The sequence below is a fragment of the Patella vulgata genome, chromosome 6 (assembly GCF_932274485.2).
Source record: "Patella vulgata chromosome 6, xgPatVulg1.2, whole genome shotgun sequence".
Lineage (NCBI taxonomy): Eukaryota > Metazoa > Mollusca > Gastropoda > Patellidae > Patella > Patella vulgata.
In genome coordinates this window covers 73,701,464-73,773,552 of record NC_065884.2, presented here as the reverse complement: position 1 = coordinate 73,773,552, position 72,089 = coordinate 73,701,464, and the positions used below count along the sequence as shown (strand labels likewise).

Here is a 72,089-nt window from a genome sequence, read left to right as displayed (position 1 = left end):
ACACTTTAGTTTGCAAGGTCAGCAAGCAAGTGAAGTATTTAAATAACATCGAACCATATGTTAGTCCCGAAATGATATAGGTTGTGTCGAGTGGAATTTAATATCTCTCGCACCCCTTCTGTCTGTCTGTCTGTCTGTTTCTCCCCCTTTCCCTCTCTCTCTCTTTCTTTCTCTCTCACTTTATTAGCTCTTGCCGGGGCCGAGCAAGAAGGTATAACGTTGAACCCCATTTTATTCCACTTCTTACTTGGATTTAAAATATTTGATATTTTATTGCCATATATCATCGATTCATCAGAACTTGGGGGAGATCATACTCTTACTGAATTCAAAAATATCAGAACTTGGAAGAGATCATACTCTTATTGAATTCAAAAACAAGACACTGGGATTCTTTGGATATACAAAATTACTTTCATAAATCGAATAAGAATTTTACATTCATTACAACATTTATAGCTTCCAATCATTTTGAAGGAGGAGATTTACCAGGTTCCTGTTACAGAAATTTGACAGTTGACAATCCATGGTGCCATCATCGTCTCCACTTTTTAAAGAGAGAAAGTCAATTTTTATTTTGAATTGTTATGATCACATTGTGATTCAATTTCATTGATGCATAGCATTAATTGTGATATCACATATGTCTATATCATTATCTCGCGCTTTAAATGCCCATCCCATCCCACAATCTGACGATAAAGGATAAAGCAAGTGACCGTGACATGTTGTCATAAAAGTGTTGTTTTAATTTTACAATTGTTTTTTTATGTAGCTAATAAACCTGGGGGGGGGGGGGGCATCAGTAAGTTTTCGTAGCATTTGTCCCAATCCTTTTGTACTGTATTTATTTTCTGGTACAATGAAATATGTTTAAAACAAATACTCACCTCCGTTTTCATCTTGGTTCCAGAAAATCTGTTTTTATAAAAAAAATAATTTTAAAAGACCTGATATTTTCAAAAGATTGAATAAAATCTACTGGTATTTAAAGAAAAAATATTTCATTTAAAAGAAGGTGTGTTTTACCCTAGGACCTACTCTTACTATGATATATCAAAAAGATGTGTGATGGTAATTTATCAGCTCCATTATACCAGAATAAAGGTTTATATCTTCTTGTTTAAACAATATTTTATTTCAATTGGATAAAAATGGATCAGACAATCAGATATAAAGAAAATTAATTATATACACTATTTATATTTTATAACATAATTTAAAAATTTACCAACCTTGTGAGTCCTCGTCCAGAATAAACAGATTGATAATAAATAGACGATTCTTTTATACCTATACCATAATAATGATACCTGTAAAATATAACACCTTTTATACCTATACCATAATAATGATACCTGTAAATATTACACCTTTTATACCTATACCATAATAATGATACCTGTAAAATATAACACATTTTATACCTATACCATAATAATGATACCTGTAAAATATTACACCTTTTATACCTATACCATAATAATGATACCTGTAAATATTAATATAGGCTATACCTGTTACACCTGTACCCTAACAGTGATATCTGTGATTCAGTTTATGCTTGTCATTTGACTGTTTCGGAGGTATGCGTCAATATTGGTCAGTATTTATTCTAGAACATGTTCATTGAATGCTTATCGTTTGACGGTAGGCGTATTGTGGATGCGGCGCTAATTTTAGCAAATATAAGGAAGAAAATGTATTTGAAAATGTATATGAAGTCGATATGTATAGAATATGTCTATATTATGTATCGGTTTCTGGTAGAAACATGTTCATTATATACTGGTATTCCAGGTGAAGGGAAGATTTGGTGATTCCAGGGCTCACATTGCTTGGATTTACCGATTGACCAGAGCATGTACTACAGACAAATTTACAGACTTACTGATGTAACAGAACATACTCGTCTAATACCAGATAGCAAAGTTAATACTTTGATCCCTCTTGAAGCCTTTTGTTATTCACCTATGTGTAATATTAACTTTCCAACTACTGATATAAAAGTTAAAACAGCTATGTGTAATATTAACTTTCCAACTACTGATATAAAAGTTAATACTATGATACTTACTTAGACTGTCCTCTCGTACCCAGTCGTCGTGTTGTTAACTTGGGAAATTTCTGTCTTATTATCTAAATATAAAAACAAGTCATTTAAAATGTGTAGTCAGAATTATTAAAATATCAACGTGTATAATTTATTTCAAGACTTCAGGTAATCAAAGCTAAATTAAGACAGTTTTTAAATAGAAGCATAAATAGAATGAACAAGAAATGTCGCCAAACGGCCGAGGAAATCACATTTATAAAGAAAATACATTCAATTGATTCGTAACTAAGTTTCGATGTCCTTGAATCTAGAAACGAAGAAATGCTTTTGGTTTGTAACTGTCGATCAGAGACAGAACAAGCGAGAATTCAGCATGCACAATACAGTTATGCTTTGTGAATTCTAGCGTGTTACAAATGATCATTTTATTATACATTTTAGAAAATATAAACTGGCCCCGCCCCAATCTGTGATTTGGGTGATACCAACCTTTCCAAATGTAGCCGCACCAGCCGGGTGGAAAGAATTTTTTTTACAGAAATCTAAATAATGTGTATAGAGAACACATCTTGGTAGACACACCCCCTCTGATCTTTCATAATTATCATTTAACCTGAACATAGAAAACACCTGATCTTTCATAACTATCATTTAACCTGAATATAGAAAACACCTGATCTTTCATAATTATCATTTAACATGAACATAGAAACCACTTGATCTTTCATAATTGTCATTTAAAGGCTCAATACCACTCTTGTTGTAACTGAATAATATGTCCCAATCTTTATTCTGGTCAACAAATTGTACTATTTTACAATATTCCAATTAATTGATGATACAAATTTCATCTTAACACACCTAATTTACAAAATTGGAAAAATTCAACTAAATGATTTGAAAAGCCTGACATAAAGCTTTTTAAATGTGACTTGGATTTTAAAATATTTTTGAACCCTCTGGACAAGTAAAATAGGATTTAATGGATAATTTACACAACAGGTAAGACACTAACACATCTAGTACTTGGAATAGGGCTATTTTTTATTTTCTGGAGCTGTCAAGCCAGCAAGAGTGTTATTGTCCCTTTAACCTGAACATAGAAAAACAATACCAACATTGTAAATCGTCAAAATTGATATAATTTTCATTTAACCGAAATTGATAGTAAAAAAAATGATACCAATAATTGAAACTATGCATATCATCAAAAGTGTTGTGACTAATTTTATTTATTCTAATTTAACCTAAAGTAAGAAAAAACAATTGCAGTCCTCAGCTGTCTTTCATCCCGTGTATGTGAAATAAATCTGAAGACAATCACGTATTCACGAGTTAGAAAACCTGATATAAAATCATTTTATATTAGGCGACATCTTTTAATAATTATCAGATAGTTCAGGACACATATCGTAATTCTGGCAGGTCGAGAACCCCGTCCAAATGATTCTACGTCAACCTTAATATGATGACCGATTCCAAACCATTATTTTTTTTGCTTTATTCAAATGCAATTTTGCATCCGATCAAGACATTCGAAGAGTATGAATTTAGTTATTTTTATGTCAACATAGTTTTCTCAGTTTTGTAAATGGGACATTTTTTTAGTTGGGAGTGTGGATATTTTGTCTCGTTTCACGAGGACTTTTAAATCATCTCCACAAATCAAATAAGACGAGATTACCAGTTCAAGGTGGCTGCTATCTGTGAGTGTTTCTGGGTTGGTTCAATAGATTCTTTCTCCTCTATTTCTTTCTCTTCTGAAATATATTTTATAAAACAATTAATTCACGTTAAATATTGTTTTTATTACTGGTACACACAGATAAAATCATGTTAAAATAATTTGCTTCTTTGATGTACATCGCATGTTTATATTTTATACAGGGATGAATTTCATACAGGTCTACATCATTTCACAGATCTACGTCATTTCACACAGATTGTACTGTAAATCAATTAAACATTTTTGTCTGTCCATCTCTTCCATAGTATAAACAAGTTACCTCCCTTTGTTGAACTCTCGAGAAGGGGAGTAGTGCGCGCCATTGCTACAACAGACGGGCTGAACACAGTCCTTTACCGTGTGATCCACGTTTGTATACTATTGTAACATGTATGTATTGAAACATTATAAATACAGTATAACAATAATAATATGAACACAGGACTTGGTTAGCTATCTGTAATCCTAAACTCGAAAAGTCCGAGCGAGGTAAACAGAATAGTAAAAGGACTGTCGGCAAGCCGAACCGAAATTCCAGAATTTTCCATACTCCGACATCCATGTCATCAGTGAACGTTAATTCCAGAATTTTCCTTACTGACATCCGTGTCATCATTGAACGTTTTTAACTGGGGCTTCAACCACAGGCTCCATTCAACATTTTTATTAATGATACCACCCAACTACAAATTCTTACTACACAACCACGTAATTCAAAGAATATTGTATGGGCAACCGTCGCCGCCAAAACACAACATAGTGACTTTTCTAATTGAAAATGGAGAATCCTCAAATCAGTGAAGATATTTCTGCCTACAGAACTAGATCAGTCGCGTCTTCAAGGTCTATTACGTCTTTAATAGCACGCAAACGTGCTGAAGCCGAAGCTGCACGGGCCAAACTTAAGTTTGCAAGAAAAGAAAAGGATCTTAAAACACAAGCTGCATACCTAGATGCCGAGCTACACTTTTTACAACAGGAAAAAGAAGCCGCTGTAGCAGAAGCTGAATTAAATGCTCTACTTTCGGAAGGAAAAGGAAATGAAATGAAATGGAGTTTAACGTCCTACTGTTCTGCTCCTAACCTGGGCTAATGAAGACGGGCATACGCCATACAGTGTGCTATGAGGGAAATTTTGCCCGGGCAGCGGAGAAGGAAAAGGCTGTGTATCTCCCAGAGTAGATTTCCCTAACATGCCTTATGATAATCCAGCTGATCAAGTTACCCAATTTATAATTCATCAATCAGACCCAGTCGAACCTTCTGTTGGAGAACCTCCTCCTCCATTTACGCAATCAGAAAATGTTGGCGTCACCAATTTACGTAACTCAAATTCACCTTTTGCTGGTAATCAGACACGTAATCAGGAAGAAGCTCCATACACGGAACCATGTAACCCTGTTGTACACTCATCACAGCAAGTCAGGCCGGATGTTGAATCTTCTACACCAAGACAATATGAAAATGTTCCCTCAAGCTTTCGAGGAAAGGCCTACTCTCTCACACAACCATGTCAACCACAGCATGATCAAGATTCAGCCACAAACGATCTTACTAGGTTTCTCCTAAAGAAGGAACTTTTAATGTCTAGATTTACAACCTTCAATGATCGTCCTGAAACCTATGCAGTGTGGAAATCAGTCTTTCTTAGCATCAAGTCGGAACTTCATGTAACTCACGTTGAAGAACTGGATCTCTTAGTAAAGTGGCTTGGTCCAGAGTCATCTCGCCATGCAATTAGCATCCGTGCATCGAATGCAAACAACCCGGCAAGAGGTCTAAGTCGAATTTGGGAACGATTAGATGAAAAATTTGGTTGTCCAGAATTGGTCGAAGCTGCCTTAAAGAACAAACTTGCAACTTTCCCAAAGATCACTAACAAAGACAACAGAAAGTTGTATGACTTGTCTGACGAACTGTCCGAAATTGAATCCGCCATGGAAGATGAGAGATACGGACCTCTACTGGCGTACTTTAACACCTCATCTGGAGTCATCCCCATAGTCAACAAACTGCCCTATGGTTTGCAAGAGAAGTGGACTTCGCAGGCTGTAAATTATAAGCAACGTTATCATGTATCATTTCCCCCATTTTCCTACTTTGCTTCATTCATCAGGGAAGTTAGTAAAACAAGGAACGACCCAAGTTTTACATGTATCATTTCCCCCATTTTCCTACTTTGCTTCATTCATCAGGGAAGTTAGTAAAACAAGGAACGACCCAAGTTTTATGTATGATAACAGCTTTTCTACCTTACAAGATAAAGACAGGAGTTTCAACAGAAATGTTCCACCTAAAGGTTATGTTTCTACACGAAAAACAGAAATAAACCAACAACCTTCTGAACAGAGTTGCAGTCCAATGAAACTTTGTCCGATTCATTTCACAAGGCATACTTTGAATGAATGTAGAGGCTTTCAAGCTAAATCTTTGGATGATCGCAGAGAGTATTTGAAGAGGAACGGTGTCTACCTACGCTGCTGTGAAAGTAAAGGCCACATAGCATCTGCATGCAACAAACCGCTCAAGTGTATAACATGTGGAAGTGAGAGACATGCCACAGGTATGCACATTAACTTCACAACCTCAAACACACCAGACACCAATTCCACTCCTTCAGCTTTACCACATTATGGCAGGGAGAAGAAAGAAATAGCACCTGTCTCATCCAAATGTACAGAAATTTGTGGAAAGGGATTTTGTGGCAAATCCTGTGCTAAAGCACTCTTGGCAAAAATATTTCACCAAGATCAACCCGACAAGTCTATTACAGGTTATATCATCATCGATGACCAAAGTAACCAAACATTAGGCAAACCAATTGTCTTCGAGACACTAGATATACAAGGTGAAAGGATTCCTTACTCTTTGTCATCTTGTTCTGGACTAGTACAGACCTTTGGACGAATAGCGTGAGGTTTCCTAATAGAATCTGTGGATGGAACCACTCGGTTCGAACTTCCAAACATTTTAGAATGCGAAAACATACCAAATGTCAGAAACGAGATTCCGACACCAGAGATAGCCATGCATTACCCGCACCTTCGTGATATAGCTCCCATGATTCCTCCACTTAACGAGGCTAACATCGTCATGCTTATTGGACGGGATGCTTTAGAGGCCCATTATGTACACGATCAACGTATTGGACCCAAGAATACCCCATTCGCCCAAAAGTTGTCACTCGGCTGGGTAGTCATCGGTGAAGTATGTTTAGGAAAATTACACAAGCCAGATTTCATCAACGTAAATAAGGTTTACGCATCAGGGATCCAACGTCCAACCATCTTCAAACCATGTCTTAATTCTCTAGATGTACAGTTAATGACTGACCCATCGTTTCCAGATAAAGACCCAGATTGTCTGGGCGACACTGTCTTCAAGCTAACTAGAGATGACGAAAAGCCCGCCATGTCTATTGAAGACAAAGAAATTCTAAAGATAATGGACGCAGAGTTTCACAGGGATGCTAAAGGAAACTGGACAGCACCGCTTCCTTTTCGATCACCGCAACCTCGCCTCCCAAACAACAAACCACAGGCTGAACAGCGGGCCCAGGCCTTAGATTATAGCCTCAAGAGACACCCTCTCAAGAGTGAACATTTCCAGATCTTCATGCAGAAAATATTCCAAAATGGTCACGCAGAACCAGCCCCTCCATTACAGAATAATGAAGAGAGTTGGTATTTACCTATTTTTGGAATTTATCATCCTAAAAAGAAAGATCAGATCAGAGCAGTATTTGACTCATCAGCACAATCAGAAGGGATTTCCCTAAACAGCATACTTCTCAGAGGACCAGACCTGATAAACAGTCTTCTTGGAGTTTTTCTGCGGTTTAGGAAGGAACCTATTGCTATCACAGCAGATATTCAACAGATGTCCCATTGCTTCTATGTTAGAGAAGATCACCGTAACTACTTGCGGTTTCTGTGGTATCGTAACAACGACTTCAACAACGAACTTGTGGAGTACCGGATGCGCGTACACGTTTTTGGTAATAGCCCATCCCCAGCTGTGGCAACCTATGGCCTCAGACGCGCAGCACGAGAAGGTGAGGCTAAATTAGGATCAGATGTTCGAGAGTTTGTCGAACGCAACTTTTATGTTGACGACGGTTTCGCTTCGCTCCCTACAAGTGATGCCGCTGTTGACTTGATGAGACGCACTCAACAGTCATTACTCTTAAATGGCAATCTGCGTCTACACAAGATAGCCTCCAACTGTTCAGACGTTATGAAAGCCTTCCCCCCGGATGATCGCAGCAAAGATCTCAAAGACTTGGACCTCGGTACAGATTCAGTGCCTCTTCAGAGAAGTTTAGAACTTGCTTGGGACCTAAAGTCGGACACATTCACCTTCCGTGTGTCTTCACCGTGTAAGTCATTTACTAGACGAGGGATCTTGTCGACGATAAACAGCCTATTCGACCCTATTGGATTTTTAGCACCAGTCCTCATTCAGGGTAAAGTTCTCCTTAGAAACCTTATCACAGAGCCAGTGGATTGGGACGAACATTTGCCTGCTGGTAAACTTCAAGATTGGGAAACCTGGAGGAATTCACTGCATCTCCTTGAGAACCTGCAAATCCCTCGCACTTATACTTCTTCAGTATCTGCATCTGTAAGCAAAGAACTTCATATATTTTCTGACGCATCTGAAAAAGCGATTGCTACAGTTGCCTACCTCAGGACTACAGATCAAAATGGACATTGTCGACTTGGATTTGTTCTTGGTAAGGCAAAGGTTGCTCCAACTCACAGCCACACCATTCCCAGATTGGAGTTATGTGCTGCGGTGCTAGCTGTAGAGATGTTTGAAATGATAGAAGACAATCTGGATACAAATCTAGACCTAGTTAAGTTTTACACCGACAGTAGAGTTGTTCTCGGTTACATACATAATAAAACCAGACGGTTTTATGTTTACGTTGGGAACCGTGTTGAACGCATCAGAAAATCATCTGCTCCATCCAAGTGGAATTCCATACCTTCAGATTTAAACCAAGCGGACCAAGGTACCCGATCCATACCAGCTTCAGATATTGGGGATTCGACATGGCTCAGAGGCCCTCTTCATCTCTTACAAAACAACTCAGCAACCGCATTCGAGACTTATCCACTTGCAAATCCAGATGAAGATTCTGAGTTACGACCACAAGTAATATCGCTCGCTACTAGAACGGAAAGAAGATCCACACTTGGATCAGGTCGATTTGAGAGATTTTCTTCTTGGAAAGGACTCGTAAGAGCCATTGCTCTCCTTCAACATGTTGCAAGAACATTCCATAATAAAGGTGATAACATTAACTGCAAAGGTTGGCATCACTGTTCTCAATATCATAGTGTCAGTTCTTATACTAAGGCTGAGAACTTTATCATTCAACAAGTTCAGCTTGAGTTTTATGGAAAAGAATTAGATTCAATTAAGACGAATATTAACTTACAGAGAGACAGTTCCCTTCTTCGGTTAAACCCAATTTTGGATGACAGCGATATTCTCAGGATTGGTGGCAGACTTAACAGAGCAAACCTACCTCTACAAGAGAAGAATCCTATTATCATTCCAGGGAAAAGTCAGCTTTCAACCCTTCTTATTCGTCACTACCATGAAAACGTCCAACATCAAGGTCGTCATTTTACAGAAGGCGCCATAAGAGGAGCCGGATACTGGGTAACTGGATCTAAACGACTGATCTCCTCACTTATCTACAAATGCGTCAAATGTCGGAAGCTACGTGGTAAAATGGAACACCAAAGGATGTCAGATCTTCCAACAGATCGCCTGACACCTTCTCCACCGTTCAGTTTCGTTGGCGTTGATATGTTTGGCCATTGGCAAATCGTTACGCGCCGAACAAGAGGTCACCATAGTAATAGTAAGCGATGGGCTATTATGTTCACTTGCCTCACCACCCGTTCAATCCACATTGAAGTTGTGGAAGATATGAGTACCTCAAGTTTCATCAACGCTCTGCGACGCTTCATCTCAATCAGGGGACCTGTAATAGAGTTTAGGTCGGATCGGGGAACCAATTTCATAGGAACTGTCAATGAGCTCAACATGGAATCGCTACTCGATGAAGATGGTCCCATAAAACCCTTTCTCAACGACAAAAGGACGAAATGGGTCTTCAACCTTCCACACTCATCCCACATGGGAGGCTCCTGGGAGCGTATGATTGGGGTTACTCGTCGTATCCTTGACTCAATGCTGTTAGACATCAAACATAAGAACCTTTCTCATGATGTGCTCGTCACGCTTTTTGCTGAAGTTTGTGCAATTGTGAATGGAAGGCCACTTGTCCCAGTTTCATCTGACCAAGATCAACCATTCATTCTTTCTCCATCAAACCTCTTAACACAGAAAACTCATACTCATCACGAAAGTCTGGCTCCGGTAGACACCAGAGACCTTTATAAGTCCCAATGGAAATGTGTACAGTGCTTGGCTGATACTTTCTGGAATCGCTGGAGAAAAGAATACCTTCAGTCACTTCAACCAAGACGAAAATGGACTGAGTTACGCCCAAATCTTAAACTCGGCGACGTTGTTTCATTAAAGGACAGTTCAGTGCATCGTAACGAATGGCCGGTTGGTATTGTTGAACAGACCATACCCGGAGAAGACAACACTGTTCGTAAAGTGGTGCTTCGCATTGTGAGAGATGGTGTTCCGACACGTTATACGCGCCCAGTCACAGAAACTGTTTTACTAATATCAGATACTTAATTATAAACTATCTTAATTGTTAACCTTAATCAGTGACAACTATCGCTGTCAGACGGGGAGTGTACTGTAAATCAATTAAACATTTTTGTCTGTCCATCTCTTCCATAGTATAAACAAGTTACCTCCCTTTGTTGAACTCTCGAGAAGGGGAGTAGTGCGCGCCATTGCTACAACAGACGGGCTGAACACAGTCCTTTTACCGTGTGATCCACGTTTGTATACTATTGTGACATGTATGTATTGAAACATTATAAATACAGTATAACAATAATAATATGAACACAGAACTTGGTTAGCTATCTGTAATCCTAAACTCGAAAAGTCCGAGCGAGGTAAACAGAATACAGATCTACGTCATTTCCTAGATCAATGGTGGACTTAGTGACTTTCTTTATTTCAAGAGAAGGAAATGAAATGGAATAAAAAGAGGTTCAAGGTTTACGTGATTCCCTGAACACAAATGACATCCCTACAATGGTTAAAAAGTCTGATACATCGAATATAATAGAAATAAATATTGACTTGTAATTAAATGTTTATATTCCTTTATTCAACGGGTGGGTTTAAAACAAAGACATCAATTAGCCAATAGCAGGTTAATTAACTAATTAACACCTTGTTTCAATCGTTTCAGGTAAATCATATAAACATCACACAGGTAAATGTTGACTTTAAAGATAGACGTTAATCTACAGGTAAACAGGATTAAATAAATGATTTGATAAGATTGACGTCGAGTACTCGAGTAGCTTTCTAAGGGCACGACTTCTCTTTATCTCCTATCATTCAATGAAGTTAGGCATACTATATACTTTAGTTCAAGACCTGTTCACATTAGTCAACGATCATTCTATACTTTTAGTTCAGGGCCTGTTCACATTAGCCAACGGTCATTTTAGACTTTAGTTCAAGCCAGTTTCACACTTGTCAATGATATTGCCTATACGGGGCATTTCTAATTTCAGCTATTAGGGGTTTTTAATTGTACGTCAACGTGATCTATGGTGTTTTTAGTCCCATCCGAACGACTAGACGCTAATCATTCTAAGACCACCCGTCCTTGATTTGTACAGAACGCGGTTTATACAATGTTCTGTAACATGCACAGGTGTACTATGGACCCAAAACCGAGGATGACGTCATTACAACCATCTGAGAATTGTGATATTAAAAATCGAAGTCAGTCATTTTGGGACTAACATATATTTCAATTTTATTTCAATATTTCGACCGAACGCATGGGTCTTTAGCAGTGGGGGAAACCTGGGGACCCGGATAAACCAAGGTTGAAAAGACGACCTTATTGCTTGTCACGCATATGCTGGGAATTGAAACCACGCCAGTTAACTCAATGAAAGACCTCTTGATCTAAAGCGCACGCGTTAAATCATTCAACCACCAAACACAGATTTTATGGAAGAGCGTCGCCACAAGAACAAGAACAAGAAGATGGGTTGCGCTTGGGGACCTCCCCCCCCCCGAATACCCTTAAAATGCACACGAAACGAAATCTTATTCTAATTTTAACGTAATTATATTCTAAACTCAAACATACATTATGCAAGAGCTAAATCTACCAATTGCACGTCTTTCTTTAGGCATGAAATGTTATATAAACTATTAATCAGACATTAATTCAACTATCCAGACCCATCCTCGGTTACCCAGTGTACTAATTCCGTTCTACTCCACTATACCCTGGGTTAATCCATAGGGTTTCCACTATTTCAAATTATCTGCCCTGGCCTAGAATGTAGCTACAGTCTACGAACCAATCAGAAAATAGTTTACAAACCAATCGTTTCGCCTTCGTTTTTATAAGGGTAGATAACCATTTTCATGTCTATTAACTGAATGATGTATGTAAATAATGTATATATTTATAATATATTTTTATTTAATTGTATTATCAAAAGCTGTAGTATGTTTCGCTGATTTCAAGTATGTATAACATCTATATGTTTGACTTTTGTTATTATTATTACTATTCGTATTTTGTCTGAAATATGTCATTCTGTTATGTTTATTGTTATTGAACTTATACTTGGCAATTTGATTCACAATAACTTGTCTACGATATCACGTGGACATAAATTTCCGGGAACGAACGAAGGATTCTAAATAAAACTAATGACCCTGCATTATTATATGAATGTCTGGTCTTCATTTACATAATTATAATTGGTTGTTAATAATTACGTATTTAGAGTAGGCCAATTCCTAACATTGACCGATGAGAGTTACTTCCCTTTGCCAACTTCTTTTTCAAATAACAATTTATGGGATTGGTCGATAAAAATAGCACAATCATCAAGGGCGGATAACTTGAAAACGTGTCTCCCCCATAGATTAACCCAGGGTATAGTGGAGTAGAACGGAATTAGTACACTGGGTAACCGAGGATGATCCAGACCATAATCAACTCTCGATGTCATCGCTAGCCTGCGATATTTACGGAATTAGAATCATATCTACTGCTTAACGCTCATTGATAATTAAATCAAAAAGTGGGTAATCGAGACAATGTGTTTTATCGTACCGACTTTAGTAATGATGACCGTGGCTTGGTCCTAAATTCAATCGCTAAATTCTCGGTTCAAAGTTGAACTATTTGACTTCTATTTTCAGTAAATTCCCTTTACATTATATAGTTTTTAACTATTATTGTAAGAACTGTCAGCTCTTTATCTAATCTCCCATAATGTATCTTTTATTATAGTAGACGTAGAATGGTTCATATTCAAGCCAGAGAAAACTTACCATAATTGGTCCTGGCTGGACTGATTTGTTTCTGTTCCTCCGCGTTCTGATAGTTCTGACAGTGGCCATCAGGGGGAGGAGGATGCAAGTCATCCGGAGAAAGTTGTGGGCGTAGATGTTGATGCAGGCTATCTTGTAGAGGGTGTCGGTGATACTTTTGATTCAGATGATCAGAAGATTGTTGATGCAGATCACCCGGAGAAGGTTGTTGGTGATGTTGTTGATGCGGGTCATCTTGTAGAGCGTGTCGGTGATGTTTTTGATTCGGATGATCAGAAGACGGTTGTCGATGATGGTGTTGATGTCGATGATACTGTGGTTCTGTTGGCCATTGTAAAACTTCCGTCCATGATGTATACCCATGGTGATCTTGGTGATGTGTAGAATATCCGTCTCTTACAGAATGGGTAGAATGACAGCTTGATTGAACAGCCATCCTTGAAACTGTTTCTTTGTTAAGCTTTCTGGAGATCTTCTTTCTTAATTGTAATAATATACAGAAATAAAAAAAATATCTTTGCTTTGAGAATCCCATAAGGTTTGCTTAAAATATTAAGGTTGCATTGTATGCATATCCTACCACGTACACGAACACCAGTGACGCCTTGGACACGGATTTAAATCCGAATATACTGACTTATATTCAAGGAGAGACTTCTACATTCCATGGAAATAACTCATCACAGAGAGGGAGCCGAGGTGGCCCAGTAAGTAAGGCGTCAGTTCGCCAGTCAGAGGTCCCGTGTTTGACCCTGGAATTGGCCCAGAAACGTCCTTGTCAGTGGTTCAGGGCGGAAGGCCTGAAACGGAACAGTGTCTAGTCATGCGGATGGGACGACAAACCGAGATCTCATGTACACATTGACGTGTACGTATATGAACGCTTTAGGAGCTGTCCGTTAAAATATCATTCAAAGCACACAATATGGCGGATGTCCGTATTCATTAGTTCAGTCGAAGCATAGTACGTTAAACCCCTTTTCATTTCGTTTCTTATTTTCAAAGATTGGAAGCCGAAGTCAAATTTACCCCATCGCAAACGCTACCTATGGTTAACGTCAACTGAACACAATATACTGCTCATATTCAGATTGTGTTTTGTGTTTTTTTTTATTTTAATGATTACATTTTCAGTGTCATTCCATACGATTGTTTTTAAATATCATTATGATCTCAAATTAAAATATTCAACACCCCGCTAATATCTGTAATGCACTTATTTTCAATCAGCTTTATAACTTTACCAAGGTTATGGGGATGCATCAACCCAATATTTACATTATTTAATATTGATTGAAGACATATGCTTCACTTCACCCTGCTATTATAAATTACCTATAATATTCAATGTTATTATTGACAATCTCACAATTCAATATTTTAATAAAATGTGATTAAGCGAATTTCACGTGACAAACCTTAATACCTACGCGCTTTTTTACCTATTAATTTATTGTTGAAAATTCATAAATTACTAAAATTAATCAATTATTAATTAAAATCTCTATATTCTAAAGATGTTCTGACAGTTGAAAATTGAAACAAGCATATAACGTAGATCTGCTGCCCGGGCAAAATGCTTCTCATAGCACACTACAGTAAGTGGAATCCCATGTCATTTATAAGCTCTATCTTCTAAAAACAATATTTTTCAATAAAGCGAGACATTAATTAATTTTAGTAAAACCCTTTAATTGTAATGACAATCAATAACCCAATGTAGTCTGAATTCGGTCTAATTTGATGTGAAACTCCATCAAAAATCTTATTTATTAATAAAGCGAGACACTACTTAATGTAATTACTACCCTAACCTATTCAGTCATATCCCAACGCATTATAATCTGAATTCAGTCCTGTTCTTACATGCGTTTAATATACTGTAAACAATAAATCTTCGTTTCTTTATTAAAGCGAAACACTACTTAATGTAATTACTACCATAACCTATTATAATCTGAATTCAGTCCTAATGGTATATGCGTTTTAAATAAAGCGAAACACTACTCAAGGTAAAGTATTATCCTAACCAAGTATAATCTGAATTCAGTCCTAGTTTTCTATGCGTTTAATATCTTTATTTTCATTGTATAAATTACCATAATGAATTCCTACCTGGAGTACGGATGAATATTCTATCACCTAGGTAGTGTGTCGTCGTCCAGGACAATTCAACAATCACTCTAATATAACCCGGGTTACCACCAACGAGAGAATAATTTACCCCGAGAAGTGAGATGTTTCTCTGGCCTGGACACATCTTAATCAACAGCTTTTAGCTTGAATTGTGGAGGAGTTTAAAATCATCTGATAAGACAACGCACGCCATTTTGTTTTCAAGATTCAAGTGCAAGACAAACAAACGATTGACAAAGTCCTGCTTTTTGATAGTCCTGCCTTTCCGATTCTCATTGGCCAATGACAGGGGTGTTGATAAGCGAAAGATAGGGACCAACAATCGGGTCATTATTGGCAATAATTGATCGACCATACTTGAGACAATGTCAATAACATTAGACATATTGTTGGTGATATCAATATGTATGAATGTTAAACCACCATGGTCGGCTGTATAGTTTACTAACACTACGTCAATTAAAGCCACGGGAAAGAATACCCCATATAATAACCCCTTTTAGACGAATACTTTAGACTATGTCTATAACATTAAGCATATTGTCCGCGATATCAATATATTTGAACGCGGATGTTAAACCCCATTGTTTTATCAAACACTAATTAAAGTCACACGGATTGTAACATGGAATTGTCTTGTGTTAGATAGAGGCTTCAGATGCGTTATAAATTCTTAGTAAAATGTAATACTTTACTATCGAGCTGATAAAAACACGTTGTTTTCCTGTATCAGAAATTGTCTGCGATATCAACCGTGGTGAAATTAGACCTTAAAACTCACAAACTTTATCCGAAATGAACATGTATTTGGCGCGGACTCTACTGGATCATCAAATTTCAAATTTCCTGAGACGTGTGGACCTTGGTTTTCATATATAATTTCATCTTCCTGTGGTTCTTTCACGTGCACGCCAACAGGTGTGCCCAAGGTTTTCATATCATCTAATGGTTCTTGAACGTGCACGCGAACAGGTGTACCTCAGGGTTTCATATTATTTAAGGGTTATTTCATGTGCACGCGAAGATTTGGACCCTTTTGTTTCTATATCACCCGACGTCTTTCGTTGTCAGACAGTCGTCATGCTGCTAAGAGACATAAATGAAATGAAATCAAACGCCATTTAACGCCCAACTGTTCTGCATCGACTAGGTTAATGAAGACGGGCATACGTCATACAATGTGCTAAGAATGGAGTTTTGCCCGGACAGCGGCTCTACGACCTATCTTATTTCGAATCCCAACTGTATAGGTCTCTATATGTTGTCGTTTGCTGGACAATCCCTCTTGTGCCACTAATAAGTGGGGTGGGGGCATCCACAAGACCACCAGGTTAAGTAGCCAACGTCTTACCGTGAATTGGGTCTATCTAAGACAACCGTATTGGACTATTAGAGGACTGTTAACTGGGTCTGGGCGAACCAATTAAACACAAGATAGCTTGCGCATGAGAAGGTAGTGAAAGGTGTGTCTGGTTTCCAGATTCAAAACTGAAAGCTTGCGTATGAGAAAGCTGACTCCAGATGTTGCAAAGTACCATGCGGAAGATGTGGATGATATGTGAATTAAACCCAGAAAACAATTTGAAAAAGTTGAAAAGATACATACTATTTCTGTCATGTGATCGGCTACCAAGACTTTCACAGAAATGGGACAATTCAGGACTGTACTGTAATTTAATTCATGTGATTATTTACATTTAAATTCTATCAGTTAATTTCTTCCTAAAACTGTATGCTGAAACCTTTATATTCAAAATAAGACGTTATAACGTCATTGGGTTGATGTATGATAATTTCTGACAAGATCTTTTGACTCACAGAGGTGACTTTTCTGTCTGTGATATATTTATAAGGTCAACACTTAATATTAAAGAAGTTATGAGATTCCAACTGTACATTTGGTGGCCATTTTGAATTTATGTAAATTAGGCTCTTTCATGGGCTTATAATACAGAGAGAGAGAGAGAGAGAGAGAGAAATGGGGTTTAACGTCCACTCGACACAAACTAGGTCATTTCGGGACTAACATATGGTTTAATTTTATTTCAATAATTCGCTTGCGCATAGGGGTCTTTAGCAGTGGGAGGAAACCGGAGGACCCGGAGAAAACCCACGAGGTTGGACAGGCGACCCTACTCCTTGTCACGTACAACCGGGGATTCCTTATAATACAGAGAACTTTGGATATGTTATATAGAGTGATACCATGAACACAACGGTACCAAGAAGTCATCTGTGGCAATTAGTTCTAGGTGAACTCTTAGTTTGACTGCACAAAATGAACCTCCTTGAAACGCTGGCCCTTTAACGTAATCACGTTCCCCATTGTGTCGACTCATCGCTAACAATATATAGGCCAAATCCCGCTGGTAGTACGTGACTCCATAGGAAGGTGGAAGTAGTCCCAGTTGTTCAGACGGACACTTGTATTATACAGGACAAAATCAAAACAATATTTCTAAATATAGATAACACGTGACCTGTTGATAATATTCTAAATATAGATCTAACGTGATAGGAATATATTTCAAATATCTCTTGGATAGTGTCTGTTACGTATTAACAAATATATTTTGAAAGCACGTGGAGGTTGGATGGCGTGGCTATCGCTTCCCCGGTTGTGCGTGACAAGGGGTAGAGTCACCTCTCCAACCTCGTAGGTTTACTCCGGATCTTCCGGTTTCCTCCCAAGCGTATGTTGAACCATATGTTAGTCCCAAAATGGCCTAGATTGTGTCGTGTGGACATTAATATATCTCTCTCTCTCTTCTCTCTTTCTCTATCACGTGATGGATGGGCCCGGGGTCAAGGAAAGATCAGGTACTCTAGGTAACGCGTGTCGTGAATGTTAACAATAGAACTGCAGTATGTACGATCTATGTTAACCAATGAATTGTGATTTCAGACACATGGGCAAGTTTTAATAACGAGTATTAAGTAGTTTGTATTAATAACGAGTATTAAGTAGTTTGTTCACAATCGAAGAAACCCGTTAAAAGTTTACAAGGGTTCAGACAGTAGTTAAATATTTAATGAATGTTTTAGAAAGTTCATCCATTCTTTAAGTTAGACAGGAGAAAGATGAAAGTTGTTGCAGAAAATTGTGTTATCTACGTGACGACATTGATTTTCTACGCCAATTACCCAAATCCGTAGAACCAGGTAGTACACTTATTAGCTTTGATGTAGTCAACTTATATAATAATATTGATCGAACGTTAGGACTTAAAGCTATTGAATACTGGATACATAATTTTCCAGAAGAGATACCAGATCGTTTCACAAAATCTTTTATACTCAACGCACTTGATCTGGTCATATCCAATAATGTATTTTATTTTGATAGCCTATACTATACAAAACTTCACTTGAAAAGATTTCTAGATGATTGGGTTTTTTTTATATTAAAGCAAAACGAACAAACTATAACAATACTGCTTGATTTACTAAACTTGTTAGACCAAAGTATAAAGTTTACAATCGAACAAAGTAATATATCTTTAAACTTCCTGGATGTAACAGTCAAATTATCAGCAGGAGGTACAATAGAAACAGATTTATTCTTTAAAAGTACAGATACACACCAGTACCTAAATTTCAAATCTTGTCATCCACTCCATACAAAACGAAACATCCCGTTTAGTCTATCTAGAAGAGTGTGCACAATTGTATCGAACCATCAAACTAAACTCGTCGGACTAAACGAATTGAAAGGTTATCTACTTCGACAGAATTATCCTATTAAACTGATTTTGGAGGGAAATAAAGAGGCCCTCTCCCTTGATCAGACAAAACTAAGAGAACCGAAAATTTACCAAAATGTTTCAACTAATAAGGAAATAGCGTTAGTTACAACTTTCAATCCATCACAAGAGAGGGGTAAATTAATATATGACAAACACCGTCATATTCTTCAAATTAGTAAAAAAATGAGCCAAATTATTAATCAAACCACAATAATTAACAGTCTTGAACAACCACATAGTTTACAAACAATGTTGACATCTTCAAAATTTGATTCCATATCTTCTACACCCACAGTTTCTAAATGTAATGATACTCGGTGTTTAACATGTAATGATATTATCGAAGGGTCGTCTATCACTGTCACAAATCATCAAATATTTACAGTCAAACAAAATATGAATTGTAAATCAAATAAGGGTAGATACATAGGCAAAACAGAATTGCAATTAAGTAGACGAATGAACCTCCATCGTTCACAAATTAAAAACGCAGAAAATAGAACTATTCCTTTAAGCGAACATCTAGATCGTTGTGGCGGAGGTAGATACACTGTATAAATTAAATGTAGCAAATCAAGCGCTATTAGAAATAAAAGAAAGCATATTTATACGGAAATACAATTCCGAACTTAATGTTAAAGTTTAACTGATGTAGTTTATAATTATAAATATATTTCATTACAAATGTATATTTCATTGTATATTTAACTAAATTTAAACTTAAATTGTTATTAATAACAGTAGTATACTCAACGTATTGTAAACATCGGATGTGACGTCTTTCTATTGTTATTATTTGTGTTTATATAGTTACGCTATCATATTAAAGTCTGAAGAGGTTCCGATGGAACTGAAAGCGCTAGCTTCAAATATGTAGTTTGTTTTCTTTTCAAACATCTTATTTATTTATATATCACCCGAGAGCTGTTTCCACAACTTTTTGAATATATATATATATATATATATATATATATATATATATATATATATCTACAGACTTTTTAACACTTTTAACCAACTGACGAAATACATGTTGTTATAGATGAATGTAAATGTATCGTGATGTAAATATTTGATGCTATATTTAAATTCTGTGAATAAACATTTTACAAGAAAAATAAAACATTGATGTCAGTGAAGATATTAATTGTGGTCCGGAAATGATTATCTCCCTTTGTTCAAGAATGGTCTCAGACTAGTAGTTATTTCCCCTGATTTCATGATTGAGTGCGAGTTATAAATAAACAATTTTTCCCTTAATGTTTTTCTCCCCTCTTCCTGCATTTTGGGGTTGACTTTTTGGTCAAGAATTGGAGAAAAGGGATCAAATTTGCAATTTCATAGCAGTTATAGGTAATACTGATAATATGACAGCGGAGGGATAGGGGGTGTAAAATGTCTTTCTGCAGAGCAATCATTGAGCGGAAGTGAGATTTTCACCCCAGTCAAATCGAAACGGTCAACCCCCTACAAAGATTGCCATATATGGTCCCATTGTGCCTATAAGATTGGAACCTATGGAATGGACAATGGGCAAATAATTGCCAGTCTGAGACCTAATGTGATTGTGTTTGTCTCCCTTCTATTACAGCCGCCTATTCCCATAGCGAAAATCTTATGTTGCAGGTCCCTTTCCCATTTCCGACAAAACGTCGAATTTTCGAGTTTCCAACTTTTGCTTCCAACAATCAACTTCAGATGTCTCCAAAAACACTTCTTAAACAGATCCCCGACCCTTCCTCATTCCCTGTATTCATGGGCTGGAATAGCAAGAAAACGCATTTGAGGGCCGTCAAATTTCCCAAAGTCATGGTGTGGTGGTGGCAGTGAGGGGGGAAGGGGATTATAGGGTAAGCCACGCTCCCTCTCTTCTCGTAGGCAACTTCAGATGTCTCCAAAAACACTGCTTAAACAGATGTGGTGGTGGTGTGTGTGTGGTGGTGGTGGTGGGGTTGTACGGTAAGCCACGCTCCTTCTCTTCTTGTAGGCAACTTCACATGTCTCCAAAAACATTTGAGGGCTGTCAGATTTCCCAAAATTATGTGGTGGGTGGGTGGGGGGGGGGTATACGGTAAGCCACGCTCCTTCTCTTCTCGTAGGCGACCAGAGCCACCGTTCGTTACCCGAAATTTGTTCGGGCATCTCAAATTCTGCCCCTCCCCCCCCCCAATATTGCAACGTGAGGTAAACAAAATAAACAACAAATAGACAATAATCTTGGTTACATTTTAATATCTTGTACTTGTTGGTTTATCTGGTTTTTATGAAGAAGTACAGATGAATTTATTGTATTTCTTGGTTTAGATGAATACAATTAATAAAGAAAGAACAAAATAGCATTTAATTATTTTAAAGAAGTAGTTAAATATAACAATATACTTTATTATGTTAAATCTTATAATAGGTTTTAAATATTACAATTTAGTTTATTGAATTTTATATATTAGTCGCTTGCTCTCAAGAAACAATATGATTCTCCACAGTAAACGACTGAAATATAATAAATTATTTATATAATACAAGCAACCATAGCGAAACTCGTTCCATCGAAAGGTCGGGTCAGAAAATGAAATTTTATAAGAAAATGAGATTCGTGGAAAAAGCAGTAAGTTAGTTTTACAGGTGAACATGTAAATAAATTATTTTAATGGATTGATACAGGTGTTTGACGGGGCCATCTTGGTTCAAGGTCGAATAATCTCTGAGAGTTTATATACGAGTTTACTGACAAATAGCATCACATGACATGTTATTACGTCATTTTGACCAAACTTGATAATATCCAATATAAACTTGTGACGTGACATGACATGAAATGGGCTTTTATAGGAGATACTCATACAAATGTGTTTAGTAAATTTGCGTGACTTAATAGGAAATATTCTAGACATATTCTCCAGTATTAAAGGACATGACATGAGATTGGGATATGAACGACTATATGTTGTCCGTTGCTAGGGTCCCCGCCTTGCATCACTGACAAGGAGAAACCACGTGGGAAAAACCAGATGAAGTTATTCGGTCAACAGAGAGATCTTACAGGAGACCTCCAGGTCAGCATTCTATCGTCTTAATTACTGAGCCACTGTGTCTACCCTATATTAATGGAGCTGTAACTCAATATTTTTTAAACTATTCGAAATTAAAAACACAAATTCGTATCAAGTACTCGAGTCTTCTGTCTTATTTAAATAAAGATACATTAGTTAATTTCTATATTTACATGAACTGTATTTTTTTGTATAAACTCTATATTGTCCTTATCAGACATATAGAAGTAGATTTCACAAATTAAAGACACTTATATGGGTATACTACTTCTGAATTTATTAACATCCTACGTTTCGATACACATACAGATATCGTTATCAAGCAAATAATGATATATAACACTAATGAATTGCCGATAGTTTGATTGACAGACGATAACACCACCCAACTATTCTCAATTATCAAGTAACATTCTCAATGGCTACGGTACCCTCTTTTGTAGGAGTGACGTCAGTGTTTAACGATTAATGTTAGCTTGGTCAGCCATTTATTGATTTAATTATTAAATGTACGACTGTTTAAATCCAAGCTGTATCCAAGCCATCCGAGGGTCTACAGGGTTGATTTTGATCTTGCCATGTAAATATAGGTCTAATAACATCGGAAGCCTAAAGAAAGACTTGCAACAGACAGATTTAGCTCTTAACTAATGTATCATTAAAAATGTTTATATATACACATTGAGTCATAGTGATGGTTATACAAAACAGGTCATATTGATAGGTGTTTATAAATAAAATAGTAAATATTTACCTGCACAGAATCCACCAATACATGGCCCACCATTACACTCACTCTCGTCACTACATGGTTCTATAAATATAAGTAATATATTATTACACACGGGAGAATAAACTATCTCTACATAGATATAGTCCAGATAACAACCTGTCAACATCAATGATTAGGTCCTATCGGATCACGTGGCTAAGTGGATAAGACGCTGGCTCGCTAGCCTGGAGGTTTGGCCGAGAAAGTTCATCCAGATTTTCCGGCGTAGTGCAGGACAGAGGGTCTGACAAGGACAGCTGTCTAGTCGTTCGGATGGGACGAAAAACCGAGGTCCCATGTACACATTGGCGTACACGTAAAAGATCCCTTGGCAGTTGGAATTGGATATAGGAGTAGGCCGTAGCGCCGCTGCCCGGGCAAAATTTTCCTCATAGCACAATGTATGGCGTATGCGCGTCCTCATTAGCCCAGGTTAGGAGCAGAACAATATGACGTTAAACCCCATTTCATTTCATTTCATTTCTAACACAGAACGCTTTATTTCAACCAGGGGGTTATGCTCATTAACTACTTGTATGGATAACAGGCCTTATATTCTATAAACGTGCGTTAGATGACTCGACCGACCAATCCCCTGTAGATTGTACAATATTTAGATTAAAAAACAGTTCTATTCTATAATATTTATCATTGACTTTAGTGTGTTAGTTAGTTATTTATTCTATAGTTTCAACAGACAGATAATATCTGATATATCTGAATGTTGGCTCTGAATGTTCAACACTTCTATAGCTGGAGACTGTCCAGGCTATCAGGATGGTGATCATATCCCTGACAGTAGTATTCATAATAAGCCAATATAAATTAGTTAGATTTACAGATTTCTTGTCATAGTATTTATAAAATTAATAAATAAATAACTCGAGTTGGTATAAATATATATAAATACATCGGGTGGATGTAAATGATCTACTGTCTATAATATAGATCATATTTACCGAGACAAACTCCACCTGAACAAGAGCCAAAAGTGATGGAGGCGCAATTTGTATCATCATTCTGCGCATTACAGGCACCTACAGCTATAATAAAGATAATTTACAATATAGAATATGGTGTTTAAGATTCTCTTTCATTAGATAAAATTGTAACATAATCAGGCTGACAAATTACAAGATATGTCAAATCAGTCAACATAGGATAGTGTTACCAGGTGTTCCTCTTTCATCAGATTGACAAGATGCGTTATATCTATGTTATACTTACACCTGCACGTGTCATTTACACAAGTTGTACTCTTATCACAGAATGTACCTTCCCCACATGGTTCACCTGAAACAATTGATAAATTAGAGTGATGGGTGCTACTACAATGCATTTCTGATTCTGATTTATTTATGGTTTCTTTCACCCAGACTTAAACATGAATATAGAGAAATAAACAATCAATGTATATCATCATCATTCATTTGATTATATAATTCCTAACATGCCAAATAAATTGTAAAATTATATAATGATGCTACAACTGGTATGTAAACCGTTTCTTGAGTGGTTCGTAGAATCAAGCTACGATCAAGTGCAGATAATCCCGTATATGGATCCAGAGGTTTATGGAGTAGAACGGAACGATATCATTGGGGATACACAGAATGCTCTCGCCGATGATTAAAGATGAATATAGCTGTGTATAGTTTGAGTTGTTACATATAGATATTAAATAATCAGTGTATATTAACTCCTAACATACCAACATGAATATAGCTCAATTAAATATTGTCTAATTATGTAATATTGTAAGTTAGTAAAACAAACAACATACCAATAAAGGCACAGAAGTTAAGTATGCCATCTATAGTAGTAGCACAATTGTTACCTGAAATATAAAACATGTATATAATATAAATTGAACGCCATATTAACGTATTATGACATGTCGGTAAATCATTTGTTGGTTGCTGACCGTGTCATACAGGAAGTCACGGATTGTGTTGGTGCTATCTGTATCCTCTGTTTTCAGACTGTTTCGTGAAATTGTTATGCAATTTATTAAGTCGTAGTTAAAATATCAACAGTTTGTAAATCTTGTGGAATCAGTAAGTCGAACAGCTCCCAAGATTTTAAGATTTTATGAGGTTTTGACAATGTTTTCATTAATTTTATGGAAATTGATCATCTTATGAACTGTTTATAAAGTTACGGGTAATAGTCTAATGACATATAACTGTTTGTATATTCGTTAGAAATAAATTCTGAGGTACGATAATACAATTTTAATCAACGAACAGATAACATGTTATACTTACTTCTGTCTACACACGTATCATCAATACAAACTTCGTCGTTAGTTGTATTACAGGCTATACCTGCACAATTTGTGGCTGAAAAATATAACCATATTACAGATGAGACAAATGTCAAATTATTTAAGATTTACCTTTTTAGCCATTTTGAAATAATTGCATGAAATATGATAAACAATCTATGGAATATTTTGTAGATTACTACCCAGAGTGGATTTTAACTTTAATTTTATCAGTAAATAACAACATAATAGTTATTTGAGTCGTATGTGAATAATAAATAACTGGATTTGTTATAAATGTAGCTGATAAAAAACTCGATATCTTACCATTGGTCTCACATCTTAATATTATACATTGTCCATCATTTCTTTCTGTACACTCTGTCACGTTACATACTCTCACTGTAAAATAATTATAATATTGGTCAAGTTACATACTTTTACTGTAAAATAATTATAATATTGGTCAAGTTACATACTCTTACTGTAAAATAATTATAATATTGGTCAAGTTACATACTCTTACTGTAAAATGATTATAATATTGGTAATATATTAGAAATGTTATATATTCAGTATGATTTAAGGCGATAAGGCCATCTGATAAGAGATCATTGCACTATGGACAATAGGTGAGGTCTAGTCTCGTCTGATCATGTGATTCACTGGTAGGTGACGTGTTTATTATAAAGACCAAAATCATAACAGATACTTACTGTTACAAGTAGTTCCACCAAAACCAAAGGTACAATTACAAAAACCTTCACCTACACATTGTCCACCATTCAAACACTCCACGCTATCACATGGATCTACTGAAAAACACAGTAATATTATTTAGACATAAACCATATGATTTACTAGCAGATAAAGTAGTGTTGGCTCTAAGACAATAATCACAACAATACTTACTGTTGCACGTTGGTCCACTGTAACCAGATACGCATTCGCAAATACCACCTACACAGTTCCCCCCGTTCAAACATTCCACGCTATCGCATGGATCTACTGAAAAACACAGTAATATTTACACATTACAGTAACTATGTATAATTGACATTATGAGGAGAATATCACAGCGTAATCCACGGCAATGTGTACATAGACTGATTATTTAACATTTAACTAAGAAAACAAAATCAAAACAACAAAGCTAGATAATCTACGGGCCCGGATGTAAAACTGACCCATCAATTTGGTTCACCAAGTAGCATAGATGTTCAATGCGTCTGTTTAAATATTGAACGGAATTGAACCATTTGTGCAAAAGCGTTTTATAGCTGAGGTGCTGGAGGCGCCAGCCTCCTCGCGAAAAAACCCAAGAAGTTGAAAACATAAAACGGGACAAAAATGCTAAAATCGATGAGAAAAATGAAAATTTATCCTAGTTAGGGAGGGCCCTAAAGGCAGACAAAAGGGCCCAACGTCTGACAAAAGGGCCCCCCTGGCCAAGGGAAAGGGCCCCCGAGTCCGAGTCAATCGTTTTCTATACACTGTTACTGTCGAGTTCACTACTGAATGAGAATGCAGTCATTGCATTGGCATGAAAATCATCAATCAAGAAATCACCTTTTCTGAAAACCTACTAATAAGCTTTCTTCAAATATTATTTGAAATCCACCATATTCCATTAATTATTATTTGATTGAGCTCCCGGTGATTTGTGTCGCAATCAGGCTTCAGACGAGTATCGAATTAGGCCCGGCCCTCAGATTAAACCGGCCTCGAGGGGCCTGGAGGATATGTCAGAATGCACCAAAATATTTTCTATTTTGCAAAATTTCTCGACCTCCTCTTGCCGGGGACAGAGCCCCCCCCCCTCCTCAAAATAGTATATACTCTGCCATGATAAACCTTAAAACGCCCCTGCATTTGTGGGCTGGTATTCATATGCGAGATTCATTTTAAGGGAGGGACTCTATAGCACACAAAACATGTTTACACGGGGTGATATAGCAGCTAAACATGTTTACAAGGGGCGATATAGCAGCTAAAACATGATTCTATAGTTCTAAAACATGTTTACACGGGGTGATATAGCAGCTAAACATGTTTACAAGGGGTGATATAGCAGCTAAAACATGATTCTATAGTTCTAAAACATGTTTACACGGGGTGATATAGCAGATAAAACATGTTTACATGGGATTCTATATCGCACACAGATAGTCTTTAAATATAAAACGATTTTGATGAAAAAAAAATCCGCTTCAGTGGCGTTTACACGTCTTTAAATCCCATCTATTTAATGGAGAATTGTGTCAGACATGATAACAGTGCAAGACGCTTTAATTATAGGGCTTACTCGTTATCAGTATTACTGGTATTAACAGTTTCCCATTTCCAAACTGTGTCATTTTGGGACTAACATAAGGTTCAATTTTACTTAAGTAATTCGCTTGTGCATAGTGGGTCTTTAGTAGTGGGAGGAAACCCGAGGACGAGGTTGGATGGACAGGCGACCGAACTTCGTTAACCACGGGTTAACTTATGAACACAGGATTTTACAAATATATGACATAAACAGAACAGAGTAATGGGGTTTAACGTCCCCTTCATACAAACAACGGTCATCTAGGGACTAACACATGGTTCAATTTAACTTCTGTTATTCGCTTCCACGTAGATTGGCTTTACCAGTAGGAGAAAATAGGAATTATGATTCAGTACTGGGCCTTGACAATTTACTTTAAATTATTTTATCCCGACCTGCTCTCGTTCAACCATAAGAAGAATGATATGGTCGATCATAGGTCAACTACCGAGCATCCATTTCAGTAGCTAAAGTTGATTTAGAGTTTATTGGAAATTATAAAGTTGAATTGAATATCATGAAGTGGAAAATAAAAATAACTACCTGGACAGCAGCGACAAAGATCAAATTTTTCAACTTTATCACAATGTAAACTTCTTAGGCCAATTTCAGGTCGTCTCGGCGAGTTCCACCATCTTCCTCTGTGTGCCGTACAACTTGAAAAAGTAAGAGCCACCGCAAGATACACCAGAATTAAAGAAGTATACATATTGTAACTTGAAATTAAACGCTCCTGGTGAGTGTTCTCCTTACGCGTCCTTTTAAACACAAGAGAGTTGTACCAGTCATCGATTGGGAAGAGAAAGATAGCTGGCTACCACGTCCACTGGGAGGAGCCAAGTATTACTATTGGTGGAGAGGAATATCTTATATTGATGACTATTGATTACGACGCACCATCATCATTATTCGTCCATAATCAATACTTTCACAACGCATGGTAATCACGATTCATCCATACTCAATACTTACATAGGGAGGTGTTAAATATTATTATTGATTACGACGCATGGTAACCATGATTCGTCAATGACGTGTATTGTTTGTATTTGTGGCTATAACGTGGATTTATTTCTACTGAGCGTGAAAACTGAAAATAAAAAATAAAGGGTCCCCATTTTCCATGTGGTTTAGGTTTTTATTAGGTTTTTGTTGGTGAATTAGGACCCTTTTCATGTAATAAATATGAGCATGATGTTTTTTATATTTATTGATAAAGGAATTGTCAGATTTGGTATCAGTTGATACCGTCTGTGAGCGTCAAGTGGGTTTGGTGGCCGAATTGTTTAACGAGCGCACGCTGGATCACACGGTCTTTCATTGACTGGTTTCGAGTAGGGACGCCTGTCTAACCTCGTGGGCTTTCTCTGTGTCGAGTTTCCCCTCACAGCTAAAGATCTTACCCTCAATTGAATTATTGAAATAAAATTAAAGCATATGGCAATCCCGAGAAATCTCTCTCTCTCTCTCTCTCTCTCTCTCGTTTAGCACCATCCCACCATTATCAAGTAAAGGATAATACATATAATATACAACAGCAAGTGATTTTAAAATTATAATAAATAAATATGAATGAAATGAATTGGGGTTTATCGTCCTGCATTGAATGCGTTAATGAAGACAGGCATGCTGTGAGGGAAACTTCGCCCGTAGATTGGTATTACGGCCTATTCTTATATTGAATTTCAAGTGTCAAGGGGTCTTTTACGTGCGCACCAATCACGGATTTACTGAATGTCATTGAAGATACAATTATATAATATTTCATGAACTATCGTCTTTAGAAGACCCTGATAGTCTGTGTTGTCATTGAAGATACAATTATGTAATATTAGACGAAGAGCTAACAATTCTCGCTATAATAGTTAAGAATTACTTTACTCTGAGCCGAACTATCGTCGTTAGAAGACCAGGATAGTCTGTGTTGTCATTGGTTACCGTTCTTACGATAATAAACAAAATGTCAATTATCCATTTTTACGGTAAATCAACAACCGTGAAACGTATTTAAACCTAATGAAAATCTAGACGATGGCATAGAGAGTTGATTATGGTCTCTTAGTAAGTTCATGAATATTGCACTGGACTAAAAAGTGTCAGGTTGTGGCACAATGTTTGGAGAAAACTACGTGGGCTAAAATTTATCGAGATTAAGTAGGGTGCTGATCGGGCTTCGACAGGGATCCAATGTTAAAAGGGCTCCCAAATTATAGTTTAATGTGCCAAATAAATCAATCAATCATACTGGTATACAAATTGTATTTGTGTGTGTGACAGACAATGACAAGAGTATGTCCGTATTTCACTGTTGGTCAAAGCTCAATCCGACCTCAATTTCCACGGATGTCTTCTAGAATAGATTTCACAGCCGGATTAATATTTTCATAACCATCAGATTCAGTTTTATTTATTTAGCTATTTTTTCCAAGTCCAATATCCTGTGGAACTACTATGGTAAAAAAAACACCACAGACCCAAAACACTATGAAAATCTTGTGGAATGTATTTATTTTCAGAAGTACAATATCTTGTGGAACCCTTGTGTTGAAAAGTCCACCACAAATGCACCCAAACCTTGCCATAAATGAAATGAATTTAGTAAAATGTAAATACAATTCGGAAATTGCCATGGGAACGTTTTTAGCGGTTAGTATATTCAAGACCAATACGCTAACCGTATACCATGAACCCTATTGTCATTTATTCTGTCACCAGTAACTTTCTAGGTCAGGTTTACAGTAAACTTTGTACACTAGTGCCACTCCCCGGTGTCTAAATCTAGAGCGTCTCCTCGTCCATAAGTGAATAGGGGGGTTGGATGGCTGAATGGTTAGCACGTGCGTGCTGTACCATAAAGTCTGTCATTGAGTCAACTGGCGTGGTTTCGAATCCCCGGTTATACGTGACAAGGTGTAGGGTCGCCTGTCCAACTTCGTGGGTTTTCTTCAGGTCCTCCGGTTTCCTCCCACTGCTAAAGAACCCCATGCGCAAGCGAATTATGGAAATAAAATTGAACCATATGTTAGTCCCGAAATGACCTAGTTTGTGTCGAGTGGACGCTAAACCCCATTTCACTCTCTCCCCATTAGTGAACAGAATCAATATGAAAGTTGGTAGGTACCCTTTGTAAGGAATACCAATCCCTGTTGATGATTGTTTTTATTTACTCGTAGATCATTTGGTTCTGGGTTGTTTGATTGTTACTTTAAGGGGTGATACGTTCTAACAAGAGTTACCAGAGTAGTGGATTGGATTAGTAGAATTCAGAGGTTTAATGATGACTAAGGCCAATTCAATGATTGTATATACCAACAAGACTCATGTATAGGACATAATACCCAGCTCAGAAATGTAAGAAAAGGGGGTATTTTAAATAAACAGATGAAATAAATATTGCATCATAAACTTATTGATTATTAGAAAATATCAAACTGAATTTAACATGAAATTTTACATGTATTTTGTGAAATTAACACAACAATATGTTACCAACCCACCTACTTTGATTCTGTTTACGTCAACGGTGAATCATACTGGTGGAATTTTCCATACATTTGGCAGCAATATTACTACCCGTGTTCTGTTTTCGAATACAGCTACTCCACTCCGCGGTTTTTCGCATCATCCGAGAACTAGAGACTTTCTAAAAAAGACCAGCGCAAATTAGTTGTTTCTTCTATCCCTCTCTATCTTAGAAACTCACCCAAAGTCTCTCCCCACCTTACAACACAATCAACACTGAAAATAAATCTACTCTGGGATAATCTTTTACTATAGATTCATCATCTGACATAGGCCCTACTGACAAGCAATCGTATACACACTGGGGTTTGAAATCATGGATAACTTAAAATTTATTGTATACCGACTCCCCTGGTCATAAATATAGTTCCTTCTACTAGATAAAGCAAAGAAGTATACGTATTAAATCACATTACCTTTACTTGAAACATATATTAGGGTCACAATTTCTACATGTCACTTCCAAGCATCTGTTCAATCGAAATATACTCAAAGCCATTAAAAATGCAATGAATAATTCGTGAAATATTTCGGTAATCATCTTCTTGGGCTTCCCTATCTTATGGCACATAGGTGAAACTTGTGGTGAGTCTCTTTTAGTGGAGTTCTGGGGTTGAACCCAATATGAGTTCTCGGTAATGAACTTTGTTCCTGCAAACGCAACTCTTGGGGTTTTTTTTCACTTGTCCCATGTCACACGTTTTGCACGTGTATTCCCCACACTCTGGTCCTTTAAATACAGATCAAAAGATCAACATTCATGTTGACCAACAAGATTCATGTATAGGACATAATACTCAGCTGAGAAATGTGAGGAAAGGAAGATATTTTAAATGTTAAACAGATGAAATAAATATTGCATCATAAACTTATTGATTATTTGAAAATATCAAACTAAATTTAACATGCAATTTTACATGTATTTACTTGTATTTTGTTAAATTAAAACAACAATATGTTACCAACCCACGTACTTTGATTCTGTTTACGTCAACGTTGAATCATACTGGTGAAATTTTCCATACACAATTTCAATTATTATTTCAGAATTTGATTTTGTAAATCTCTGTTTTCTGTCCTTTCTGTGGTTAAACGAAGAGCCTACTTTCCTCCACAAATGGGATGTAACGGAGATTGACATACGCCATGTAGTGTGCCTTCTAATTCCAAAGGGCTCTTCTACATGCACGCCAACAGGGGCCTCGATAACCTGTCCCATCCGAATGACTGGACGTCATACATTGCCAGGTTCTCTGTCCTACGTTAATAACAAGAGGAAACCACAACGGAAAATCCTGTGGTACTATTTCGGCTAACCCTGAGCTCGAATCTATGATCCATCTTTATTGTAGGATAGGGCGTAAAATTCCGTTTCAAAACAATGAGGATTGATAGATGATGCATGTACAGTCATTGAGCGCGATTGGTTTTTAGTATCTCTGGATTCGGTTGAAACAAGGAATGTGCAGTAGGAACAGAGGGCACACTATTGTCATTAGGGCAATGGGAAAATGTTGACTCTTTCGAAAGTGTGCAGTTTTAGCCTGAGGTCGTGTTTGACAAAACACAAGCTGTTCGAATCGTGGAATGTACCGTTTATGTTGGCCGTCATCAACAAGTTGTATAACGTTATAGTTAATGTGAAATAATGGATGGGCATTATTACTATTCGTGTTCTGTTTTGCATACAACTACTGCACTCCGCGGTTTTTCGTATCATTTGAGGACCCGCGCAAATTATTTGTTTTTTATATCCTCCTCTATCTTAGAAACTCACCCACAGTCACAACACAATCAACACTGAAAATAAATCTACTCTGGGATAATCTTTTACTAGAAGTTCATGTGACAACATTTACAGTAATCCCTAATATGTAAGCCCTACTGACAAGCAATCATATTCATGTGGGTTTTAAAACATGGATAACTTCCAATTTATTCTATACCGACTCCCCGGTTCATAAATGTAGTTCCCTCTATACTGACGGCAACCCAACATAAACTAAAGAAATTGGGTCTTAAATCATATTACGTATTAGGATCTAAAGTTCTGCATGTCGCTTAGATAATTAATTCGTTCAAACGAGAGAATTAACGAGATTCGATCTCGTTCAAACGGACCTTCGCAAAAACAGGGGATAGCAATATATATAATATTTAACGTCAGCGATTATGATACAATTCAAATATAAAAGTCAATAATAAAACCATATATTTTGAATAACATATTCCCGACGTACGTGCCTGAAGATATCAACGAGTTAGCTGAATATGGATGATATTATTCTGTCTTTATAAAACGGTTATGTTTTTCCTGATGGTGTTATCAAGCTTGACAAGTCATATATTGGGCGTACCCACAGAGTTGGTGACAAACAGGGCTAGTTTCACAGAGATATCACAGTACGCGTTGTTAGTTATCGTGATAGGGTTTCAGTACATGCAAATAAAAAGAACCCGAAAGAGTAAAATATTAAGCACAATATAAATTATATATAAATGAAGCACTAACTAAAACCAACTCAGCATTGTACAAAAAACGCGATCTCTTTAAAGTTATAAACAAACGGTAAATCTCTTTGATTTTTGGGGTATATTCTATGCCCGGAATTACTTGTGGACTGAAAGTCATTGGCCGCTTTGGATATATTCCCGGGAAATTTGGGGTTATTCTTCTGAAAGTTTTTCTCTGCACCTGTAACGGGTTATTCTTCCAGGGTAGGTTTTTATTTTCTATAAGAAAACATGTTATAAGGTTTTTCATACTGGAATTCTGGGATTTTCTCATTTTACGTACATGTAAACATAGACGGTTTATAAGCAAGATAAAGTCCTCGTGCTTTATTCTACACATAAGTTTATCAAAAACTGTTGGACCTATGATGGGAAAGATATTTGTTGGTAGTTTTGACGGCCGAAAACATCTCATTACACGCGAAGATGTAATGCTACAATTCAGAAACAATGTTAACCTCAGGGGGCAGGAATGGACGTTAAACCCAAGAAGTTAAGATCTCTTATCATAAGGAAAGGAGAAGTGTCACGGCAGTACAGTCCTTTGATCCAGAATGAAAACATTCCATCCATCATTGAGAATTCAAACAGGTACCTAGGCAAATAGTTTGACGAAACGCTGGGAGATAAGACAAACATCCAAAGGATGGAACAGCAAGTTAATAAAGGGATGCGGAACATAGATCAGCATGATGATTTTTGTGCTGTTTGGGCCATTCGTCTACTTCTTCCTGTCACTCCTACTGCAGAGAACATTTTCCATACAGACTGTGTGGAAATGCCTCTAAAGGTCTGCCATGCTTTCCCTCTACACTCACTCCACAATGGGTCATTTTTCGCGTTCCTTCTCTTGTTGGCTTCTGTGCAGCTTTCTTCCCATGGAACCGTCAGATCAATGGCTACAAACTTCTTCTTCACTGGTGACCACAGAGCAATATCTGGACTGATATTGGTTGGAATGTCAGTTTCTGATCAAGATTCACAGCCAGTTTCCAGTCTCCTGGATGGTTATAAACCAACATTTAATTTTGAACGTGCGCTGTTTGCACCAATAGTGGTTAAAGGAGCTAAATCGCTAATACATGTAATTGGGACCTCGAAATTGACACAAACGGGTCGCAACGCATATACTAATGTAATCTGAATGTATATAAACTGATTTACATTCCGTTTCGAATTTAATTTCAAATCAGTTGTGTTTTTGTGAAATACGCCAGATGTCTCAATCTAATTGCAATCTCTAGCGTCTGGTTATTCAAGTCTATATGTTCTCCAGATAAGAATATGATGTCACCGTTTGGCAGACTTGTGGAATACGTCTAGCCTCCTTCTTTCTTGTCCCTTGTTACAAATGGCACTGAAACGCATTATGGTAAAATGTGTATTTTGTCTTAAGTATTGGATATCAGAAGCTCATCTTTTCCCAGTAAGATCACAACATCAACATTGATTGAAATTAACAAATAATTCGTGTTTTCAATGTGTAAGAATTTGGATGATATTGAGATAGAGACTTAGCTACTTTAAAACAATTTCCCAAAATAATTTGACATAATTTTGAATTATCGCGCATGCATGTATCCATTTTGGCAAGGGTGTGACAATTTTATGACTGTAATAATATTGTGACCTTTACCAATTATTGATTGCAATATGTGGGTTATTTTGATACAGGGTGTTGGATGGCCGAATGTCTAGCATTTTGCGCGCTGTGTCATAAAGCCTGTTATTGAGTCAACTGGCGTGGTTTCGAATCCCCGGTTGTACGTGATAAGGAGTAGGGTCGCCTTTTTAACCTCGTGGGTTTTCTCCGGGTCTTCCGGTTTCCTCCAACTGCTAAAGACCCCTACGCGCAAGCGAATTATTGAAATAAAATTAATCCATATGTTAGTCCCGAAATGGCCTAGTTTGTGTCGAGTGGACGTTAAACGCCATAAACATGTTGGTTATTTAAGAAAAGGTAATGAATTTCACGACTGCAAACATTAACGTCAAAAGAAACAAGTTACCTTACAAATTATGATCCACAGTCTGCATTTTTCTGCCCAAAGTTCATACATGTAAATTTATTCAGAAAGCTGTATCTACGGAAAACAAAGCTATCATAACCATTATAGATCCGGCAGATTTAATGTTTACACCTGTAGGTGGGGGGGGGGGCTAATAGTGGTACACAAAGATTGAGCAACATTGTAGATATTATCCTGAAACCTTTTCGTACATTCGTGAAAAGCTTTTTACGAGATGGTATAGATTTTGTGTGGAAACTACCAGAATCTGTAGGCGCTAACAACATTTTAGTCAGTTTGGATTTATACAGTAACATCGAAAAAGATCTTGGATTAAAGACTGTAGATTACTGGATAGATAAGCTGGATACAGAATGCCCATTAAGAGTTCCAAAGTCATTTGTTGTAGAAGCACTTAAGAATTATTCTGTCAAATAATATTTTTTATTTTGCTGGGCAATTTTATGATGAAATGAAAGCAGTAGCTATATATAGCCTCCAAAGTCAGCCTAATATATGCAACGCTTACTCTTGGCTATTTTGACGAATTGTGGTATTTTTAAATTGGTCGTGAAACACAATTGGTCATTGAAGCAGCATGACGGAGATTTCTGGATGATACCGGGGGCAAAACATTTCTACACATATTTCTTAGATACAAAAACACAAACGGTAGCCATGCGAGAGATGGATAGAGAGCAAGATTTTTCGTACAATCAGGGGGCCATTACGGTTCGACATGGTCAATATCAACAGGAACCAAGACGTTTGGGAATTGGGATATAAATATACATATTAAGTTTCATCAAACCTGGATGACAAATGTGACCTATAGAGGGTCCACAGCCTTGGTAATACATACTTTTACTCTTATTTGTGTACAGGGAGGGGTCATTTCGGTCCGACATTCACGAATTAGTCCTTAAGGTGGAACACTTAAATAATTAAACGGGGGGTTGGATGACTGAATGGTTAACGTGCGCGCGCTGTATCATAAAGTCTGCCATTGAGTCAACTGGCGTGATTTCGAATCCCCGGTTGTACGTGACAAGGAGTAGGGTGTCCTGTCCAACGTCGCGGGTTTTCTCCAGGTCCTCCGGTTTCCTTCCACTGCTAAAGACCCCTACGCGCAAGCGAATTATTAAAAATAAAATTAAACCAAATGTTAGTCCCGAAATGACCTAGTTTTTGTCGAGTGGACGTTAAATCCCATTTCTCTCTCTCTCTCTCGTTCTCTCTCAAATATTTAAACGTTTTTGTTTTTAAAAACGGATAAAACTTTTGCCTTCTAGATAGACCACTGAGTAATAATGTGATTTGGTCGAACAATCTGCGGCCATAAGCCAGGAAGTTTTTTAGTCGATTAATCATTTTAACTTCTAGATAGACCACGAGCCAATAAGGTGATTTTCCGAACAATCAGGGTCAATAATCCAGGGTGCTACTGTCCGATATGCGAATGGAATCAACATTCCTGGCATATAAACAACGATTTTAAATTTCATCAAATTCTGACCTCTAGAGAATCCACAAGTTAAAGACACGATTTTTCGTACAACCAGGAGCCAGGCCTCGAGGCTTTTCGTCGATATGTGCGAATATTGACAGGAACCAACCACGGTCTGAGGGTTATAAACATACTTTGAAGTTTCATCAAAATTGGATAAAAAAAATGTGACCTTTAGATCGTCGTACCATCACAGTCAAAGCTTTGAGTTTTTTAAATTTTTGTTTGATTTAGAAATGTGTTTTTGCAGAATATATCTTTCGGATATCAACCTATATTTCTAGCGGACAAAAATGTGACCTGTAGAGTGTCCACAAACAAAATTTGAACGACTATATACTACCACATGCAAATGTGGACATAATATAATAAACATTATACAATGATTATATCGCTGCTAGTTGATCATATAATTCACACATCTGGTGTTGCCTTTCTCTATAAACATGTTCAAATAAACAAAATCAATTTAAACACATGTAAAATTTATTATTAAATGAATCCACGTGAGATATTTCTAACTACACTAATTGTTGCCAGGCAACAAACCATATGCCCATAACAGCTAATTCCCGAACGGATGGTTGCGGAACACTTGAACCAATATCAAAATCATGACCGGGAGGTTGCGGAACGTTGACTCTCGATAGGTTCCGTTCTTTCACGACCCTAACCTTAGAACTAATTAATTTATAAGATAAATAGATAATAATGAGGACGGGTAAGATTGTAAATATCAGTGTAATTATAGTTTCACCACAATTTTGACAAAAAGGGCTATTATAGCATTAACCATTGTTGGGGATTTTTAGGCCCTTGGTGTCTGATATAAAATGTTGAATCATCCCTTTACATGTATGATAAGACCATATTGTAAAATATATGAACCAATGCACAAGTTCATAGTTTTTTCAATATTGGTTAGAGGAAACATTTTTGGTAATAGATACATACACAGCTTCACAGGTTTGCATACTCAAGACCAATACGCTAACCGTATACCACGCACCCTATTGACATTTATTCTGTCACCAGTAATTTCCTTGATCAGGTTTACAGTAAACTTTGTACACTAGTGCCACTCCGAGGTGTCTAAATCTAGAGCGTCTCCTCGTCCATTAGTGAACAGAATTAATATAAAATTGTGTAATACTATTTGGTAATTTATGCGAAATTACATTAGGCAAATATAAGTGCACTCGAGAACAGGATTTATAATTTGATAAATACTTAAGTTTTATTTGTCGTCTCCATGTTTTCAAATTCATCGATAAGGAATGGAGAAATATGACGGCTGAAATAATATTATTATCTTTCATATTATTGATTCTAAATTCATATGCAAGAAATAGAGAAAGTATATGTTGGTTATTTTGATACATTAGCTGAGCTATAGATTAATGAACATATTGGTCATTTACATGTTTCTTTGTTATAAAACATATATCATATTTGTTGGCCAAATTAGGTAACAATCCCTGTCGATATTTATGGTGGGGTGAATGTCCATTCCATATTTTGGAATTAAGTTGTTATTAGTTGTTTACGTAAATAACACAGACAAAAGAATAGGCACATATAAAGTAGGGACTGGGGGCTAGAATAGTAAGAAACCATGTAGATTCTAGAAGAGGTGAGTTCTTTAGACGACCATTTCACGATATAGTGGTTTCCTGAGTCTAGCCATGCTGGTTAGACTTTTATAGGAGTGGGGTCGAGAGAAAGAGATGTTAATTTTAAATATTGTAATGTAGACTACTGTGTAACTGATGTGACATAAAAATATTTAGCAATAAGACTATCGTTTTTCTTTTTACTCAGTAGCCAATGCAAAGCCAACCAACCCCTAGACGACCAGGCCAAAAACAAAAATGTGAAGTCGGATAGCGCTACACTTGGTAGGTACCCTTTGTAAGGAGAATACCAGTCCTTGTTGATGGTTGTTTTTATTTAATCGTAGATCGTTTGGTTCTGGGTTGTTTGATTGTTACTTTAAGGGGTGATACGTTCTAACAAGAGTTACCAGAGTAGTGGATTGGATTAGTAGAATTCAGGGGTTTAATGATGACTAAGGCCAATTCAATGATTGTATATACAAACAAGACTCATGTATAGGACATAATACCCAGCTCAGAAATGTAAGAAAAGGGGGTATTTTAAATAAACAGATGAAATAAATATTGCATCATAAACTTATTGATTATTAGAAAATATCAAACTGAATTTAACATGAAATTTTACATGTATTTTGTGAAATTAACACAACATGTTACCAACCCACCTACTTTGATTCTGTTTACGTCAACGGTGAATCATACTGGTGGAATTTTGCATACATTTGGCAGCAATATTACTACCCGTGTTCTGTTTTCGAATACAGCTACTCCACTCCGCGGTTTTTCGCATCATCCGAGAACTAGAGACTTTCTAAAAAAGACCAGCGCAAATTAGATGTTTCTTCTATCCCTCTCTATCTTAGAAACTCACCCAAAGTCTCCCCCCACCTTACAACACAATCAACACTGAAAATAAATCTACTCTGGGACAACACTGAAAATAAATCTACTCTGGGATAATCTTTTACTATAGATTCATCATCTGACATAGGCCCTACTGACAAGCAATCGTATACACACTGGGGTTTGAAATCATGGATAACTTAAAATTTGTTGTATACCGACTCCCCTGGTCATAAATATAGTTCCTTCTACTAGATAAAGCAAAGAAGTATACGTATTAAATCACATTACCTTTACTTGAAACATATTGTAGCACCATGAGTCTTCTGTCTGACGTGGAGAGCGTCTATGGGAAACCGGTCGCCACATCCTACATACAACCCATGCATCTTTTCTTACTACATATTTCTGTAGCCTTGTGATCGTCTAGAATTTGTCTCTAGCTGTCTTTACTTCTGCTTCACGTATTGTATTTACTTCTTCCAGTTTCTTAAGACGTTTGTCATACCAGGAATAATAATGCATAGTTCGCTTCTACATTTTATATAGCATATAACTGAATACAGGTATACAAGCATAGCACAAATTACAATACTATATAGCTAAAACCACTTCTCCACCCTATCCAGCCTCTCGGCTGTTTAGGAACTCAGATGTACCCTCGATCTCTGGAATCTAATGCAAGTCTGACTTACAACTTTACTATGATTTATTTTATAAGACTCCTGCAGATCAACCACAGAAAGCCTGTTCATGGCCCTGAACCTGTGCAATTAACGATATGATTGGTTACTTTAAACCAAATGATGCAATTAGAATAATTCCACTCACGTGTAATTCTGGTGGTAAATGAGTGACATATGTTTTCGATAAATAGCTCTTTTTTATGTGTCAACTGTCAATTACAGACTAAGTTGATTTAAGTATTTTAATTACATATCACATATTATGCGAATATTTTATTTCTCGAGCGAAAATTCTACTAAAAGTATTACAATATATTAGGGTCACAATTTCTACATGTCACTTCCAGGCATCTGTTCAATCGAAATATACTCAAAGCCACTAAAAATGCAATGAATAATTCGTGAAATATTTCGGTAATCATCTTCTTGGGCTTCCCTATCTTATGGAACATAGGTGAAACTTGTGGTGAGTCTCTTTTAGTGGAGTTCTGGGGTTGAACCCAATATGAGTTCTCGGTAATGAACTTTGTTCCTGCAAACGCAACTCTTGTCTTTTTTTTTCACTTGTCCCATGTCACACGTTTTGCACGTGCATTCCCCACACTCTGGTCCTTTAAATACAGATCAAAAGATCAACATTCATCACTTCGGAACAATGCCATGTCTTACACAAGAAAACATGAACATAGCTATTGGCATGCTGGATCAGGGGGCTTCACAGGTAGCCGTCGACCATTATCTTTCCATAAGGTATGCCATAAGATAGCAGTTTCCCTAGACGATCTAACATGGTCATTCCAACCAGGATAGACGATCTAACATGGTCATTCCAACCAGGAATTGCTTTTGGGTGGGTGGGGTGGGGGGCTTTGCGTTTGCTATGTCATCATGATCTGTACAGTAATAATTTTTACAATACAAAGCTTCGCATGGTACATTGATTGTCTTTAAACTTTGACTTACTTTTGCTTTGTAATCAGATATATTTTTATCAGAAGCTTCTGACCATTTTAAGATATTTTGTTTGACATATGATACAGGTGGTTGGTCATTACGAGATAAACACTTCCTGTTACGTATTAAGAGTGGATTTATTGTCAATTTAACCATGCTTGAATCATTAGAACAGGATCTTGGAGTAAAGGCTGTAGATTACTGGGTAGATAAGCTGGATACAGAATGCCCATTAAGAGTTCCAAAGTCATTTGTTGTAGAATCACTTAAAATTATTCTGTCAAATAATATGTTTTATTTTGCTGGGCAATTTCATGATGAAATTAAAGGAGTAGCTATGGCCTCCAAAGTCGGCCCAACATCATCTTCAATAGAAGGCTTGATCTCGCTTTAACTACGTACATCTTATCTAGCCCTTCACGTAACACTCTGCATATTCCGGCACTAAGTTTGATTGGGTATAAGCCCAGCTTGTGATCCAATCAGATTCCTTGGTCGTCGCGAATACCAAGTCTCGCGCTTTCAAGCTAAAATGTCTACCTGTGATAATCGAGTTTCAAAGGTCAAATTTCGTCCAATGTCAAGGTTTCCGTGGTGTTCGCTATGTCACAATCTCTGATTGGATGCTACTGTTGACGTGTCTGCAGATAATGTAGCTATAAGCTGGGGAATTGTGAAGTAAACCAGCAACGGCCAGATGTTGTAAAACTCGCAGTCGTTGCTTTAGGAACATGGCCCAACCTATGCAACGCTTACTCTTGGCTATTTGGACGAATTGTGGTATTTTTTAATTGGGCAGAAATTTGGTCGTTAAACATAATTGCTCATTGAAGCAGCATGGCGGAGATTTCTGGATGATACCGGGGGCAAAACATTTCTACACACATTTCTTAGATACAAAAACACAAACGGTAGCCATGCAATATTTGCCCACATTTTGCGAGAGATGGATAGAGAGCAAGCTAAAAAGCGATTTTTCGTACAATCAGGGGCCATCACGGTTCGCCATGGTCAATATCAACAGGAACCAAGACGTTTGGAACAAATGTGACCTATAGAGGGTCCACAGCCTTGGTAATACATACTTTTACTCTATTTGTGTACAGGGAGGGGTCATTTCGGTCCGATGTTAACGAATTAGTCCTTAAGGTGTAACGCTTAAATATTTAAACGTTTTTTGTTAAACGGATAAAAATTTTGCATTCTAGATAGACCACTGACTGACTAATAATGTGATTTGGTTGAACAATCTGCGGTCATAAGCCAGGAAGTGTTTTTTGATCGATTAAACATTTTAACTTTAAGATAGACCACAAGCTAATTAGGTGATTTTTCCGAACTATCAGGGTCAATAACCCAGGATGCTACGGTCCGATATGCGAATGGAATCAGGATTCTTGGGATAAACAACGATTTTAAATTTCATCAAATTCTGATGAAAATTGTGACCCCTAGAGAATGCACAAGCTAAAAACGCGATTTTTCGTACAATCAGGAGCCAGGAGGCTTTTCGTCGTTAAATCTTGGTACAAAAACATAAAAAGTTGACATACTTTTTATAATAACCAAAATGAATTACTAGTCTCGCCAGTCTTGGCAATGATGGACAGGAAAACTGGCTCTTACTTCACGTTGTCGTATTAGCTGGAACACACAGCAATATACCAATTGATTATTATTATTATTAAATGCTAGGACAAATAACGCTTGAAGTCTTCTCTTTAACGAAAAGGTATTGCTGAATGCCACTTCTATTGTACGGTATAATATATTACCGACTTCAAATCATTTCTATAAACAATATTTTATTTTAATTACGACGGTCCAATAAGTTTAGATGACTTTAACCATGTTTATATAATATGCAGATTTCATTTTAAGTATAAGTTGTTTAACACATAAGTACAAGTAAGTAAGTAGGTTTATCATCAAATATTGCGATCATTAGACGTGGTATATTGCCGATAGTTCATCAAACTGCTTCTACTTTGATATATTAACCAGTTTTCGATGCTACCGAGTGACTGGAGAAATTACCACGATTGAACTCTATATTGTTTTTATTTATGCAATGAATAAAACATAAAAACACGTGAGAAAATCAATACAACTGAGCACATGATCAATCAAAGATTTTGAAAACTTTTCTTACAATCTATTTTCTATCTTATGGTAAGTTTATTTTGAGTTATAAATATTCACTGAATCGACATTATCATCGATTAATTGCTTCAGCATTTCATAGGCGTTAGAATGGGGTGGGGGTGGGGTGGGGTGGGTGTGGGGGGCTTAGGCCATATGCCATATTATTTAATGATGGATTCAGTGACAAAGGTTTTTTTTAGCAATTAGCCCCCCCGACCCACCCACCCAACACCTGAGATTGGCCCCCTACGCTGTTATTCGAATTCAATTAATATGAAATTTTCCACCATAGCTGAATTAATGCTACGTGTGCAAAACAACTGTTTTATCATTGGTTAGAAATGTATTGTTTTCGAGACATCTGTCATACAATAACTCACTGGATGGTGAAAGAAATGTTGTAGATTGCATGTTATAAAACATCTTGTGTATTGTTTGATTCTCTAAAAATATGTTCAAATAAACAAAATCAATATCAAGCCTGTCAAATTTATTATTAAATGAATCCACGTCAAATGTTTCTACCAAGATAAAAGTTTGAATATTTTTGAAAACAAAAAGAAAAAAAAAAGGAATACTGACAGGAACCAACTATGGTCTGTGGGTTATAAACATATATTCAAGTTTTATCAAAATCGGATAAAAAATGTGACCTTTAGATCGTCGTACCATCACAGACAAAGCTTTGTGGGGTTTTTTAAATCTTGTTTTAAATCTATATTTCAAGCGGTCAAAAATGTGACCTATAGAGTGACCACAAACAAAATGTTAACGACCATATTATACTACTACCACATGAAAATGTGGACATAATATAATAAAAATTATAAAATGATTATATCGTTGATCATATAATTCACACATCTGGTGTCGCCTTTCTCTATAAGCATGTTCAAATAAACAAAATCAATTTAAAGACAAATTAATTTATTAATTTTTATTTAATTAATTTAATCAATTTTAATTTATTATTAAATGAATTCACGTCAGATATTTCTAACTTAACTATATATTGCCAGGCAACAAAACATATGCCCATAGCAGCTAATTCCCGAACGGATGGTTTGCGGAACATTTAAGAGTTCACACTTGAACCAATATCAAAATCATGACCGGAAGGTTGCGGAACGTTGACTCTCGATAGGTTCCGTTCTCTCACGACCCTAACCTTAGAACTAATTAATTTATAGGATAAATAGATAATAATGAGGACGGGTAAGATTGTAAATATCAGTGTAATTATAGTTTCACCACAATTTTGACAAAAAGGGCTATTATAGCATTAACCATTGTTGGGTTCTTTTGGCCCTTGGTGTCTGATATAAATTGTTGAATCATCCCTTTACATGTATATATTATATATATGTGAACCAATGCACAAGTTCATAGTTTTTTCAATGTGGTTCAGAGGAAACATTTTTGGCAATAGATACATGCACAGCTTCACAAAAGTCTTGTCAGATCAGTCTATTACTTAAGCAGCGTTTGCTAAATTCATTTAAGGAAAAATATTGTGTAAGGCAGTTTCCGATATATATTCTGCAAAAACACATTTCTACCCCCCCCCCCCCCTCCCAAAAAAACCCCAACCTCAAAGCTTTGTCTGTGAGGTAAATTAAACTTTGGTCAGAGAAAACTCTTGATGATGTGGCCAAGATGACCATGTAAGTGAAACTTGCCAACTTCAGTGTGCCAATTATAATGAGTCTCACTTGGGAAAACTATTTTGTACCCTGAGGTACGGAAATTGGTTGAGCTTGTCACACCATCGACTGTATTTGCGACGTTTCTGTTAGACAACGTTGACCCTACCAGCTTCCCCAAAAATACATTACCAAAGAAACTAGGAAAAAACTCTCGACTCCCAGACGAGATCGCCGACAGTGACCGAAGTAGCATAGGAGATTGTGCCCGACATTCCTCCTTCAAACGGTGGAAACCCACCAATTACAACTATAACACGATCTTCAAAATGATGGATTTTTCAGGATTTTCTATGGAGAGTGATTGATTAATATGGCAGTGACCACGTTCCTACGATAAGACCACAGATGTTGAAATTTGCATAAGGCTGATTGGGATCTTTTTGAATTCCGGTGTCCCTTCTATTCAAAAGGTAGATGAGAGAGGAAATTAAAAAACCACGACTTAACCGAAACGTTTCAATACACAGGCATGGATCCGGGGGGGGGGGGCAGGGGGCCGTACCCCTCCCCCCACCTCAGCCCCAGTGAGACTGGTGTTGTAGTTCACATATCTGCTCTTTAATAGATGATATAAACATGATTTTCGCATTGTCTCCGCCTAAGCAATGCGACGAAGACTCTGGGGACTGCAAATCCGCGCTAAAAGGTTGTGGTCGCATTTTGAGAAAACTTAAAAACACGCCTTTCTTGGAGAATATGATCCATAGAACAGAGTGCCTGACAGGCAGCAATAAATCTGCTCTTCACTGTATCCATCGATACATAACACAATGTGTTGAGGGTTCTTTTGTACTCAAAATTGTCGAAATTGATGTATAGATTATGGATATTCAATGGTTTATTTTACGTCTTTTGTGTCTATTTGGTCAACTATTATAGAGTGGCCCACAGCCTCCAATATCTGTACTATATAATTATTGGCTGACCTGTTTTAACAGCATGTTGTCACGCGGATGAAAACTTCGTTTGTGAGAAAAGTGCTCTCACGGGCTCGCTCGTGCACTGTAGGCAGCAAACAGTCGTCCAAAATAGACATTCACGTGACAATATTCATTCACTTATTTATCAATGAAGCCATGTAAAAAATTATTCTTTACTCGTTGGACTTTTAAAAATAAGTAGTTACAAACTAGATTAAAATTTTGGCTAAAACTCGGCGATTTATTTTCTAAGTTAGTTGATTGTAACCAATGACGTATATATTGTAACGGTTCTCGGTTCAGAGTCAACTCATGTAGTTTCGCCCTTTTTCTATCTTTTAAATCCACTTTCATGGCAACATACCGACACTGCAAGACTGTGAAAGTTACTTTTATTTAACCGTTAAACTATGTTGTTAGTTGCCGCTTTAGTTACTTTGGAAGTTAGAATGTTGCTAGCTCTAAATATGCAGAATACATTTGAGACTGGAAATTAATTAAACGAAATTATTTCCCTAGTCTCGATTAACCAGACGTGTGAGATGATATCTGACAATTCAAAAATAGAATTGGCTGTCACTAGATAAAAGAAATCGAACAAATTAGAAAATATCCGTGCATTACCATGTTTTTATTAAGAACAGAATGAATAAAAACAGAGGGAATGCACGGGATTTTTCTATTTTTCTCGTTTTCTCGTATCTAGTGACAGCCAATTCTATTTTGTAATAATGACTGACACCAACATTGTCCTTTAAGAACATAAAGGACTTACAAATAAGTGTTCACACTTCAACAAAAAGGGGTAAACGCCGAGGGAGAATAAGACAAAAGTCAATACAAGTGATTAGTAATATCTTCAGTAGATCTCCACTTAATACAGTTCAACAGAGGGGTGTTGAGAAATTATTGTAGGGGGGGGGGGGTCGTATAAAGAGGGGGAGGGGTAACATCCACTCGACACGAACAAACGGTTCAATTTTATTTAAATAATTCGCATGCGCGTAGGGGTCTTTAGCAGTGGGAGGAAACTGGTTATCGCATAAAAATGAACACACAAGGGTTCAGTTCTAATGATTTATGTATTCTATCATAAGAAAAAAAAACCTGAAAGTATAAAAAAAATACTACGCAAATACGCTATTTTTAATTTTTGAATTTCGGCAAATCTTCATAGACATTAGGTGCCAAATTTTGAAAATTTAAATTTTTACAAATTTATTTACGAACATTTTCTTATAGCATTTTACACAGGATTAAGGGAACGTCTGACTTGAGCAAAAATGTGAAGAATTTTTGTCTTAGTAATTGGTTAATTCAGTTTTTCATTAATTATTTAATGCTCAATTGGTATAAAACAAATTTCATATGCTTCGTAGTCGCAAGTGTCAGTTTTTTTGGTACCGAATACCGATAAAGTCTCCTATTGGCACCGGATGTTATGTTATTTTACCAACCAGCGTTTGCCAGGCAGGATACGCCCACATTTTGCAAGAGATGGATAGGTAAAAGGCTAAACAAAAAAGCGATTTTTCGAACAATCAAGGGTGATAATTCAGTAAGTTACGATCCGATATGCCCGAATATCGACAGGACCAAGATCTTTGGGTTATAAAGATATATTTTAAGTTTCATCAAAATCAGATCAAAATTGTGACTTCTAGACGGTCCACTACCTTGATATACCAGAATTTTACAGTACTTGCATACGGAGGCCAGCCATTTTGTTTGACAGTTTTGGTCCAATTTTCACGAATTTCAAACCATCATTAGGGTGTAACGGTGATATACTAAAACTTTTTTTTAAATCGGATAATAATTGTGACCTCTAGAGGGACCACAGAGTAAAAATAACCAGAGTGGCAACTTCTTCATTTGCATAAAAAGTAGGTCGCGCATTGCATTTTGAGGTTTGTCTGTAATGTCAGTAAACATCACAGAGTAAAAATAACCAAATCTCTTTAATTTCGTAGTTTTATAATATTTTCGGTAGCAAAACTACCCATAATTGTCACATACAACATACAATATGTTAGTTGTGTGTGTTTCGGGAATTTATAAAACATGATTCATAATTTTAAAATATGCATAAACGGATCGTAGCGTGGTAGGCTACAACCAAGACTGATGTGAAAAACGGCAATAATTGTGACGGTTTACGAATTGATCAAGACTGTAAATTATTGTCGATTTTTAAAAGATTTTATTAACTTTAAAACAAATCCACGAAATACTTGTTGTTTTGATTCCTTTGTTGAAGTGCCACGCCCTTTTTTGGATAAGGCCTATTTAACTCAATATGATTTATTTTTTCTTCCAAAGAAAAATATCATTGTCTTCTACAGCTTATTATTGATGTTATGTTAATAAAGTAAGATGTCATTAAAATATAAAATAATAATTTAAGAATATTAAAATTGAATTTCAAATAAATATAATTATAGTTTCACCCCCATTTTGACAAAAAGGGCTATTATAGCATTAACCATTGTTGTTGTGGTTTTTTTTGGCCCTTGGTGTCTGATATAAAATGTTGAATCATCCCTTTACACGTATGATAAGACCGTTTTGTAAAATATATGAACCAATGTACAAGTTCATAGTTTTTTCAATATGGTTTAGAGGAAACATTTTTGGTAATACATGTAGATACATACACAGATTCACAGGTTTGCATACTCAAGACCAATACGCTAACCGTATACCACGTACCCTATTGACATTTATTCTGTCACCAGTAATGTCCTTGATCAGGTTTACAGTAAACTTTTTACACCAGTGCCACTCCCCGGTGTCTAAATCTAGAGCGTATCCTCGTCCATTAGTGAACAGAATTAATATAAAACTTGTGTAATACTATTTGGTAATTTATGCGAAATTACATTAGGCGAATATAAGTGCACTAGAGGACAGGATTTATAATTTGATAAATACTTATGTTTTATTTGTCTTCTCCATGTTTTCAAATTCATCGACAAGGAATGGAGATATATGACGGCTGAAATAATATTGTTATCTTTCATATTATTGATTCTAAATTCATATGCAAGAAATAGAGAAAGTATATTCTGGTTATTTTGATACATTAATTGAGCTATGGATTAATGAACATATTGGTCATTTAATGTCCATTCCATATTTTGGAATATAGCTGTTATCAGTTGTTTACGTAAATAACACAGACAAAAGAATAGGCACATATAAAGTAGGGACTGGGGGCTAGAATAGTAAGAAACCATGTAGATTCTAGAAGAGGTGGGTTCTTTAGACGACCATTTCACGATGTAGTGGTGTCCTGGGTCTAGCCATGCTGGTTAGACTTTTATAGGAATGAGGTTGAGAGAAAGGGATGTTAATTTTAAATATTGTAATGTAGACTACTGTGTAACTGTTGTGACATGAAAATATTTAGCAATAACACTATGGTTGTTCTTGTTACTCAGTAGCCAATGCAGGGCGAACCAACCCCTAGACGACCAGGCCAAAAACAAAGATGTGAAGTCAGATAGCGCTACACTTGGTAGGTACCCTTTGTAAGGAGAATACCAGTCCCTGTTGATGATTGTTTTTTTTTACTCGTAGGTCATTTGGTTCTTGGTTGTTTGATTGTTACTTTAAGGGGTGTACGTTCTAACAAAAGTTACCAGAGTGGTCGATTGGGTTAGTAATGTGAGGAAAGGGGGATATTTTAAATGTTAAACAGATGAAATAAATATTGCATCATAAACTTATTGATTATTTGAAAATCTCAAACATAATTTAATATAAATTTTACATGTATTTACTTGTATTTTGTTAAATTAACACAACAATATGTTACCAACCCATGTAGTTTGATTCTGTTTACGTCAATACTGGTGGAATTTTCCATACATAATTCACTTATTATTTCAGAATTTGATTTTGTAAATCTGTTTTCTGTCCTTTCTGTGGTTTAACGAAAGGCCTACTTTTCTGCACCAATGGGATGTAACGGAGATTGACATACGCCATGTAGTGTGCCTTCTAATTCCAACTGGTAAGGGCTCTTCTACATGCACGCCAACAGGGGCCTCGATAACCTGTCCCATCCGAATGACTGGGCGTTATACATTGCCAAGCTCTCTGCCGTGCACCAATAACAAGAGGGAACCACAACGGAAAATCCTGTGGTACTTTCTCGGCTAACCCTGAGCTCGAATCTATGATCCATCAATATTAGCCTGGCAGTTGTAGGGTAGTTGTTTCTTTTATCCCCCTCTATCTTAGAAACTCCTCCAAATTCACAACACAATCAACACTGAAAATAAATCTACTCTGGGATAATCTTTTACTATAGATTCATCTGACATAAACCCTACTGACAAGCAATCGTATACATTCAAACGAGATATTAATCCGTTCAAACGAGATAATTAATTCGTTCAAACTAGATAATTAATTCGTTCAAACTAGATAATTAATTCGTTAAAACGAGATATATAATTCGTTAAAACGAGATACTAATTCAGTTCAGTTCAGTTCAGTTCAGTTCTTTATTCCTTGGGCTAACTGCCCATCAGATACAGTACAATATACAGAACATATATACACGCAAATGTGAAATTATTTACAAGGTTGTTATTTCTGGGAGAGTAGACAATTTCATTTTTTACAAGTATTTAAGATGTCAATTTATATCGTTAGATTTTGGAGTGATTTATTTCTCAATTCAAAAGCTATTGATAGATATTTTCCTAGGTTTGTCAATTCCTTAATATTATGTACAGTCAGAAGTTGAATAAATTTATATACACTTGGATTAAATCTTAATATGGCTTAATATAATTGAAACGAATATCTTTATATTTTTTACATAATAATACAAAATGGTACTCATCTTCAACATCATCATTATCGCAAAATTTACAAAACCTTTTATTTTTAGCAATACTGTTGTATCTACCTGTTTCTATAAATAAGTTATGGGCAGATAAACGGATTTTTGAAATACAATTAGTATATTTATATGGAATGAATTTGGACAAATAATATTGTAAGTTAAAATTTGAAATGTAATGCTGATAAAAGAGACCTTTTGATGAATTACAAATATGTTCTATACATAATTGTTTAAAAATATCTAAAATTCTATACTTAATGGTTTTGAAATATGATGAGTTACAGAATTCTCTATTTTCCCAAATATAGCCTAAACATATTTGAAATAGTTCATTCCTTATATTTGTAATCTATTGACTTTTATTAGATACCTGGTCCTGTAAACAACATTTTAAAATCTTATTATCAGTATTTATTAGTTTTGTCCAATATTTAAAAATTCTAATTTTTCTCATTCTGTGCATAGTTGTTTGTCTAACTCCTAATATTCGCTTATAAAAATTTCATTGAACTTTCTCCACATCAGCGGCTTTATGAAATCCCCATATCTCTGCTCCATATGATAAAATGCTTCCGACATAAGTATCAAATACTGACAATTTAGTTTCAATGTTAAAAAAAGTTATCATTACATACTCTTAATACAGAGAATAAAGCTTTTCTGCCCTGATCAGCTACATGTTTCTGGGTTTTCAAAAATTTACCATTATAGTTTAAAATCAATCCTAAATAGTTAAATGTGTCAACAATTTCTTATTCATTACCATTACAAAACCATTTTTCATACCATTTTTCATTTTCTGATAATTTCCCCCCATTTCTAAAAACAACAATTTTAGTTTTTTTCGTATTTACAGCGAGGTTCCATTTACAAGTATATTTACATAATGAGTCAAGCAACTGTTGTAAACCCTCGGGCGTTTCCGAGAACACCGCCTTGTCGTCCGCGTACATTAAAAGAAAAAGGTTCATGGTATCTAATGGAATGGATGGACAATTTTCAGAGTACAAATGGTTTTCAATATCATGAACGTAAAATGAAAATAATTTGGGACTTAAAATTTCGCCTTGAAATAGACCTGAATTACAATTAAAAAAGTTCACGACAAATCACCATGTAGTTTAACACAACATTTTACCTGATCATATAGAGAATGTATCAATTTTAAAATGTTTCCTTTTATGCCTTCCTGAATTAGTTTATACCATAGATTTACTCGTGTGATTAAGTCAAAGGCTTTTGAATAGTCAACAAAACAGCAATAAAGACGTTTTTTATGTTTTAAAATTCGGTTGATCAACGTATTTAGATTAAAAATAGCATCTGTAGTTGATAAACCTTTTCTGAAACCAAACTGAGAATTAATAATACTACAATGTGATTTGTCATATTCTAATAATCTATTGTTTAATATGCCAGTGAATAATTTGCTCAAGCAGCTAACTAGGGTAATTCCTCTATAATTGTCAGGGTTACTGGAATCGCCCTTTTTGAAAACAGGCACTATTACACCAATACACCAAGTAGCTGGGAAACAACCAGATTCTTAAATATTATTGAATAAAATGTTTAAAACGGGTACAAGTTGTTGTGAACAATAAATAAATACTTCATTAATAATTCCATCAATTCCACAAGATTTGCTCTTTTTTAAATTCTTGATGGCTTTAAAAATCTCGTGATAAGTAATTGGCCCATTAAGGTCAACATCAAGGTCATCCTTTACTTCGTTTTCAGAAAGTGTCTGATTATCATATTGAGATAAGAATTCTTTTACTTCATGATCAATATTATGTGTTATATTTAAAGCCAAGTCACTAAAATGTTCATAGAAGTTGCCTTCTCGTGCCATATAGATGCGTTTAAGTTTAATTTGTAATTTTTTATATGAACATTTTGTGTAAGATAAAATTAATCTATTTTCAAGAGATTTATTTTTATTAAAATTACTCAAAGCATTTTTGTGGAGTTTATATTGGGAAGTACAAATTTCATTGAACCAGGATCGTACTTTAAGTTTATTACACCTAGCTTTATTTAAATATACTATTCAAAAAAAGTAGGGGATATTTGATTTTTAAGTGTTATTAAAGTCACCTAATGAAACTGACGAAGAAACAAATGACAAAATGAAATGAAGTTCACATTCATCGATTTATTCCAAATGATCGTTAGACTAAGTAAGGCACAGACTGACCATTATAAGGGTAAAATGATACCCGGGGTCAAACAGCAAAGTTACCACAGCATCACAACCAAGTCAGTAACGGGTAAATCCTCCTCTGTTTGCCAAACAAGCATTGATCCGACGTGGCATACTCCTAATGAGACGTCGAAGGTCATTTTGGTCCAGATTGTCCCATTCCTGTTGCAACGCAGCAGCAAGTTCTTGGACATTGGCAGGACGTTGTTGACGTTGACGTAACCTCTGTCCAAGCATGTCCCAGACATGCTCGATGGGGGAGAGGTCGGGACTCAGTGCTGGCCAAGGTAATGTGGTGATGTTCTGTTGTTGGAGGTAACCTGTAACGATCCTGGCACTGTGACATCTTGCGTTGTCATCCTGGAAGATGAAACGGCGGCCATGACGTCGTGCGAACGGCACAACATGGACTGCCAAGATGTTGTCCCGGTAGTACTGGTCTGTAACACGCCCTGCAACAACATGTAAAGCCGTTCTTCCAGCAACAGTGATGCCTCCCCACACCATAACAGAACCACCCCCAAATCGATCATGTCTGATGACGTTAACGTCTTGGAAGCGCTCGTTTCGACGACGCCACACCCTTCTATGTCTGTCCAAAAAATCAACAGTGAACCTTGACTCATCTGAAAACATCACATTGCTCCAGCGTCGATTATCCCAGTGTTGACGATCCCTACACCAACGACGTCTTGCCTGAATGTGATGATCTCTCAAACAAGGGATCACGCGAGGACGTCGGGCGCGAAGGTGACCCCTATGCAGTCGATTCCGAATCGTCTGGCCACTCACTCTCACACCAGTCTCTGTTTGAAGACGAGCGCTGATCTGATTTGCTGTGATGACACGATTTCTCAAGGCCAAGGTACGGATAAATCGATCCTGGGCTTGAGTTGTCGCCCTTGGTCGACCTGAGCGTGGTCTGTCCTGTACAGATTGTGTATCACGGTATCTGGACCATAGCCTGCTTATGACAGACTGAGAAACATTCATCGTCCGCACCACAACCGCCTGTGTTGTGCCGATCTGTAGCATGCCAAGGGCACGTAACCTTTCATTTTGGGTAAGCCGACGCATATCAAAATTTGTTTTCTGGTCACTAAAACAATTAAACTGATGTTTCCACCCTGGAATTCAATGCCACAATGACTGTAACATTCAAAGTCAGAGTCGTGCAAATATTGGGCGACCCCCATAATGATCCCAAGCATCACCTGCATTCCATGCGGTAGCTATTGGTGCGTTTGGGCGTCACATGTAACTGGAAATGTTTCTTCTGTTAGGTTCTATAGTGACTTTTTTCGTAGTCATTTGCATATTTTAGTATTATGCCCCCAAAATCAAATATCCCCTACTTTTTTTGAATAGTATATGTCCGTTCCCAACCCGTTATAGGGATCCCAAATGACTCAAACCATCGACTCAAACACAACAGTCTGGGAAATAGCTCTTGGAATGGCTACAGATGCAAGGAAATGACGAATAATTTTCTTACCCCCCCCCCCCCCAGTGGCGCGCCCCGTCTCCGCGGTCAATGCCTTCATTTTGCAGCGCCCCCCCCCCTTTTTCAAAATTCCTAGATCCGCCCCTGTAACACCAATTATATAGCGGATATTAGCACGCATCATGTGAGACAATCGTCCCTGATGGATTTGGCCTTAACACCAATACCTAAAGTTAGATCGTCGGTTAAGTAAACCACAACTTTTTCCCAAATTTTCGTTGGGTAGAACGCTTTCAACCACACATGGAGCAACATGTGGCAACCTGTTGCCCCAAAAGCAGGTATGAGCTGGAAGTAGAGACAAGGTAACATGCAATTTTCGGTCCAACATTTCAACCTAACCAACCTGTCAACTCTTGTATCCTTCCGCCTTAAAATTATGAATATTCACCAAAATCTGTCAGAAAATGTATTTACAAACCCTTTTCGTCGATTCTACACCAAAAAATCAACAAAAATTACCATGCAAAAGGGGGGGAAAGGTAGAGAAAGACTAAAAAATAACTTTCGCCCTACATCAGATACTGTAAACTCGTACAATCATTTTAGACATTTCCTGTTCTTTGGTTCCGAATTTTAGATAAAATTCTTAATATTCATTATATTTTTCAAAATGCGTTTGAATTAGTCAGCCGTTGTGAAACTCATGCCTGCGTAGACGGGTTCATAGTTATACTGAGTCGGTATTCCATATTTAGGAATGGAATGAAAATTATGTACGTCAATTAACGGAAAAAAACTGCCCATATTGATACCACTTAAGTTTAAGTATTCAAGATACATAAACAATTATTACATAAAATCGATTAATACATAATTAAAGTACAGCAAGAATTTTGTTTCATTCCTAAATTTGGTATATCGGCTGAGTGCAGGCGTGAGTTTCAAAATGGCTGACTAATTCAAATGAATTTTGTTTTTGTTCTGTATCACTTCTACATGCAAATAGTGTTGGATTATTATAAATGCGTGTCGGAGGTGTCAAGAAATGATTCCCTTTGGCGATCAAAGTAGAATAACGATGAGAAATAGGATTCCAAAATAGCCTTAGAACCGAAATGGGAGAAAGGCCTTATTTTTATATTAGTTGTCTTTAGGATCGGGTAGTAACGATGAGAGTAAGCCTCTAACAGACATCGTTACTAAAGTAACTACATAAAATAGATCCAGGAATTGACTTTTAGATAATATTGGAATTCTACAGCGTGATAATTGTCGTTAATATAGCTTTACATTTAATTATCACGTCATTTTATAGATATTCCAGGAGCTATTGAGTATAATATATAAAGATGCCTTACCGTTAAATCTGCTGATATAAATATTCCAGGAGCTATTGAGTATAATATTTAAAGATCTGCTCAATACAATAGTAGAGTTCTGTATATAGATTTTAAAATTTAACCAGCACTATATGTAGTATACCCATTGAACTATCCAATATCCTACACACACTTACAGTATATATTAGCGCCTAAAACATCCAGCCTACATACCTATAATATTATATAGCTACTGATCTATATACCTGCATGAATATATACCTATATACAGATACCTGTATATAGAAAGTCTACCAGCTACTCAGTGTTATACTATTTGTTATTATTGAATAAAGTCTTACCTATATCTGAATATATTAAAGGTACGGGCGGTTATAAAACTAATATAAACAGAATTAACAAGTACGGTGTTTTCATATTATATGCGTTTACATATTATATTCAATATGAAAACCCAGTTCAATATTATAATATAAAATATCTCTACGATTACATTTATCGTAATCAGGTATAGTCTATCTCTGTCTTTATATTTTGTTTCTAATTCATTTTCGAGATCTTTTAATTCATTTCTAGATTCCTTATTTTTAGTTTTACAATAGCTTATTGTTTTCTCTCTTTTCTAATTTGCCTATTTTCTAATTTGGATTTATACTCTTCTAGTACACAGTTTATTAGTAGTTTATATTCATCATCTTCCAAAATTGAGTTATTTATTTTCCAATAACTGTTACCCTTTTCATTCGGGTTTATTTGAAATTTGATGATCTGTATATTTAATAACTATATTCTTTTACATACATTTATCTGTGAAAACAAATCCTTTGATACCAATAATAAATCAATCCTACTATATTATGACTGGTCAGTTCTACGTCATGTAAATTGTTGTTTTTCTTTATTTAGAGTTCTCCAAATATCAATTAATTTATTAGCTTTTAATATATTTTTAAAACTTTTAGAAAGTTTAGAAATTACTCCCCCGAATGTTTATTTTTCCTATCCTGTGTATAGCTAAAGTATCGTTAAAGTCACCACCTGCAATTAAAATTCCCTTGGAATTTTGTTTTATTATCTTATTTATTTTTTTAAAAACGTATTTCTTCTTTTCTTTTGATTTGGTGCATAAACACATATTAATGTGAATATAACATCTTCAAAATGAATACTTAATAATATAAACCTCCCTTCATTATCCGTATATTCATCCATAAGTTCAAAATTTACTGAATTCTTGATTATCATTGCAACTAAACTTTTTAATCTTTCATTAGAACTCCAATTATTACTTGATATTTGGAAGACTTCTCATATCAATGCAGTGTATAAAGGAAAGGGTGATCCACATTTCCCTGACAACTAGAGACCAATTAACATGCTCATTATGTAAAATACTAGAGAAAATCTTATTCAAAAATCTTATTAAAAAATCTTTATAATTTTATAAAAGAAAATAACCTGTTATATAAGTATCAGGATCTGCTTCTCAACCAAACGAGTCTACTATAAATAACTTCTAGAAATTTATGATGTTATAATAAGTAATCTTGATATAGGAAAGCAAATTCGATGTATCAAAAGCGTTTGATAAAGTTTGGCATGAAGGTTTATTGTCTAAATAAAAACAATATGGAATTAATCAAATATTTTGTAAATGGATCGAACACTATTTAAGTAATAGACAACAATAGAAGCTTTCAAATCAAATTATTTTCATACCGATTCTGGAGTCCCCCAAGGAAGTGTACTGGGTCCGTTTTTATTTTTAATTTATTCAAATGATATATCTGATAATATAACTAAAAACATACGACTATTCGCCGATGATACTTCACTTCTTACCATATTATTCATAATGGTCCTCTAAGTAGCGCGAACTCTACAACTACAGATCTGAATATTATCTCATCGTAGGCTAAACAGTGGTGTGTAACTTTTATTAACCAAAATAAAACCAAAAAATGTTATTTTTACTAGGAAAAATACTATTTATCCAGGCGGTATCTTCGAAAATACAAAAGTTGAAAAACGTATATACTCATTGTCATCTGAGATTAAGATTTCGGTCTAATGCATTATGGTCAAATCGTATTTCAAATATAAACCAGAAAGCTTGCGGTCGACTAAGTATTGTGCGTATACTGAAATATAAAATTAATAAAATTTCCCTTATAAAAATATATCTTGTTTTTTATTCGCCTGAGTTTAGAATATGCTGATATTTTATGTGGTAACTGTTCAGTGAAGGATTCCGACCTATTAGAAAGTGTTCAAACTGAAGTAGGTAGAATAATAACTGACCTTAGAAGAAATTCATCTACAATAATTTATACAAAGAGCTTGGGTGGGAATCACTGTCTGATCGTAGCATAAAACACAAATTAATATATCCATATAAAATAAAGAATTCAAATTTGAATCTTAAAAACGCAGATTTGTTGGATGTATATCTACGGAATGTCTCCAAAACGCATTTGATTAAATAAGTTGTCTAAAACGAACTAAAGATATCATAAATGAGGATGCCTGAGCAGTGGATTCACATAAAAAAACTGCTCTTTCTCCTTGTATATTGATACGAGTTTTAGAACACTGATTTTAATTAAATGTGTTTTGGAGACATTCTGCAGATATACATGATTAAAATCAGTATTTTTGATTGATTCAAGTCTCATTATTGAAAAACGAGTAGCTCGCAAATATCAATAAACGAGGAGGAAGTGCAGTTCTTATGTGAATCCATTGCTCAGGCATCCTCATTGGTGATATCTTTTTCCGTGTTAGAAACCGTATTTAATCAAATGTGTTTGGGGGACATTTTGTAGCTGTACATCCCTCAAATCTGCTTTTTTGAGATTTAAGTTTGCATATCGAAAAATGAAAATCGAGCTAAATTTACACTGCCAGGATAATAACCTATTATAACTTATTCCACCATTTTCTGGGCGAAACATGGGTGTCCAGCCTAGGCTACTCTGCCCCAAGAATATTTCTCACCAGTTTAATATGTTACAATTCATCTAATCTTATGTGGCAACACCGATCTTTCATATGATACAAATTCTGACGTATTTATAAAAGATAGTGTAATGATTATACCATTTGCCTTCTATGTCATCCTCCATTCTATATTATTGTCGTGTTATTTCTTTATTATATCCAGTTGTATTTTCTCCGCTTCCATTGTTTACTATTTGTTATTATTATGGGCTATGCGCAGTTATCGTGCGCAATAGTCATGTCGCTTGTCAAATTGTCACGCTCGCGTAAATCACACTTCGCCATTAAATAACCAATAAACTATGCATTGTCTTGGATCGTCCTGAATGTGATTTACTCCCGAATACCTTATTTGTAAACTACGACATAATAGGCTGTAGTCGAGCTTGCATAACTTTGTAATTCGTATTTATCCTACAGCACAGCTATTTTCCGTTCGCTTGTCAACCGGCATGGCGGAACTGAAGCGCGAGACGTTACTTGGTATCGCGGCTAAACGCCGTCTTCTGATTGGCTAGTCGTTTTCCGCGGGTATTATAAATAGAGATCAGACGGCTATTTTGACAGATCGCCTTTTCACTGCAGATCTCTGTCAACCAATTTTCATTTCAATATGGTAAGGATTGCTTACGGTTATGACCGTGTTTAAACAAGTTCGTGCTGCAACATAAGTAACTCAGTTCTATTCAATTACAAAGTGCATGTTACAAACATAACATAGGCCTAAATGTTTAAAAGCTAACATGTTGTAATCAGAATATGTTCATAACTTCATGTTGCATTCATAACAAACTTGTTGCATCCATAACAAACCTGTTTTAATCACAAGGATTGGATTTTCAGACACTTGCTGCATATTTAACTAGCATATTAATATAATTATAATAAGTTTACTATAGTTTTACTACTTAAACTATTTATTGTTAGTGATAGGCCTATATAATTATTGATAGTAATACAAGTTCAGAACTTGTTTAATGTATAACAGTTCCGCTTATAATTATAACGTGTTGCCATCCGTGACCTGCATTCATTAATATTATAGCTTACAAGCATCTTATTCTTATTTATAAATTATTTCATATTATATAATATAGTAAATATAGCCTATAGCTTACAAGCTTAACTGAATTGTAAAATATAATAATATAATATATTGCATGTATTTATAATTATTACACAGCATATATCATTACAGTCTTTCTTAACTGTTAATAAATTGTTGAGATTTTAAACTTGGCTTGTGTCAATCTTTCGATCGTAGTGCTAGGCTGGGAACGAACGATACACATATATATTTGTGTAGCACGTTTCCCTGGAAGCCTGTGGGGAAAGGGCGCGATACAGCATTAAGGGTCAGGGGGTCGAATCGCTACAATAGCAATAGGTTTTAAAGCTTTTATTATTAAACCTATATTTACATTATGTAATATTTTTTCTATTTTCATAACCTTAAATGTAAATATAATATATATCTAACCATTACACTCCAGGAAATGTATATGTGTTTGTAACTCACTACCAATACATATATCCACCATTGTTTATTATATGTATGGAGAGAACTTATATAGGCCTTTGCCTGTTGTTCAGTCCAATACAGTTTATTGAATAAAATATTATTAAACTACACAGAGAATATAAATGTCGTAACACCGGACTGCATGGATACACTTTCAAGAGAAATTAATTACGTAAATATGTAAAAGTGAAATAAATATTTCAGCGTTTGGCAGATTTGTGAAATATGTCTAGCCTCCTTCTTTCTTGTCCCTTGTTACAAATGGCACTGAAACGCATTATAGTACACGATTCGTGCACCAATGGTAAAAAGTGACATTTATGCAAGAGCGTTAAATGGGCTTTGCGGGGAATGATGCGGGGGAGATAACTCTGTTTAGGTTAAACAGAGGGCGCTCCTACACTGCCTAAAAGAGCATGGTTTGTCTGGTGACATTTGTTAGGTTTTTAAATTTCTAATTATTCATCGGGTATTGTTCATACGGTGACATTAAGGTAGAGTGGTTCGTGCAAATAACAAAAATCCAATAAACGAGCTATATTTCGGGCTTATTTTAACAAATATGATAAGACTTACCATTAGGATGACCATCTTTGTTTGATCATATTGCGGGACATTATCTTTAAAAACAAAACACTGAGGCAGTATGCATAACAATGTTGATATATAGTTACTTCACTTTTCAACATAGCAACAATAGACAATCAAACTATGAAATCTTCACACAAGCGTGGTTTGTCTTCGTATAATAAATATAAATACAAAGCAACAAGTCATATAATATTCATATCAGCCTGCTTTGTATCTGTAACCCATGTATGAAATCAGTATCATCTTGCATTTCCCCAAAAACGAACAAAATACATAAATTATTAACTTTTGCGACTGAACCGTTTCAAAGAATACGTGAAGTTGAATGAAATTTTTGAGTCACTTTCAAATGGCTGCCAAATTATCATTTATGTACATTAATCGTTCATCGCTAAAATTAAATTATGCGGAAGGTAGTGAAACGTTTTGAGATTTTATCGCTAGTGTTTAACCATGCTGAATGTTGTGAAACATATTGAGATTTTATAATAACTGAGTATAAAGGATGTTATGCTGGTTAAAGATACATTTTTTAGAGCTAAATTTGCATATTGCAGATCGTTCCTTTGACCTCAAATGTTCTATAAAAAATTAATGCGATATGTATTTACATACCAGGCCCATAATCAACTCTCCATAACTTCGGACGGTTTTGATTTTTAACAGATTTATGATTTAATTCATAAATGACCATCGAGATTAAGCTCTTCTGTAAACGACGATAACTCCTCTCAGAATGAAGTAACTTGACTGAAACTTTAAACATATTACCCTTTCATTATCTATTTTTTAAACTATTATTGCGAGAACTGTCAACTCTTTATATAAATCTTACCTACTGCATCATTAACTTTCACTGATTGACCACCGTGGTCATGCTATATTAATAATACAAGATACCTTTACACCATCATGTTATACATCAATAGATATATTTGAATTTGAATAATTCAAAGACCTTAAAGCGAAAGCGAATTCAAATGACACTCAATAAAATCAAGTATATAATATAGATTGAAATAAAGTAGAGAGGGGGGGGGGTTAACGTGCACTCTATACAAACTAGGTCATTTCCGGACTAATGCATGGTTCAATTCTATTACAATAATTTGCATGTGCGTTTTAGTGGTCTTTAGCAGTGGGTGGAAACCGGGGGCCCGGAGAAAACCCACGAGGTTGGATAGGTGACTATACTCCTTGTCACGTACAACCGGGGAATCGAAACCACGCCAGTTGACTCAATAACAGACCTTTTGATACAGGGCGCACATGCTAACCATTCAACCATCCATCCCCGCCTTCAAATAAAGGAACAAGCAATTCGATACACCCATCGTCCTCCAATAGCTTTCCAGTGTACATAAAATAGAAATGCATGGCGCTCGGTCACGGCAAATGCCACAGTAGTCAGCTAATATTCTCGGTTGCTGTGATTCTTTATTATTCTTTGGGTAAGGCGGTGGGGTGGAGGTTGCCCGATTGGTTGAGTTTTGTCATTGAGTCAACTGGCGTCGTTTCGATTACCAACTTGTACGTCACAAGGAATAGATTCGCCGTCTAAACTCGTGGTTTTTCTCCTGCTCCCCTGGTTTCCCCCATAGCTAACGACATTATGTGCAATCGAATTATAGTGTGCCTGTGTTTCTCCTTTCTCTCTCTCTCCCTCGACTGTTTTGAGTTTGAAATGGCCCACTGACAATAATTGGCTTTGGCTGTTTATTCTATAATAAAGGCCCAGCATACGAAAAAGTACGTTTTCCAAGTTGCAAGGTAAGTGAATAGCTGGAGATTTTAGAAAATGTTTTGTCTTAGAACTGAGATTTCTACTGGTAGTTGAGATTTTACAATATTTTTTTTTAACATAAGATGTGGATTAAAAATATTTATTTAATTTTATTTTCTTGGAGTATGGAGGCGGTCGTGGTGTTGTCGGGTAGTTATTGTAGTTGTAGTGCAAGAGAAGGGTATGAGTGTCATTGTTATATAATTTATATTCGTTGATTTTTGTCATGGCGGCGAGCAATATTTTCCATTTCTTATGTTTATAACATTAAAACATTTATTTCTTTGAGTTAAAGGTAAACGAAATGGGGTTTAACGTCCGACTGGGCTAATGAAGACAGGCATACGCCATATCGTGTCCTATAGATAAGGGAAATTCTGCCCGAGACCAGCGCTAATCCAGCTGCCAAGAATTCTTTTACGTCTCATCCGAATGAGTATACGTTGTCCTGCACCAGTGACAAGGGGGAACCACGCCGGTGGATTTCGGTGAATTTTCAGTATGATGCACATGGAAAGGTCATCTATATCTACAACTTGGTACCATAAAACTTCCTAAAACAATTTGTGGTGGGTCTGTAAGTATTTTGACCAGACCAATACTCAAATAGACTATCGCGAGACTAGATTCACGCATATTACTGTAATAGAAGTCTTCCATGTGAGCTATTGCGGGACATTTTGGCTGGTTTTCGGGACGCGGGACTTGGAAACATTTTGCGGGACTGTCCCGCGAAATGCGGGACGGGTGGTCACCCTACTTACCATTAAAATCATCATTCATTAACAATTAAACTATTGCTAAGTTGGATATTTGTGTGATTTGGCCATTTGAATGGGACTTTCTAATTATATGGAAAAGTTGATCGCCCAAGTAGCGTTACAGCGGTAGATTTTTTTCATTAAAAAGATTTATTTTTCTTGGTCACATCAAAGTTTCAAATTTTGCTCTGGAAAACGAATTCTTAATTTCCGCAGTCGGCTTTCTTCGTTTTTTTACGTACGTACAATTAACGATTGAATTTAACATTTGAACGCGTGCGCAGCCCTTAGTTAGAGAGAGAGAGAGAGAGAGAGATGTTGTCTGTATTTTTGTATTTTGAGCTGATTTTTTTAATGTTTACATGCAATAGACTATAGTTAAAACTTTCTAATAAGGGGTGAATCTTGTGGTTTACAAACGCAGTATGTAGAGAGTGCTTACCGTACCCATATTGTAGATGTTAAATATCCTTTATGATAATCCTATTTTGCTTCAAATAATTATCACAAATATAAAAATCATACACATCAAAAACAGAGGAGCACACGACATGCGCAAAGAAAAAAAGCCTTAAGCATTTTCAAATCGGTTCGGCAGCAGTGGTCCAAATGTCTAGCATTGCATCCGGAATTCCGTATAAGAATCTACTTAGAAGTCAAAAATGCGACTCCTACACATTGTCCTCTAAACTGTGTTATAAATTATGGAATAAACCGTAAATCAATTGAACCCATTTCATGGTGGAACTGCATGCTTTTTGATATGATTGGGCTATTTGTGGCGCCAGATAATCCAAAAATAGAAGTCATTACGTGAAAATGCGTCGACGAAAAAATCTTTGAGTCATATGACTGGAAAATTCTGTTATTAAAAACAACCGGTATGACAGTGACAACATAATAAGTTGAGAGTTCTACAATAGGGATCTTTTAGTGAAATGTTAGAGAAATTTAAGTTTAAATATATCCTTTGTGTTTGAATTACCACTTATGGTTGGTTGTGTCGTATTATGTAACAATCTGGAAATTTCTGTTTTATAGCTATTGTTCTCGAAAGTAAGACGCACAATTTTGCATCGTGTCGCGTTTTCATATTTTTAATAATTATGAAACAGTCAATGCGTGTCTTTTTGGTTATATTTCAGTTCTAGAAAAATGAGTTGTTGCTGGATTTGTAATAACTGAAACGTTTTGTAACCACATGTTAGAAATGGCAAATGCATAAAGATACTAAACACGAATGGCATAGCCATAATGGCACATCCGCCTATTAAATTTGACACAAAACCGGAGGCCAAATTCGCAGCGCCCTAAAATGATTAGAATCCGTGTCTTGTGACCAGGGTCCTGTTTCACGAAATTTTAACTAAAGATAAAATCCAAATTTTAGTAGATACTTCAATTTTGATTGGCTAAGCACTACAATCAGTCTAATATTATCCAATCAAATTACTAAAATTTGGATTGTATCTTTTTTTCTGCGTATTTAGAGCTAGCAACAATGTAACTTTTAAAGGAACTAAAGCGCCCACTAACAACAGAGTTTTACGGTTAAATAAAAGTAACTTTCACAGTCTTGCAGTGTCGGTATGTTGCCACGAGAGTGGATTTAAAAGATAGAAAAAGGGCGAAACTACATGAGTTGACTCTGAACCGAAAACCGTTACAATATATACGTCATTGGTTACAATCAACTAACTTAGAAATTAAATCGCTGAGTTTTAGCCAAAATTTTAATCTAGTTCTTAACTACTTATTTTTAAAAGTCCAACGAGTAAAGAATAATTTTTTACATGGCTTCATTGATAAATAAGTGAATGAATATTGTCACGTGAAGGTCTATTTTGGGCGACTATTTGCTGCTTACAGTGCACGAGCGAGCCCGTGAAAGCACTTTTCTCATAAACGAAGTTTTGTTCCGCGTGACAAAATGCTGTTAAAACAGGTCAGTTTATATAGTAGAGATAATAGAGGCTGTGGGCCACTCTAATTAAGGTGCTTTGCTTGTAACTCGGATTACGTGTTTATTGGTGACTTCATATTTTTCTCCTACTTCGAGAGTCAACGCCTACAAGGATCATTCGTGGTCTTTATAATCTCGCCTCGCGGGTGGCGGGTTTTCCGGGTTTGAAAACCAGCCATGTCTACTATATTAGTTCTGGGGACTTCCCACGGGTATTGGCTGGGCAAATTTATCGACAAAAACCCGTTGATATACGCTAATTTTAATCTTCATCCTTCAGAGGGAGAGATTAAAACACAGCTGTTCGGTATTCGAGGCGGCTGTGTATTGAATGATTCTCATGCACTGTCGGGAGTGGGAGGTGGCTATCGCTCGCTTCCAACCAACCCATTTAGTAGCGCAACTTGGGAGTAATGATGTTGATCGAACATGTTGGAATCTTGAGACAATCAATGAATTGGTACAGAGAATTGATTTATTGTTGGATGTCTGGCGCCGCAGGTTTCACCTGTCCGGTGTTACCTTTTGTCAGGTGATGCCCCGTTTGAAGGTTCGAAACTTACGGTCTGCCGATCATTTCAACGAACTCGCCTGGACAGTGACAATGAATATAAGGGCCCTACATGTAAATGACTTAAACTTTTCTGTGTGTCTCTTTCGAGGTATTCCGAGGTCCTCACCACCTCCTGCCTTATTTTATAAGCCCATTACGGAGGGTGTTCATAGCGACCGAGGTAACAAGAGTTATTTTCGTAATGTCCGGGGTGCTATCATCCGCATGTTACGACGATGTTGTAGCAGGTAAGACTTAATACTACTTTAAGTTCATGCCACACTAAAGTAGACCTTTGTTAACCTACTTATGCTAGGTGTAAACCTGTAGCCCATGTCTCGTGTTGCCAACCCAAAACTAAACGAGTTGGGCAATCATCTGTTTTATCACAAAGACCAAATAAACGCCCTCGGAAGATTTCTGTGCCAGCCACCTCAAGGCTAACCCCTGTGGCATCCACATCTCGGTTACCCTCTACAGCCAAGTCACAACAAGTGCCAACTGACAACTGCCTCACTACTGATTCCAGTCAACTTCCTCCAGTCGGTAATTGCTTACCTTCAGCTGCCAGTGTACATACCCAGATCCAGGAGGTGCCAGCCACCTCAATGCTAACCTCTCTGCCATCCACCTCTCATTTAACCTCTACGGAAAGCTCACACCAAGTCCCAACTGACAACTGCTTCACTACTGTTTCACGTCAACTACCTCCAGTCGGTAATCCTTTAGGTTCAGCCGCCAGTGTACATACCTAGATCCAGGAGGCAATAACAAATGCCATCCCAGTCATCACCCAAGCAGTCCTGGCATCTATAAATTCGACATCTCGGGCATCACAGCCTCCACTAATTCCTCATGTGGATGAAGGTATGTCCTATATACACCCTACTGTTCAAACCAATCTCGCTAATAATGATACAGGTACAAATGCACTGTATAATAGTACTCTAGCCACAGCTCAACCTTTGTCCTTTGTGGTTGACCCAAAAATTAAAGGCAAGATTTGGGCCAACGAATATGTTGAAATGTCCCAAATGCTAGTTTCGAAAGCCCCTAAATGCCGCTTCCTACTCAGTGAATCTTCTGATAACCAATTTTTATTATGTAAGGATGAAGCCCCACCCAAACTACATGGTGTCACGCAATGGCTTAAAGCGTTTCATGTATTTGTCAGCATATACCCTGACAAATTTCCTACAGAAACACCTTACTTGATGAAATATATTTCGACCATCCACGAATTAGCTAGTCAAGCGGGTGAGGCTGCAGCATTGGACTATGACACGAAATTCCGTCTTTGGCGCCAGTCCACATTAATTCCGTGACAATGTTTAAACATTGAACTCTACCAAAAAGCTTTGGCATTTGGCATATAACCCCTTCTTTTCGTGCAAGACCTTATAATAAACCAAGCAGCAGAGCTGAAACTAACAAGCCAACTACTGAGCAAAAGTTGTGTTGGAACTACAACAACACAGGGTCATGCACACGGTCACCATGCTCCTTTCGACATGCTTGCCAAAGATGTCGAGGTACCCACCCTCGTTGTAGCTGCCCATGCAAGCAAAATGCAATGCCTGGGACCCAAAACTCTAGCCTATCTAAACCAACAACCTCTAACAAATATGCCCCCAAATCCATTTAATTGCATGGACAATTCGATAACAACACCGGTCAAACCTAACCGATTACAATTTTGGCTAGAGCTCTATGATTCTGGTAAGCGTGATTATTTGGTCAACGGATTCACCCATGCTTTTCATATCCCCTTTGAGGGGACTCGAAACCCCACAATTTCCAAAAATTTGCGTTCTGCTCTTGCACATCCTGCAATTATTAAGGACATCATAGATAAAGAAGTTGCCGCAGGCCATTTTACAGGGCCTTATAGCACTTTACCCATCCCTAACCTCAAAATTAGCCCATTGGGTTTAGAAAACGCTTATAAAATTGTTCCAATTCACCCCCATGATCGCCCCCTGTTAGGGTTCAGTTTTGATGGCAATTATTTCTACGATAAAACCTTGCCTTTTGGACTTAGTTTCTCATGTCGACTATTTGAAGAGTTTAGTACAGCTATCCATTGGATTATGGAATCAAAATTTAAGGCCAAAGGTACTCTGCATGTCCTTGATGACTTCTTGTTCGTTGGACCTCCTCAGTCTCCAGCATGTGCACAATATCTGGCATCCTTCCATGCCCTTTGTTCGGACATTGGCATTCCCATCAAACATGAAAAAACGGTCCAACCAACCACATGCTTAACCTTCCTGGGTTTGGAATTTGATACCTTGACAATGGAACTTCGTCTCCCACAGGATAAATTAGATAAACTCAAAAATAATCTGTTCTCTTTTTTAAATTTAAAAACAAATTCCAAAGTCACCCTACGAGACTTACAGGTCTCCTAAATTATGCTTGCTACGTGGTATCCCCTGGCAGAGCATTTTTACGGCGTATCATAAACTTGACCATTGGCTTAAAACGTCCCCATCATAGACGTCGCCTTACCGCTGAGGCCAAAGCTAAAATGCAAGTCTGGCTTGACTTTTTAAAAACATTTAATGGCAAAGCCTTGATATTGTGTGGGAATGTGTGGATCGAAATTAACATTCGTGATCTCTTTCCGATTGTGCTGGCAGTAGAATTATATGCTCCTATTTTGAAAGACTCCTGTGTCAATATTTATTCAGATAATTTGTCAGTGGTTCACATTTGAATAAGCAGACATCAAAAGACAAAGTAATTATGCGATTAGTTCGTCGATTTATGATTTCAATTCTGAAGTATAATATAATATCAATGGTTGATATGAATAAGGATGGATGAACTCTCTAGACCATCGGATGGATAAACTCTCTAGACCATCGGATGGATGAACTCTCTAGACCATCGGATGGATAAACTCTCTAGACCATCGGATGGATGAACTCTCTAGACCATCGGATGGATGTGATATTACATGGATTAGAATACCTGTAAGATCCATAAATCTAACATAAAATGGATAATTCAGACTTAAAGGCCACATTGAAATTTTTAATGTAGTATTCCCTTTCCATGTTCTGTTTTTAATCTATTATAGCGAGAACTGTAATTGAGCCAGGTGATCGGGACAGATTCCAATCTGATCATTTTGAATAGGAAGCAGACATAATATTAACGTCTGACGATTCTGCACCAACTGGAATAATTAAAGATACATTCTGTAAGATTTAGATAAAGAGCTGACCATTCTTGCTATAATAACTCAAAAATAGATAATGTAAAATCAAAACATTGAAAATTTCATTCAAATCACTTTATTGTTTGTAGTTTTGACAAGATGTGTGCATTGCAGTAAACAGGTCACTGGTATATTCGAGACTTAGCCTCCCTTTCCCATTTTCAAATTAAATTTTTAAATAGCCAACTGTTCTAATCTAGTTAAAATCTCAAGTATCCCATGGCATCGACAGTTGATTATGGTCTTGTTTTGCTAATAAATGTCTAATTAATAGTTAAGATAACATTTAAGGCCTGAAGAAAGACCTGCAATAGGAAGATTTAGCTCTTGTATAATGCATGTTTAACACAGGCTAATTTCCATTCTCTGTCTTCAATAGCCCAGTCGCAGCATTATTCCATTCATGCTTGGTATCCCAGGTGAATTTTACCCTGATATTTTACTACAATTAGAGTAAGTGGCCAATCTGATTAAAATACACATCTATGTTTCGTTTCGTTTTTTTTATACTTTCGAAGGCCTACAATACATGAAGATCGGACGGGTTATAGCAATAGGTTCCGTCAGAGGTCATACGAGCGGCTTTTGAACCTATAACATCAGACATTTGATTAAACAATCAGCATTGATGTTTCTAGTGAATTACCCACAGTTCCGTGCAAGACACGCCTAAAGCTTGCCGTAATAGACCGTTTTATTGGCTAATCCCTCACTTCAAGCAGAACACGAGTTAAATAACAACTCTTCCAGATCCTAGTGTAGTAAAGACAAGTAAAACTAAATTTTGAACTATAAAAAACGAAACGAAATAGGATCTGTGTTTTAATCAGATTGAGTAACTGTACATCAGATTTTTAGGCAACAGATAAAAGATACATTTCCGTGACTCTCGATAGCGATTCTGTCAGTTACCAGAGAGAGAGAGAAAAATGGGGTTTAACGTCCACTCGACACAAACTAGGTCATTTCGGGACTAACATGGTTTAATTTTATTTACATAATTCGCTTGCGCGTAGGAGTCTTTAGCAGTGGGAGGAAACCGGAGGACCCGGGGAAAACCCACGAGGTTGGACAGGCGACCCTACTCCTTGTCACGTACAACCGGGGACTGTCAGTTACCAACACCTGATGGCAATTCATGCACTGTCAATTCTGTGACACTGGACAGCAATTCTGTTAACTACAGACCGACACATGACCACCATTGATATTGATAGTACTGTATCTCTACAAATCATTACACGTGTTTCACGACTGACTGGACTCAATTCTGTATCACTTGCTTGCTCTTCTGTTTCACTCCCTCGCTATTGTGTGTCACTCCCTTGTAAATCTGTGTGTGATGTATGCTTGTGACTAGTATGAAGAGAGCGAGAAAGAAATGAGGGTTTAACGTCCACTTGATACATTTTGGGACTAACACACAGCTCAATTGTATTTCATAACTCCTTGTCACGTACAAGTGTGGGAATCGAAACCACCCAACCCCCTACATATAGTATGAAGATGATTATAGTGATAGTTGTGTGTGTTATTTGTATTTTATACAATGTTGATTTCTAGCTATCAATGTTCAATCATGAAGCAGGTGATTTTATTTCTGACGTCTTGTACACCCAGGTATCATCAATATTTCTGAAAAACTAAAAACAAAAAAAATATTGTTATAAAAATGAAGCATAATATCCTAGCTACGTGGTCACATCCTATTCTGATTTTACTATTCCAATATTGTTCCACATGGGTCATTCAATGTCAACTGGACCAAATTTTGGAAAGTTGGGAACATGACCCCTTCCAAAAAAATTATAAAAAAAATATATGTTATAGTATATAGTCTTAACCTAACAAATACGAAAATTTTACCTCTCTAGATAAAAAACTTACTGCGATATGGCCATTTAAAATTAGGGTACTGAAACGGACTATAAATTGAAAAGTTTTTCTCTGGTTTTCAATTGCTTTAAAGTTTAAACTCACATTTGTAATTGGAGTACAACTCTCTAACTTTGTAATCTATGACAACTTTTGGTGAAGATTACGAATTTAGCATCACACTTAATGTGCAATTTAAACTTTTTGGGCCACCAGGTGGCAAAATGCTATTCACTTTTTTTCACGATTTACACAGCCTCTGGCAAAGTCACTGTTGTATACATAACCTCCAAAATTGGCATAGTTAATGTCAGTTGCTATTTTATCTATTTACAAAAGATCCTGAGTCGATTGAATATAATATGTTTTCTATTGCTAGGGGATACTTTGCAATCCATTATTCTATTGTTGTCTAATGATCGTTTAGAATTAAATCCTGAAATATCTTCATTAAAGATACATGAACACCTTATATGTGAATCCCGAATAACGAGGTGAAAAACGAATAACAAACAGCTCGTTATTCTTTATTCACCGCTTGAATAACAATCTGGTTTATTTATCGACTATACGTAATTTAATATGTTTTCTACTGCTAGGGGATACTTTACATTCCATTATTCTATCGTTGTATAGTGATCGTTTTGAATTAAATCCTGAATTATCCTCATTAAAGATGCATGAACCACTTCATATGTGAATCCCGAATAACGAGGTGAAAAATGAATAACAAACAGCTCGTTATTCGTTGCTTGAATAAAAATGTGGACAGTTTTCGTCTAGAAGTCGTTTTGCTGTCTTTTATACTACTGGGGGATACTTGACAGGCATCTTTCTAGTCATGGCTAGCTGCATATTTGAATCACGAATAAAAAGCTGAATAACGAATAACGAGGTGGCGTATCCCTCATTATTCGTGAATAACGAGGTGATCCACCTCATTATTCGTTATTGGTGAATAACGAAAAACGATCCAACTTCACA

At 36.4% G+C, this 72,089-nt stretch overlaps 1 protein-coding gene and 1 long non-coding RNA gene across 2 annotated transcripts; one reads left to right on the top strand and one right to left on the bottom strand.

Moving 5' to 3' along the window:
- Nucleotides 1–21,368: 21,368 nt before the first annotated feature.
- Nucleotides 21,369–55,864, bottom strand: LOC126825339 (uncharacterized). The gene is made up of 11 exons (XR_007681903.1): nt 55,850–55,864; nt 28,102–28,648; nt 26,157–26,252; nt 25,961–26,059; nt 25,572–25,646; nt 25,246–25,320; nt 24,762–24,815; nt 24,206–24,271; nt 23,938–24,021; nt 22,961–23,020; nt 21,369–21,646 (listed from the first exon to the last, which is right to left on the bottom strand). It is a non-coding gene; the product is annotated as an uncharacterized LOC126825339 (long non-coding RNA).
- Nucleotides 55,865–66,873: 11,009 nt separating this feature from the next.
- Nucleotides 66,874–67,329, top strand: LOC126825232 (uncharacterized). The gene is made up of 2 exons (XM_050554798.1): nt 66,874–67,023; nt 67,246–67,329. Exons 1-2 carry the CDS (start codon nt 66,874–66,876, stop codon nt 67,327–67,329), a joined length of 234 nt encoding a protein of 77 aa, XP_050410755.1.
- The last annotated feature ends 4,760 nt before the right edge of the window (nt 67,330–72,089 follow it).

Coding starts and splice junctions, on each gene's coding strand:
- LOC126825232 (XM_050554798.1), top strand. CDS start 66,874: ATGTCCTATATACACCCTACTGTTCAAACCAATCTCGCTAATAATGAT. Junction 67,024..67,245: donor AGATTTGGGCCAACGAATAT/GTTGAAATGTCC, acceptor ACCATCCACGAA/TTAGCTAGTCAAGCGGGTGA.